This window comes from Dipodomys spectabilis, unplaced genomic scaffold (assembly GCF_019054845.1).
Source record: "Dipodomys spectabilis isolate Male_0828 unplaced genomic scaffold, ASM1905484v1 ptg000379l, whole genome shotgun sequence".
NCBI lineage: Eukaryota > Metazoa > Chordata > Mammalia > Rodentia > Heteromyidae > Dipodomys > Dipodomys spectabilis.
In genome coordinates this window covers 819,292-887,034 of record NW_024871056.1, presented here as the reverse complement: position 1 = coordinate 887,034, position 67,743 = coordinate 819,292, and the positions used below count along the sequence as shown (strand labels likewise).

The 67,743-nt window shown below is 61.3% G+C and overlaps 2 protein-coding genes across 11 annotated transcripts; one reads left to right on the top strand and one right to left on the bottom strand.

Moving 5' to 3' along the window:
* The first annotated feature begins 32,379 nt into the window (after positions 1–32,379).
* Positions 32,380–53,831, top strand: Rbfox3 (RNA binding fox-1 homolog 3). Of its 8 annotated transcripts, none has more exons than XM_042667156.1 (11): positions 32,383–32,634; positions 40,299–40,436; positions 42,181–42,234; positions 42,974–43,066; positions 44,212–44,272; positions 47,706–47,759; positions 47,877–48,009; positions 48,374–48,551; positions 49,484–49,542; positions 50,752–50,830; positions 53,757–53,831. In XM_042667156.1, exons 1-11 carry the CDS (start codon positions 32,413–32,415, stop codon positions 53,757–53,759), a joined length of 1,074 nt encoding a protein of 357 aa, XP_042523090.1. In that variant the 5' UTR covers positions 32,383–32,412; the 3' UTR covers positions 53,760–53,831. The 8 variants fall into 8 exon arrangements, with proteins under 8 accessions (XP_042523091.1, XP_042523090.1, XP_042523094.1 ...); XM_042667160.1 differs by having other exon boundaries at positions 32,386–32,634; positions 48,512–48,551; XM_042667161.1 differs by lacking the exon at positions 53,757–53,831 and adding an exon at positions 52,438–52,482 and having other exon boundaries at positions 32,386–32,628; positions 47,706–47,783; positions 47,850–48,009; positions 48,512–48,557.
* A 1,613-nt stretch (positions 53,832–55,444) lies between these two features.
* On the bottom strand, positions 55,445–66,725 carry Engase (endo-beta-N-acetylglucosaminidase). 3 transcript variants are annotated; one of them, XM_042667176.1, is made up of 14 exons: positions 66,579–66,725; positions 64,333–64,415; positions 63,995–64,196; positions 62,701–62,849; positions 62,099–62,256; positions 61,306–61,454; positions 60,843–61,008; positions 59,808–59,911; positions 59,329–59,437; positions 58,982–59,172; positions 58,368–58,513; positions 57,836–57,944; positions 57,462–57,576; positions 55,445–57,354 (listed from the first exon to the last, which is right to left on the bottom strand). In XM_042667176.1, exons 1-14 carry the CDS (start codon positions 66,704–66,706, stop codon positions 56,956–56,958), a joined length of 2,208 nt encoding a protein of 735 aa, XP_042523110.1. In that variant the 5' UTR covers positions 66,707–66,725; the 3' UTR covers positions 55,445–56,955. The 3 variants fall into 3 exon arrangements, with proteins under 3 accessions (XP_042523110.1, XP_042523111.1, XP_042523112.1); XM_042667177.1 differs by having other exon boundaries at positions 57,836–57,941; XM_042667178.1 differs by lacking the exon at positions 66,579–66,725 and having other exon boundaries at positions 63,995–64,192; positions 64,333–64,408.
* Positions 66,726–67,743: the final 1,018 nt, after the last annotated feature.

Sequence of the window (67,743 nt, the reverse complement as noted above, 5' to 3'; positions counted from 1 at the left end):
CGCCCCGTGGCCCACGGCCGGCCCTGGCTCAGGTCATCCCCTCCCAGGAGGGCACCACTGTGGGCTCTCCCTCCCAAGACGGAGCCATACCAGTCTCCTCCGGCCCCCGCCTGTCTGCTTTGTCTCTCGGGAGACCTCCGGGGCTGGATGTTCTTGTAGCTCTCGAGCACAGGGGCGGGGATACCAGCCCTGGGCCAGGGAGCCTCGCACCCAGGCCTGCCCCATTAGATCGGCCTCCCCGAGAGAGCGCGGCTCCCCCGGGACTCACAGCTGCACACGTGCAAACACACACGCGTTCCTGTTAGACCCTCAGGTATCTGTCTCAGCACCCCTCCTCCGGGGAGGGGGAAGTGCAGCCAGCCTCCCTCCTTGGCCCCGTGGGTGTGAGAACGTGAGGGCTCATGGCCGTGAGTGTGTGAGATTCTGTGGCGTAGGTCCGTGCAGGCCTGTGTGTCTGCAGGCACACACGTGTGCATGTGTGCCCCTGCCGTGGAGTCCGGTGATGTGGACACAGTCCTGGCTCCCCATGTGTCTCTGGGGTACCTCTGAAGTGTGTCCATCAGTTCCCTCACTCCCACGAGTCTCAAGGTGTGAAGCGGCCGTGTGGCAAGGGCCAGGCTGTCCAGCAGTGACTGTATGGAGCAGATACACGGGTGTGTGCCCGGGGTGGAGTCCGGGGCTGTGATGAGCAGACCCTGGCACTGCCCACCCCTGCCCCTCGGGCATCCCTGCCCCTGTCTGTTATTTGCGTTCATGCTGGGGAGAGGGAAGGAGGCCCCTTTTCCCACTGGGGCTGGGCAGTGCCTCTGGGGCTGTCCTGCTGACCAGCCAGGGTGCTGAACATCCTCAACACCGATCACAAAATTGCCCAGCGTCCCGTCGCCAGCTCAGCAGGTGCCTCCCCCGAGCTGCCTGGCCTTGCCGCACTCCGGTGTCCTGTCTGTGGGCTGCCTGTGGCCGCTCCCCACTCAGCAGGGACCTCTTCTGGTCACCCGGCCTAGGGCAGCTCACTGCATCATCGGCCACAACCTCCACCTCAGGTGCTGTTGGTCCCGGTGTCGTGGGCTGGGCCAGCCTGCAGGGCTGTGAGCTGGGCGATGGCTTCTGCACCCTGGCCTCTCCCTGCCTTACTTTGGTGACTTCAGCTATTGGCTGAAGGTTGGTGAAAGGCGAGAGCCAGGGCCTGAGCAGCTGTGTGTCTCCGTGTGTGCTCGGTTTGCCTGAAGCACACTCACGATCTGGCTATGGATGGCGGGCCTGCCCTCTGGGGGACACATGTCCCGCACTGGGCTAGGCTAGTGTTTGGGACCCTAAACCCTGAGGTTTGATGCTGGGCAGGGACTTCTGTGGCCCCTTTGCAAGCCCACCTTTGGCTGGACCACCATGTGCTCCGTGCGCCCACCTCCCGGCCCCCACGCCCCGGGCTCCACATCAGCTGCCCAGGTCCACGGGCCACAGCCTGTGGTCAGATGGAGACACATCCTTACGTGCAAGGGCCTGCCTGGGATGCCCTGGAGAGGCCCTTGATGGCCATCAGTGACCAAATTCCTGCTCAGATCCCTACGTAACAATGCCAGTGGGTCCTCTGACCCAGTGGCCCTGCCCCCTGCGCCACCCCAGAGCCTTTCATTCCTTCATTGTTCGTTTTTTCCTACCAGAGTACAGCTAGCCCCGAGCCTGGCTGGAGGCCTTGCCTGGCTGTGCTACGGCTTCTCCTGTCCACTTCCCAGCAGGAGTTGGACTCGGGGGACAGCGGGGTGTGGGCCCAGCCTGGTGCAGTCCCTGGACCTCAGCAGCAGGCATAATAATAGATTGGAGTGCATGGACAGAGCCAGGTCCTGGCCAACCTGGCCTAGCAGACGCCAGGCCCCGCTCTCCTTTCCCAACACCCCCCCAAGAAAAAAAAACAACACAGACTCTGTGAAGCCCACCCTGCGGGGCTCATTTTAACTGCCAAGGTCTGTAAACACAGTCACGCTTCTGAGGTGCTAGGTTAGGGTTTCTGCCATGGAGGTTGGGGGGGGACGTCCATCCTGTACCCTCCCACCCAGCCATCCAGAGAACCTCCCTGAGACCCCCTCTTTAGTCTGAGGTTTTCATAACCGGCAGTGAGTGTGAAAGCCGCCGTGGCTAGCTGGCCAGGTCCTGGATAGGTGCACCTGGTGGTCACCCCCCCCTCCGTGTGCCCTTGGCCTCCAAAGGTGGGCAGTGTGGGCTGGGGCGCCTGGTATCTGCTGGCCGTGATGGGCTGCCACAGAGCCGCCGCCCTGGGCTGGGGGAGGACACAGCTCGCGGGAGAGGTGAGCAGACCGCAGTGGCCTCTCGGAGCCTTGGAAGGGACGGGCTGGGTGGCAGACAGGGTGGACGGCCATTGGCCGGGCACCAGCAGGAAAGCTATCTGTCAGCCAGGAGCCACTTGGCATTGGAGCCACAGGAGCCAACTGCAGGCCAGATAATACCCTGGTTGGTGCCGAGGGCAGCGGTCCTCACCGGCCCAGGCAGGGGCATAGATCCAGGGGACGCAGACCAGGGTGTGGGAGAGCTGGCCACAAGAACGGAGACCCGGGCTGCCCAGGTGGCGGGGGCGGCATCGGCACAGAGCGGGTCCCTTCTCGGCGGCTGGAGGACCTCTACGGGGCTTCTGCCCTTCAGCGCCGCCCTGCCTTCCTGGCCCGTGTTGGCAGAGGGAAGGCCCCCCCTCCCCGTTGCCGGGGAGGCTGCAGACCAGACAGCGTGGCTCTGTGGCTTGCCAGGGATGAAATCCATTCTCACCCAGTGACCACGGTGGTGGCAGGCGCAGCCGGCCAAGGGCACGGGCTTGCCCGCCGCCAGCGGGCCTCCTGTTCCTTCAGCAGAAGGACCCATTGCTGTGCAGAGAAACCACATAGCTTCCAGCGGGCCTGCCATTCCCTGCTGTGTCCTCGGTGGGGGGCGGGGGGCTGGCAAAACCCTCGATGGGTCACAGGAGCACGAAGCTCAGGCTTCGTGGCCAGGCTCCCATCCGATCTCGGTGACCGGGAGCCAGGCTTGGCCCCGGGGGATGAGTTTGCCTTGCTGGTCTAGAGTGTGGAGCTCTAGGCCTGCCTGGCTGCAGAAGTAGAGATGGGTTGGGGTGGGGGTGGGGGGTGGCCAGGGTCGGGGGGAGGGGAGGGTGGAGCCCAGGGGACAACTCCCAGCTCTGGCCACACCCGGGCCTGCCAGAGCCCTAGAAATGCTGAGTCCCAGGCCTGGGCACTTCCCCCTCCCAGGGAAGCTGCTGCAAAGAGGCCCGGCCTGCCATCTCAGTAGATGAAAATCAAGGTGTCAGGGCAACCACCACAGGCCCCCAAACCCCAGCCCCGACCCACTACATAGGCACTTGGAGCCAGGGGCAGAAGACCAGCATTTCTTCACTGGGGGGGAAGGGGGGCCTCTCCTACAAGCCAGCCAGAAAGTGCCCTCGCTCCCAGAAAGCCCAAGGAGGTCTCGAGTTTGGGGTCTCTTTGATGGGACCAGCTGGAACTCCCCCAGAGACCCCACCCCCGAGGTAACGGCTGTTGTAGGCGCCCAGGCTGGGCGTGAAACCCGAGTGTGACCCGCGGACAGGAGGGGAGGGCTGAGGGAAGTGGCCGGGGCAGCTCCATTTCTCCACCAGGGAGCTGTCCAGCACCCAGGCCGTGGGCGGGCCTCCTGCCCAGGTTTGGGTGACCCCCCCACCATGCTGCTCTCCACCGTTCTTCAGGGCCCCCATGTCGGAGCTGGCTGCCTCCCCGTGGCCCTGCCCACGCTGTTCAGATTGCCGTCGCCCCCTCGGTGCGTCTGGGGGGGGGGGTCCTCCCAGCAGCCTCGTCCTCACCCCGGGTCTCCCTGCCCCCGTGCTCCGGGCCCTCCTGGGCTCGTCGCCTTTCTTGCACAACATTATCATTTCATAATACTCTGAAATATACATGAAGTTGGCTGAATGCAGACAAAATTGCACCATTTACTGCATGAATATTTCATGCTGGCTTTACTCCGAGGTATCTGTCTGATGGAGTGGAGCCTGCTGCCCGGGTCCTCCCTGCCCAGCAGCGGGCAGTGCCCAGCCTTGATGCTGAGCTGGGGCAGTGTGTGTGTGTGTGTGTGTGTGGGAGCAAGTGTGGAGAAGACCGTCGGGGGAGATCTCTGAGGCTTGGAGGGCATCGGTTGGGTTCTGGACCACTCCCTGGCAGCCACACCCACTCATCGTGGCCTGGGTGTTCAGAGTCATCCTTCCCCAGGCAGAGATACTGGGCAGAAACCCCAGGCCACTGCCTGGCCTGAGCAGTGGCTGCCCGCAGAGCTGCCGGGCAGAGCAGCCCTGGGAGGCGCACCTGCCCTGCTGGCCCGGCGGACTCCTGGCGCGGGGCACGGCAGCTGCGTTCTTCCTGACTCTGAGGCCAGGCTGCCCCCCCCCCAGCACCGGCAGCAGAGCAGGGAGGGGGCAGAGAGACAGGTGCCCACCTGTGTGTGGGGGGGGGGATGGAGGAACTCACACTGCCCCTGCACGGGGCGCAAAGTGAGTATTCTCCGAGGCGCCAGTCTCAGCCAGTCTCGGTCTCTTTGGTGCAGCCCTTTCCAGCCTTCCGGCCGCAGGGGAGCAGACAGGATGCGCGAGCTGCGGGAGAGGTCAGGGCCTGCCTGGGCTGGGCTTGCCCAACACCAGACCTGCACAGCCAGGTCCTGAGGGCTTCCCCACCTCGCCCCCCTGCCCCGACTTCCCACCTCGCCCCTTTCCCTCGTGGACGGGACACCTGCTCTGTGCCAGCCATGGTGATGCAGCAGAGCGACAGCAGTGGCGGGGGGGGGGGGGGGTGTCTCTCCTGAGGCACAGAGACAAGCAAGCTAAGAAAGCATTTCCAAGTTGACCTCAATGCAATGAAAACAGATGGAGGCAGAGAGCGAGACCAGCTTCAGACAGGGCGGCTGGGGAGGAGGACGTCTCTGAGCAGGTGCCTCTCACTTAAGCCGAAGGACTGGAAAGATCTTGGCAAGGAAAGACGGATGGGTGCAGCATGACGGGTGCAGCGATGGTGTGCACAAAGGCCCTGAGGCCGGCAGAGCTCAGTGTGTGCAGAGCTGAGAACGGGCCGCAGTGTCTGGGGCTAGGGGAGCCGGCCACACTGGGGAAGGAGCTAGGGGTGTGAGTGAATGGAAGGGTTGTGGGCTGGGAGGCTGGAGGCGGGACAGAAGGGGACTGGGGCTGGGAGTGGGGGACAAGGTGGGGCATAAGCAGGAGCCTTTTCTTAAAAAAAATAAAGAAGAGGGAAATCATGACGGGTTTGTGCAATGTTTTTGTTTTGTTTTCTATGTGGTTCTGGGACTTGAACTCAGAGCCTAAATACTGTCACTTAACTTTTTCGCTCAAGCCTGGTGCTCTACTACTTGAGCCAGACCTCCACTTCCCTGGTTTGGGTGCTTAATCGGAGATCAGAGTCTCATGGGCTTTTCTTTTCGTGCTGGCTTTGAACCTCTGTCCTCAGATCTCAGTCTCCTGAGTAGCTAGGTGTAAGTCACTGGCGTCTGGCTTCACGGTGTTATGCTTTCTGGCTTGAATGGGAGCCAGAGCCGGGCCTGGCCCAGGCTCTCAGGGCAACCAGGGTCTGCAGTTCTGCAGGGTGCGGTTGATTGAGGTGCTTGGAGGTGCTCGGCCTGGGATCGGGCAGGGGGTCTACCACTCGAACCATTCCCTGGGCCCTCGGAATATACAATTTTATTGTTATTATGAAGGTGTTATATGGAGGGGGTTAGCATTTCATAAATCAGGTAAAAAGTGCATTTCTTCTTGGACCGTGTCACCCCTTCCTTCTCTTTCCCTCAATTTCCCCCTCCCTACCCTCCCCACAAGTTGCATAGTTCATTTTCCACATGGCGCGTACTGAATACCATGACTGCATTTGTTCCCCCTTCTTCCCTCCATTTCTGCATCCCCTCTGCCCCCCTCAAAAGACAAAAGGAAACAAAAGCAGAAATACCCAAAACAACAGCAAACCCACCACGATCAACAATGACAACAGCAACAACCAACCACAACAACAAAACACACATTTCCGTTTCCTAGATTTGGGTTTGATCAGAGAAGTTACACCTTTGGGTTCCTCCCCTCGGGCTGTCCTCCTTTATCTGACTGCGGGTGAATGCATGGAGTCCTGCATAGGTTATCCCATCCAGTCTATTTGAGATCTAGCTTCCACATGCAATGCAACATTTGTCTCTCTGAGTTTGGCTTACTTCACCTGACTTGTTCTAGGTCCATCCATTTCCTTGCAAATGGCATCAGATTTTTCTTTCTAATGGATGAGTAAAATTCCATTGTGTAGATGTACCACGTTTTCTTGATCCACTCTGTAGGGGATCCAGGCTGTTTCCAGAAACTTGGCTATTGTGAATAGTGTGGCAGTGAACATGGATGTACAGGTATCTTTATGGGATCCAGGCTTGGGACGTTCTGGGTAGATACCCGGGCCCTTTTTGCATCCAGTTTGTTTTACAGATGGATTCTTATGCTAACTTTTCCCAGGCTGGCCTCAAACTCACAGTCCTCCTACCTCCACCTCCTGAATAGCTGGGATTATAGACATGTGTCACCACACCCAGCCCCCACATGCGACTTTTTCTATTCTATTTCTATTCTATTCTTTTCCTGTGTATATAACGTCTGTGCACCAAGTAGGAGTTGAGAGGAAGGAAAAAGACCAAAAGTTGGGTAGGAAACTCGGAGTGCAGCGTTGTTGCTGCCGTGTGATGTGGAGCAAGCCCCTTTGTGTCTCTGTGCTGTTGATGGAGAAGGTTAGTCCACTATGCTACCAAAGACCTATGGGCTTTAGCCACTGCTGTCCGAAGCCCCTGACACAGATGTGCCCACCACCTCCCTGGTCAGCTCCACAGCGGCCTGGTCTTGGACAAAACCGTCTCTGGATGGGGACCATGTGAAAACTCCTTCCCTTAAGCTGAAGTTCTCTGCTGCCCTGACCACATTCTCCCAGAGGCAAGTTAAGGAAGTGTCAGGGCTGGGCCTGCCTCCTGTCCTTGCCAATCTCGGTGCTCAGTGCCCCTGCCTCCTCCGCCAAGGCCCTGTGCTCAGAAGATCTGCTCGATGGTCAGGGATGCAGGGCAGGCCCAGGCTGGGGGGCCCAACCCCGCAGGACCAGGGTGAGGTGAGAAGAGGAGGCAACTTGGAGTTGGTCTGGGAGAGATGGGGGTGAGAGAGAGCTGCCACCACTGTTGGAGAAGATCCATGAGGCCTGGACAGAGGGTCACAGAGCCAAAACTCAGGCCTCTTCCTGCTCCACCCCAGGGGGAGAGAGCCACGGCGGGGTAGCCAGGCTGTAAGCTCTGCACCATGTGTAGGAAGAGGTAGAGTCCTAGCATGGAGGCAGTTGGAGCCCCCAGACCTGATCAGGGCCATGGGAATGCGGTCCCCTGGCCCTGTCTTCCCCTGGCTCTGTGAACCAGGTGGCTGATCTTTCAGCTCTGTCTCTCTCTGAGACGGAGACGTTTTCCCTTCTCCTTCTGTCCCCATCCCCATCTGTTCCAGGGTTCCCTCTCCTCTCCTCTCTTCTCTTTTCTCCTCTCCTCTCCTCTTCTCCTCTCAAGTATATACCCTGCAGACCTGCACAGAAGATCCAGAGCCATTGTGGAGGTACTTAATGGAGGAGGGAGGGAGTAATAGTCATGCACCCCAAGTTTGGGGTGCCCCTGAGCCCGGTCAGGCGGTGCCCTGCGCCCGCAGCCTCCCCTCGGAAGGCTGCCTTCTCCCCGCTGCTGCTGGTGGCCGGCCCGCCTCCTGTACACCGCAGCGGATACGGCGCTTTGATTTATCTGGAAGGCAGTGTCCATATTTGCTGAACTGAATCAGCCACTTCTCGGTGCCACTGTAGCTGAGCTGGACATGGCCTGGGGCCCTGCAGAGAGAGAGAGGGAGAGAGACAGACAGACAGACAGAGTTCTCCCTGCCCCCCCCCACCTGGGTGTGACCCTGGATTCTCAGTGGGGCTGGCTCTAGAATCCATTGGTTGTCCGAGAACCCTGAATTGGGGCCAGGGTCCTCCGGCCCCCAGGAATCTCTGCCACTGCTGCCCTCTATCTCTCTCTGTACTGCCTAAGGATTGGGGGGGGGGGGCACGGCAGCCCACTGACTCCTCAAATCCTCCCTCCCCCCCAGATCCCCTCGCAGCCCTATGCCTGGGCTCCACTGCGACAGCAGATCCTGTCCGTGTGTCTTGGCCAGGCTTATGCAGAGCTTTCCTGACCCTGACCCCTTGAGAGTGGTCCTCGAAGCAGGGGCCGCGCGGCGTGGTGGGAGATGCCTGGTATGGGCGGATAGAATCCAGAGCTGTGCCGGGAAATGTCACCGCGGTCCTTCCGAGGCCCCGTACCAGCAGGGCAAAGGATGAGGGTCTGCGAATGTCTGCCAAGCACCATGGAGCAGTGACACCAAGCCCGGGCGACCTGGCCCTTCAGGTGTCAGCGGGCCCCGTTTGCCCAGCCACTCCACAGGCACCGGTCATTCCCCAGGGGCTGTCCCCTCCCACCTCCCACCTCCGCTCTGCCAGATTGGGGTCAGTGGAGGTTGGGGGAGGGGGTGCTGGGAATGGGGACCATGAGAGGTGATTCTGTGTCCCGGACCTGCCTTGCTCCCGGAGGTGGCCTGGCCTTCTCCCAGTCTGTGGTTGCTCTTAATGACCCTCATCTTTGGGGGCCATCCACAGCAACTTAGAAATCACAGCTCTTGTCTCCAGGCAGGAGGCCGGGTGTGGCTGCTGTGATCAGCTGCCCACCGCCACCACGGCCGCCCATCAGCACCTCAGCCTCATCCTGACCAGAGGGGCCAGCCTCTCCGCGGGCACGCCAGTCCCCCGCCCCCAGCCCCTGCTTGACTCCAGGAAGCATGCCCCTCACTCGGCACCGCTTCCACCGAGTCTCCAGCCTAGCACGGACCGCCTGCCCCTTCCCCACCGCCCCCCTCTGCCCCTGCGCGGAGATGGGCAGCTGGAACTCACACGGGGACGGATGGCTGCCACCCTCCCCGTTCTTCGGGATGGCGGGCCCCCTGGCCTGACCCCACGCGGTATCTCGGCGTGAGGAGGGCGGGGTTTGAAACTGGCAAGAGGAGGAGAAGTCTTGAGTGGGCTTGGGCGAGCCCACGGGACGCGCCCGGCCTTTCGGGGGTGTGGGAGGCCCTCCTGGCTGGCAGGGAAGGAGGCTCCGGAGTCAGCCTGCAGGAGGAATTTTCCACGGACGCCCCCACGTCACGCTTCCCAGCATCTCACACGCCTAGCTGCCCAAAGCTCACTGCAGCCAGCCTAAGCCCCTCCCACTGCAGACCAAGTCCCTGTCCCCGGCCAGCCCCCCTTCCTTCCCTGAGACAGGGGGAGCCACCGCCCCTCCCACCCCCCAGCAGCTGTGCAGCCCGCTCCCTGCAGCCGCGCGGTGCCAGGGAGGGGCAGGAGAGGCTGCCTCCCACGCTCTGCTAATCCCCAGATGGAGGCCCTCTGCCTGCCTTCCGGGGTGCGTGCTAATTTGGAAACTCCATCCCCAGTGGAGCTGCAGCCGTGGTAATGGGGCCAGGCCGCGGGGAGAGAGGAGCCCGGCCCCTGGAGGGTCCCCTTTGCTGCCGTAGGCATGAGGGCACCTGCCCAGTCACTGTTGGGGGCGACCACAGGATGAACGCTTGGGCACCACCCCAGGCAAGGCCGAGCGTGGCAGGGAGATGAATTGTTGGTGTTTCTTGACAGTATTTCTTTTCCAGCCACTTGCAGTCCATAGAGTCCCCGTCATCCCCAGCACCTCACACACCCAGGTGATGGAGTCCAAGAGGGGAGTCCCAGCCTTCCCTGCCCTGGGGGTGGTTTGGCCAGACCCCAACGTGGGGGGTTCCCGGGGGGCCCGGGGCGCTGCCTTGGCGTGGGAGTGAGACAGACGGGCTGCCTGGCGGGCGGGGCGTTCCGCCTCACACCGCACCCTGAACGGGGGCTCCTGCCATCCGCCTCGCCGTGGGGCTAGGAAGCCAGAGTCCAGAGAGGTTTGGATCTGTGGGATCTGAGGGAGCGAGCTGGCCGGGGTAGAGGCAGGATTCAAACTCCAATCTCAACCACGGGGCGGGGATGGGGGGGTGAGGCCTGTACTGTCTGAACTGTTCCCTCCCCCAGCCACCTGCACCACACCTGGGCAGCAGACTGGGACCCTGCCGGGCTGCTGTCAGCCGGAAGTCTCTGGAAGGTATCCCGGGTGGGAATCTCAGGAGATGCCTCCAACAACTCTAGGGAGAACAGCACCATCCACGCCCTAGAGCGCTCTGTGGACGTGCCCCTGTCTCTTAGGGGGGCTCGGTGCCCCACCGGGCTGCCCACAGGTGAAGAAGAGGGTCCAGCCAGGCAGAGCAGGGCGTGGTGGGGAGCGCGAGCTGGCAATGCAGACCACCTGGTTTCCCAGGCTCTGGGAACGCCCCGGCTGGCCGTGAGGCCTCCTGGGCGGCCCTTGTCCTGTGGTGTGCCACACCTGCCCCGCACCTGCGGACCCTGCCCATCCACCCTCCACCCAGGGCCTCGGACGCAGCTCCCGGCCACACCGCGGCGGTAGCTGCTTTGTATGGATGGTGCAGCATTTTGGGTAATGAAATATTCACAGGTCAGTGATTCCCTGAGAAATGACGGGGATCAGTCAATCCCTTCTCAGGGAGTAATTTTCTTCCCCTTCACAGCCTCTGTTTCATGTTGACAGCCATTAGCATGAGAGAGAGGCTGGATCGAAAGCGCTTGTCAGAGTCTGGGACGCGCGGCCGTCTTGTTGCAGCCGGCTGGGCCGGGATGTGGGGCGCGGACACCTGCCCGGATGTCAGGCCCAGTGCCAGGGTATGCACAGCTGGCTGGTTGCCCCACACGCCCTGCCCTCCCGATTTGCCGGCCAGCCCGCTCTGCGCTTACCCTCTGAAAAGTGGGCCCTGCTCCACTGGCTAGGGTCTTCCAGACCTCAGGCCTCGGGCCGGCCCGTAATGCCAGCCTTGGCACAGGAGCGCAGCGGGCGGGGGGGGGGGGGGGGGGGGCTAGGTAGTATCTGGTCCTCAGGCGGCCAGGAGCTAGAGGACTCTTACTTGTGCATTCACTTCCTGTTCTGCCTCATCTTAAAGATCAGAAGCAAAGGATCTGGTCCTGCTGTGCCCAAGAGCCAGCAGGAAGCCCGTGTGGATGGTGCTCTACTAATGCCGGAGGGGACGCCCTGCCCGGTGGCTGGCAGCAGGGGTTCTCCACTCTTCGGAGCCATTACCCATCTACCTCCCTCCCCAAGCTGCACAGGGCCCTGTCTGCATGCGGAGGGGCAGGCCCCCACAAGCCCCTGAGAGTAACCGAAAGCAGGACTCCATGCAAGGCCTAGGAGCCGGACACAGAGCAAGAAGGGTTCTGCGGTGGGAGGAAAGGAGGCTGAGCCCCTTGGAGGCCAAGTCCATGTCCTAGAAGCACCCACTCAGGGTCTAGCCACTCTCCCCACTCAGTGCAGCTAGAAAAGGGGGGCTCAGCTCTCCTGGATGTCTGGCCTGTCTGTGACCATCATGGAGTAAACCCGCTGGGCAGCTGTGTGGTCCCCAGCGAGCGTGGACCGCGGGCCTCCACTGGTGGCCATTCCAGCAGATGCTTAGGGACAGTGCAAGTTGTCACACCTTGGAGGAGCTCTGGGTATCTGGTGGCCACTCCCCCTCCCACAGGGCTCCGCCCAGCCCCAGCATCGATGATCAAAGCCCATCTGTCAACAGTGCCCCACAGGCAGTGACCAGAGCCCAGCTGCCCTGAGCAGAGCCAGCCTGGCCTTCACCGTGGGCCTGAGCGAATGGCTTTCTAGTCCTAAGAACAGTGGGGGCCCGCGCGTGCCGAATGTGCAGAGCCTGGGGGACCCTCCCGACCCCTGTTTCAAGGCTTGCAGGGCCAGTGCCAGGCAGGGGGAAAATGCAGACCTGCCACGGAGGCCTGCCTCTTCTCTGGAAGGCACTTGGACGCTGGTGGGCAGCTTTCAAAGACCCAGGCCTCACCCCAGACCAGTCATGTCAGACCACGTGATTTTCAAGTCTTCCAGGAGATTGCGGTGTGTGGCCGTGTCTGAGACCTTCGGGGGGGGGGGGGGGGGGGGAGGGTGTGGCGGCAGAGTCCCTGCAGTCCTGGGGGAGGAGCCGGTGCTCAGACCACCCCACACTGCATGAGGCCGCAGGGGATGCTGTTTGGAGCACAGGTCCCTGCCACCGCCCCGTGGGAGCTTGTGCCTCTGGGACAGGAGCAGCGCGGCCATCTTGGGACTGGCCTCCTGAGCAGTATCTTTGGTTGCGATCTGGCCAGGCTGGTTGGCATCCTGACGCGGGGTGGGCAGCAGCGGGGCCTGCCTACAGTTAGTGATGGCCCCTCGTCAATGAGACCCCACATGCCACTGGAGTTGTCATCACTGGCCGCATGAAGAGAGTGCGTGGGGCGAGGGGTTTGCGTTTGGCCTGCGAGGGGCTGGGGGACGGAGGCTCATCTGGGGGATACCACAGTGCTCTGAGCCCGCTCTCACTCCTGAACTCTGTTTTTCAGACACGAGAGCGAGGCCCTCGGGGGTCTGTGGGGCCTTGGGAAAGGCTTCTCGTCCTCCCCCAGGACCTCCCTGTAACATCTGCATTTTAAGCAGTCAGGGAGGTGAGGTGGTAACAGAACAAGGCTATTGTTCAGATGCCTGTGTGTCATCCTTGGGAGCAAGCCGGCCAAGGCCCTGTGACCTGAGACACCGATGTTTGGGGGGGGCAGAGGGGGGGCACCTGGCCACCTGCTCCGGCCACACACGGCCAGCACCAAGCCTGTGCTTAGATGGCACCTCTTCTTCAGGAGAGAGCTGCCCACAGGGTGTCTACTGACCTTCCAGGCGCGGGCTGGCTATCAGGTGAACCCTGGATGCTGTCCTCAAGTAAAGTAGGGAGGTCTGTCCGGGTAATGAACAGTTCACCCTCTCTGTGTGGCTGTCCCGGTGTGAGCAGGGAGACTGCATAGATGGAAAGGGGATGTGTGTGAGCGAGGGCTTTGAGCTCCAGGGGTGCTTTCCACGGCCTTTCAGCCGCCCGGCTCTCCGGTGCGGGTGCGGGGCTGGGGCAGGAGGACGGCCCTCTGCTCATCCCCCTGGTTAAGCCTCTCTAGGGTAAAGTCAGCTCAGGGATAATGGCGCACTGTGACCACAGCAGAGGTGTTCTTACGAAGGACACCTGGCCCTGTACTATGGGTGAACAACCAAGGAGCTGTGGAACCACTAGCAAGGACGGCAGAGAGGGCAGGCGCAGAGGTCTCGGGGAGGCGGATGAGACTCCTGAGACAGACCTGATTCTCAGGGCCACCCTACGGTGGCTGGGTTTCCCAGAACGGGCGTGGCTTGCCTCCCTGGGGGACCCAACACACCATAGGGACCTGGGTGTCAGAGCACAGGTAGAACTGACCCCGCTAAGGTCTGGCTCTGGCCCCAGTGCCTGTGTGGGGCTGCAGTGCGGCCGCCCATGCAGGTGTTCCCAGCAGAAGACAGACATCCAACGGGGCTGGTCCTTCCTGCAGCCAGCCCAGACCTGGCAGATGAGCCGGGGCTCACTCGCTCACAGGTAACTGGCGCACAGGTAGGGGCGGAGGAGCGGGGAGGCCCCGGGCCCCAAGACCACCCTGTGTGGGGGGGGATCTTCAGTTCTCTGCCCTACAGTCTGCACATTCAGCTTGTGGGACACCACTGAGCCAGTGTGCGTGGAGTGGTGGACAGGTGTCCATCGGCCAGCCCCCTGCTGCCCGCACACCTGGCTCTGGGAAGCCCCCCCCCCCAGGGGTCCATCTTCTGGCCTGGACAGTCCTGCTAGGGTCAGCTGATGTGGAAGGGTTGAGTGAAGAGTAGGGAAGCCTAGAATGGAAATTCCATTAGTGTTCAGCCATGGGCAGCAGGGCCTGTTCAAAGAATACATTCAATTAAAAATTGATTTTTCAGTTTAATCTCAACCATAATGAACCACATTCCTGCCCCGTCGGCCTCCCCAGACACAGCCCTGCTCCCCAGCCAGGCCGCCCCTGTGTGCTCCCCGCCCCGCTGCCCACCTTGGGAGGAATGATGAAGTGCGGAGCCTGTGGCCAGGCTAGGCCAGGCTGGGTGTGGAGAGGCCCAAGGCCCATTCTTCACCGCGTGTGGGGATCATTCCAAGCCAGGCGCCCTGGGAGTTATGTTAAATGAAGGTGTCATGGTGGTAAATCGTATTTTTATTTACTGCGAGGGTGTGTTTGCTGTGTGGCTCAAGAAAAAGCTGCAGTATTTAATTTCCCTTGATCCAGACAGTATTTCAAAAGCATCCGCAAGTGAGAACTGCTCAACTTTTTCCCTCTCTTTCTGCCCACTCACTCAGGCCTGGGGGAGCCCCCCAGCCCAGCTGGGTCCCCCGCGGCCTGGGCCCTGGTTCCCAGGGTCTCTGCTCTTCTCGCTCTCCCCCCACCCTTCCCAGGAAGACCGGTGGGTGGCCAGGTGGGCTCTGAGAGCGTGTCCAGGCAGCTGAGTTCTTACAAATGCATTTTCAGCCTCACTGTCGGGGCTGCTTACCGTGTGGCGTGCTCACGGTTTGCGGTCCCCACACGGTATTGTCTTCCCACCCGTCAGCACTTCTAGTCTGCGTAGGGCCGAAGGGGGCTTCATCATGATCCCTGCCACTCTCAAAGCATCTGGACTGTAGAATACCGAACCCCAGCCCAGCCACCTGACCCCTCATGCTGACTTGCTGCGTGACCTCAGGGCCTCCGCTCAGCCTCTCTGTACTTCTGTATAAAAGATCATCAAACCCGGCTTCTCGTGATGTAACCACAATTTCAGACTCCTCTGCTAGGCCGGGTTTGTCCGGAGGCCCCCGGCCAGTGCTCTGCCTTCTGCCCCGGCCCACTGTGTGGCCTCCCCTGATCTCCATGTCACTCTGGGCAGCAGATAGCATCCCCACGAGCCCCCATCCGTACCCTCCACCTAAGTGTTGGAGCACAACGCCAGCTCCCCGGCTTGAGTTTATCATTCTCCTCGCTCTCATAGAAAGGGCCGAGTCCTGACCTGTCCCCAGACCTGCCCCAGCTGCAGTGACACCCCATGCCCACTCTGGGGTGCCCCCTCTGGCCTCAGACCTCGCTCTGCCTCTGTTCATGGCCACCGAGAGTCAAGCTGTGTCCTTGGTCACCAGCTGTCACCACCCTGCTGGGGTACAAAGCCTTGCCCAGCAGATCTTGAGGGCCATGGTCACTGGGTTCTTCTGCTCCTTCACTGCCCCTAGGCCTCAGTGGGCCTCTCAGCCCCCCGGCAGGAGCCACCAACCGGGCAGGGACTGGGGACCCTGCATCGGGTCCTCGGCCTCCCCCCCCAACATGGTGACCAGATGTTTCCCAGAGGCCCTGTCAAAAGGGCAGTTCCCAGTGGGCTCCGTGGGGCAAGGCCAGCTCAGCACGGCTCACCAGGACTCCTGTGAACCATGGGACCTCAGCATCTTTGAGCCTCAGTTTCCCCATCTTCAAAACCAGAGACATGTGTAGCCCCCGGGCCCCATCTTCAAAACCAGAGACATGTGTAGCCCCCGGGACTTGCATGCTTTGCAGCTACAGAAAGTGCCCAGTGTGCAGTAGATGCTCAGTGCTCACTGAGGTGAGCCCCAAGATGGGGCTGGCACCTTGGGCCCGAGGCTGTGTACAGCCTCCTCTCCTCTGCAGGGACTCTCCATGAGCCACCATTCAGGTTTTGCCAGGCCCAGAGCTTGTATTGGGGGCCAAGTTGGACACCGGGTAGAGGAAGGGAAGTGGGGACAGGCTCTGTTCGATTGTGCCTGAGCCGTGTAGCGTGTCTCCTCCCCTGCCAAATGCAGGAGCAGCGGGTACAGTGAGGAGTCTGGGATGCGATATGCAGGAAGGCTCTGGTATCAATAGATGTGGCAGTTGGAGACAGTGGGAGAGGCACCTCTTGGGAGGACCCCCTGAGGAGCAGCCCAGAAGGGGCGTAGAGCGAGGGTCCTGGGCTGGGAGCAGGGACCACAACGCTCAGAGCTAGGCCCTACCACTTGCGGGCAGGGCATCCTGGAGTTTCCCAGAGCCCGTGGGGAGAGCAAGGCCAGGCTTGCCTGACAGGGTTAAAGAGCAAGTAAGGCCTCCTCGCCAGGTACAAGCTGGCTGCCCGACCGAGGATCGCCGCTGGGGGAGGGGCTCCCTGTGCAAGGTCCCAGTTGGCATTGTTTGAGGAGTTCTGCTTTCTCTTGGTTGTTAACGGCTTGATTCCTGCCCTGAAAAAACTCGTCCTGTCTGATGTCTGCCTGTGTCACTGCGTACCACCTGTGGGGGATGCGGTGCCCTCTTCTCTGCCCAGCCATGGCCCTGACTGCCCAGCCTCTGGCTGGCCTGGAGAGGAACCCAGAGCCTGACAGCCTAGTCAGCAGGAGAAGATAGATGCTTTTAGTCCAGAGAGTTCTTTGTGACCAGTGAAAAGGCCTAGAGCCCAGAGCTGGCGCCCAGTCACAGCAGGAGACAGCCACCAGCGCTGACGGGCAGCCAGGCCAGGCCGCTGGGCAGCAGGTGGGCCTGGGGTCATGGCCACCTGATGCTGGCATCCGCAGCCAGCACTGCTTCCATTGGCGTGGGGGTGGGGAGACCGCCCCACCTGGACCAGCCATTCTTTCCCTGATGGGCGGTACCGAGTATGTTTGGAGATGTAATCGTGTGTGAGTGCATGAATGTCATGGGTGGGGTGAATAGCCTGGAGTGTGAGCTCTGGTGTGCTGGGGGGATGGGGAGAGGATGCACACGTGACCTGCTGAGGTTGTACGTAAGCTCAGGAGTGTGGGCAGCAGGAGACCGTGCATCGCATACACGCATGGATAATGCATGCATGCGTGTGCAACAGTGTATCTGTGTGTTGAGCATGTGCGTGCACACCCCACTGTGTGAGATGTGTCTCGCACAGGTGTAAGCGCAGGTATGTGTACGAGCGTGTGCCTGCACACACGTGCAAGCCGGAGTCTGTCTTGCACACTGGTGTGCGTTGGTGCTCAGCAGTGTACCTCTCTGTGGAGTAGACATGAACATCCGTGTGCCTGCCGTGACGGAGGCGGCGTGCAAGGCCCGTCCAGGACGCCCTCATGTGTGTGCACACGCCTGTGCGCGGGCTTGCTGGAGAAGAAAATGTTTAAAAATGGAGTTGTCAGCCCGGAGTTGACAGACGCAGTCAGTAAAGTGCCGAGTCGGCAGGAACGGGCCGCGGCTCCCTCAATTACCCGGGAGGAAATGGCCCCGCTTTGTGCTGAGGAGGCAGAGTGTGGCTGGAATAAAGCAAGTGGAGCAGACCCAAAAACTTCATTAATTAAAGAAACTCATTAATGAGGGACATTTAATCAGCTGAAGATTAGATCCACCGGCTCCTCTTCCAGGAGCCAGGCGCCTACCAGGAAAAGGCGGGTCGCCTCCCCCCGACGCTGCCTGTGCCGGCCCAGCGGCCAGGCGCCGCAGCCCGGCGTGGCTGGGGAGGGGGGGAGGGGGGGCGTGCCACGACCTGTGTGGCAGGTGGCTTCCGGAACAGCGCATGCCGGGCAGGTGGCGTGTGCACGTGCGTGGGTGCGCTAGAGCGTGCACCGGCAAGGACGCATGCGTGTAGACATGCAAAGGGTTGTTCGAGGGACACCAGCCCTTTCCTGGGGACATTTGGTAAAATCTGGAAAGGTGTCTCGATGCGGGTGGAGGGGAGGGTGTTCACTGGCATCCAGTGTGTGACCAGCACGTGTGTACACAAGCAGTGTCCCATGGGTGTGGCAGGGGAATGTGTGTGTGAGCCCTTGGGCACATGTGTGTGTCCGCGCCTTGTGGTTCACCTCTGGTGATGTGCGGCCCAGGGCCACACGAAGCCATCCTGGGTCCTGTGGTTGGGAGGGCGGGGATCTGTGTGAGTGGTGTGTCAGTCAGCTCTCCACGGCGGTGACAGAATACCTGCGGTCATCAACTTGAAAGAGGACGTGTGCATTTTGGCCGTGGTCTCAGAGATTCTGGCCCACGGTCTCCAGCTCTGTTGCTTCTGGGCCGGGGTAAAGTCAAATATTGGAGTGATGTGGGAGGGCGAGTATGGGTGCCAACAGTCCCTTCAAGGGGTGTCCTCGTATCTCGGGAGGCCCCACCCCCTGAAGCATCCACCACCTCCCGCAGCTGCAGCCTTTAGCAGACACACTAGGCTGGGCGGGTAAAGGGGAGGGTGAGAATCATCCTGTGGTAAAAGTTGGGGAGAGCCCCGGCTGGTGGGTGACGCTGTCTCCTGGGAAGTGGCTGTCCCAGGTGAGGGGGAACTGGCCCCTGACTCTGCCAACCAGCCCAGGGAGAACGGGAGTGACCAGCCCGAGCCCCAGAGAAGCTCTCCCGCCTGTCCCTGGACAGGCTGTCCGAGGAGATGGATGTGGGGCGCTGAGTCCTCAGGGGTCCCGTGAAGCTCGGCAGGTTCCCCTGTGCTTTCCGGACACCTCCCCCTCTCCTACCCTTTGAGTAGCTCTTGGCCAAGCTGTCATGAACAGAGCTTGGCCCAGACATGCCAGAGCCGGGGCTGCTGGGAAGGATGGTGTCTGTCCTAATGCAGGTCACACCCTGACCTGGAAGGGGGGCGGGGAGGTGGACAGACCCCCCAGCTCACAGCCTCTCCCCCCTGTGCCAGGCCCATCCTCTGTTCTCCCAGGCTCCAGCTGTTCCTGACACCAGACTGAGTGGTTGTCAAGACTAATCCAAGACGGGCTGGCCCCCAAGACTCTCCTCCCACAGTGCCCAGGCTGCCCTCGCTTGGAGAGGCCCAAGGGGAAGGGAAGGGGTGCCTTGCCCTGGGCATGGGCAGCGTGAGGGAAATAGCATTGCTGAGTGTCGTGTGTGCACATGCTTATATGTGTGTGAGTGTGCATGTGTGTGCACGCACAGTGCAGTGTGTGTGTGTGTGTGTGTGTGTGTGTGTGTACTGCAGGGACTCAGGTCTCAGCTGGGAGGGCACGGAGGTGGTGAAGATGCTGTCACCTCGTGCTCTGGGTCCAGCAGAAGCCGGCGGCAGGCCGGGTCCCTGGGAGCCAGCTGTCCTTAGCTCTAGACTTGGCTGGGTTTGCTAAGGAAAGCTCACATTTCACCTGGGCTAGAAACAAAGCATAACGAGGACACTGGCTTTGACTTGGGACCAGGAATGTTGGCCGTTTCCCCGGGTGTGAGTAGGCCCACAGCCGATGCCGGTTTTCCCCCCCTGGCACGGGCAGCGCTTGGGGTCGGCGCTGCGGGTGGCCGTGCGGTCCTGTCTGGAGGCCGGGATGACTCCAGCCGAGCACCTCCACCTCTCGGTCCCCAGCTTCTCCCTTGGCCACGAAAGGGCCGGAGCCCGAAAGCCAGGCCACCTGAGGACTTCGGGGATGAGGAGGGTGGACGAGTAGTGTGGATTTGGGAGGTGGACGTGGTGTGTGGAATCACCCCGAGCCTGCACTACACTGGGGAGCGCTGTATGATGCTCAGGCCGGTGACAGTGACCCGCCCTGTGCCAGTGCCCAGTGCCCAGTCCCTGCTGTTGGGAAACTCTGCATCCGGAGATTCAGTCCCTGAGGTCATGCTTCATGTGGCCCAGACCAGCCACCCCCTCCTAAAATGAACGCAGGGCCTCAGAGGACAGCTGGAGGCAGGACACCCCTGCAGGGAAAGCGGGGAACCGCAGCTGGGGCCGGCACCGAGGGTGACCTGAGCCCCCTCCCCGTGGGTCCTGCCTACACCCTCCTGCCACACCAGGCCGCTCTGCCGCTGGCCAGTGGACAGAGCAGGTACAGAGGTGAAGGAACGAGGCCCTGCTGCCCCCTGCTGGGAGCCCTGTTCTAATCCAGGCAGCACCACTAACCGGCGCTGTCTTCTTCAAGTCCCGTGCCGCGTGGCGGGACCCCATGGTCTGCAGGACCGGATGGAGTCACCTCGTATTTCTCAGGCCACTCCGGACCCCTAGCTGTACGGGCAGACTGTCCGTGGATGCGGCAGCAGCCCCTGTGCTCTGCCTCAACCTCCCCTCAGTCCTGGCTCTGTTGTGGAACGCCTCAACAGTCCACCGTGACTTCTGTCTCCTGATTCTCCCGTGCGAGTGTCCGGCCAGGTCTGGTGCCAGGGCTCCTCTGAACTTCACCTGCCCGGCAGTCCCTCCCTACCATGTGGCCGCAGCTCCCGTCCTGGGGAGGCCCAGGCCGTGGCGGACCACGGTGTCCGCTGGTCAGGGTGTGGGATGTGGCCTGAGAATCTGCGTTTCTGGGGGCTCCCGGGAGGCGGAGGAACAGAATCAGTGGTCCCTGGGGATCAGATGGTGATGGAGTGCCTCCTGTGTCCCCACTGCGGACCCACTGTGTGCGGACACACAAGGCCAAGCACGAGCACCCCGGGCTCTGTCCCCCAAAAGTCTCTCCTCCCAGAGACACACCAGACCACCGATTCCCCCATGTCGACCACCAGGGGAATTACCCTGGATGGCCCGCAAATAAACCCACAGTTTTCCAGATGCCGGCAGGTGGGTGTTTGGCCGTGGGATGCATTATACAATCGCCATGGCTGGGAAATGTACCCTCCTAATTACATTCTGCAAATTCTCAGCTGTGTCCTCCTGGGCTCCTGTCCTCAGGAGGTGTCTCCTAGGAGCCTCGGGGCACCGTGGGAAGGAGCAGAGAATGCCTGGAACCCAGGGGTGCTGGGCACAGGCCCATGGATGGCACCCAAGGTGGGCCCCGCCACGGGGGTCTCCCACCCACTCATCATCCCCACCCCCGCTGGCCCACGTCATGTCCTGGGTACTGTGCTTAATATCCTGCTCCATTTGCTAAATGAAGACCATGGGCCATTAATAATGCTAATATTCCTTAATGAATGTGTGGGAAACAGCTGTGGGGACGCCACGGTGGCTAGCAGAACCCTCGTCCTGGGGTGCGGAGCGAGCCGCCAGCGGACCCTGGGGGGAAGCAGCCCAGGGGTGAGGCGGGGTCTCTGCCGCCGTGTGCCTTGAGTGAGCCCCTGCACAGCTGACCCTGGCCAGGCCACCCGGGGAGGGGCTGCTGGCCCTCTGTAGCATGTCCAGTCTCCAGGGTGCCCACGGGCAGGCTGCGTGGGCTCCCCCTCGCTCGGTTCACGGCAGCAGACGGAGGAGGTTGGCTGGCTGGGTCCGGGGTAGGAGGAGGCCGGGGATCTGTGCGCAGAGACTGTCACACTGCTTCGTGGTACCCTGAGCCAGGTGCTCAGACATAGATCTCAGTTGAAGGAGCAGGAAGGGTTGGGCACGGCGCAGGATGAGCTGCGGGGAGCTGGGGCTGGCGGCCCTCCCCTCTGGCGTCCATCCCTCCTCCTCCAGGACTTCTCAGCCTCGCCAGCCCATGGTGTCTCGTGACCTTTGCCCTCACTGTCATCCCACACAGACACACACACACATCTGGCGGGAGCACAGGCACCCAGCCTCCCATGGCTGCTGGTGAGACCTGGCCAGGGACTGACTGCAGGCCTTGCTGCGCTCCTCTTCCTGGAGGCAGAAAGGCCATGCTGGCGGGAGGGCGGGGGGGGGGGAAGGACGAGGGGGGGGGGAACGAGGCCTTTGGTAGCCCACCTGCTGGGGTCTGAGGCTCCCCAGCCTTTGCTGCTCCCTCTCTGCCTGCCTGGCCCCGGCCAGATGTCCAAGTCCTTGGAGGTGGCATGAAGTAAGCCAGGCACCTCTCCGGGGCAGAGCAGGGCCCACACCCTGGCAAAGGCTTTTCGTCCTCAGGGACCTCCCTTCTTGGAATTGAGCTGCTCTGTTCCCAGTGCAGTGCCCTTCCTCGGTTTCCCACAGCCGCCGCGCCGCCTCCTCCTCCTCCCCCTCCTCCTCCTCCTCCTCCTCCCCCTCCTCCTCCTCCTCCCCCTCCTCCTCCTCCCCCCTCCTCCTCCTCCTCCTCCCCCTCCTCCCCCTCCTCCCCCTCCTCCTCCTCCTCCCCCTCCTCCCCCTCCTCCTCCCCCTCCTCCTCCTCCTCCTCCCCCTCTTCCTCCTCCTCCTCCCCCTCCTCCTCCTCCTCCTCCTCCTCCTTTATTGTCATTTTCCAGGGTGAATTGACCCCCTGGAGGACAGAAGAGTAGGCAGTGATGGTAGCCGGCCCGTCTGGGGAGGTGGCCCTGCGGTGGGGGCAGTACTCCCACCAGCAGGGATGTCCTGGGCGGGCAGTCTCCCCAGTCTGGCCAGCCACAGGTACCATGTCCTGCTGGTGAACCCCTACTCCTGGAGAGGAACTGTCCAGTGTCCGGTGCCGATTCTGAAGACCCCTACGCAGGTCAGATTTTAGCAGACAGAACTGGTTCACCCCACTGCCGAGCTAGGTGCCTGTGCAGCCCCGTCCTGTCTGTCTCCTCCGGGGAGCCTCACAGCCCGCAGGGTCCCGGAGGTGGACCGGCCGTGATGTCCGCAGGGGAGGCTGCTCCCCAAGCTCCTCGCTCACTTCCCCGGTCAGGACGGATCTCGGAAGCTAGGTGGAGTCAAGGCTGATGGGAGAAGAGGATTTATGGCGTCCGGTAATTTATTATTGGTTTGCGGCGAGCTTGGAGGGAATTACCGCCTAATCGCGTGAGAATCCATCCCCCCACCTGGGGCTTGACCGCCGCCTCTGAGCCCACCCCTCTCAGGAAGGGGCAGAGCTGCGGGGGCTCCGGTCCCTCTCTGTGGTTCTGTCAAGGAGATCCCTGGGGGCCCATGAGGCCCAGGCTTGCTGCTGTGTCCCTGAGTGTGCAGGGAATGAAGCCCGGGGACCCATACTCCAAATCACGGCCTAAGTGCCTGGAACAAGAGACCCAGGATTATGAAGGAAGCCATCTGTCCCTAAATACGGTTATCAGAGGAGTGCAGTGGGGCCTGCTTCCCCGCCAGCGTGAGGAGCAGGCCCGGGGCCGCTCTGAGGTTACCCTAGGTCTGCAGCCAGGGAGCGGGGTGCTGGGGTAACCCCAGCACAGTGGGAGCCCCCCCGTCCCCAGTCTTCCACAAGTTGTGCTCATGCCCAGGGCCTGTGGGCAGCTAGGTGGGTGGAGGGCTGCCAGCCCGTCATGGAGGACGGTGACGATGGTGGGGGAGAGCACAAACAGCCTGAGGGCACTTCCCCGACAGTGCACGGAGCACAGGGAGCAGACGGGATGCACGCAGCCTGGAGGTGCTTGGAACATGCACGAACTCCTATGAAGTACATCGCCCAGCCCACAGAACCCACAGAGCACACGGCCCACCCAGTGTCCACAGAGCGCACCACCTCGGGCACTGAGGCCGCGTGGGTCACGGCAAGCCCCTCGCTCCGGTGTCACCACAGCTGGGCTGGAAAGGTCCCTCTCTGAAGAGGGCGGCCTGAGCTGAGGGCAGCCATGGCAGGCCAGCGTGGGGGGCTGGGCGCTGAGTGGGAGTGTGGCGTCAGGAGAGAGGCGTGGACTCCCTGGGAAGCCAGACCACCCCAGGCAGGCGGCCATCTCCCGCTGGCCTCGTGTGACCATGGCGGCCTCCACACCACTGTGGACACCTCCAAGGACTTCCGGGCAACAGAGCTCCTGGGAAAAGGACCCAAGAGTAGAGACAAGAGGCAGAAGGATCTGGTGAAAGGAAGGAAGCAGGAATGGAAGGACCCAGCCCGTGCTGCTCCTCCTCGCCCACAGCGAGCGGCAGAACACGGAACTTCGGGTGGATTGAAAGCCAGGGGGGTCTGGGCTTCCAGGCCCAGCTCACACATGTGGAACTCAGCCTTGATGAACCCCAAAGAGTTCCCAGAGATGAGAGACATCCATCCGACCCAGGCCCAGGACTCTGGGATAACCTGGACACTGATCCAGGCCGGGCCGTTGGGATAATCGGGACACCAGAGCTTTCCTGGGGAAGGTGGGAGGGAAGGAGGAGAGAGGCTGGAGGGATGGTGGCCACGGAGCACAGGGACCTAATGGTCCCTGGGATGAAGTAATACGTGGTGTGGCGGGCTGTCCCACGGACCTAATTAATGGAAGATGTTGAACTGGCTGTCAGGTGGGATGGACCGGAGGGGCAGGAGGAGTGGACACCCAGGAAATCCCTGTCCTGGCCTGGAGTCTCCCCACCCCCTCCAGCACCCAGCTCTTCCCTCCTAGCCCCTGCACCGCCAGTACGACCCCCTGCCTCACCTCCCACGCCTCGCTCCTGGCCCCTCAGCCCTCCTCCTGCTGGGCTAAGGAAGGGACCCACCGCACCCCAGGGGACAGACTCTCCCTTCTCCATTAGTTGGGAGCATGGAGACCTCACACAAGCTGTGTATATGCCCGGCATGACTCGGAGGCAAAGCCACAAGACCCGTACCAGAGTTTCCTAGACCAGAGAATCAATCTCTCCAGCTGCAGTGGTAGAGCCTGCCCCTTGTCCATTCCCATTCCCTTTCTTTGTCCAGGAGGACAGCCTCCCTCTTCTCCAAGCCTTTCAGACTAGTACCCCCTTACTCAAACCAAGCCCAAGTGCCACCTGGCCTGCTGGCCTGCAGCACGCCTGGCCCCCGGGCTACCAGCTGCAGAGGGCTTGGAGGCCTGTGGCTTCCCTGGTGGGACCACCTGTCCTGGAGAGGGACTTCTTGGCTGGCATCCTTCTGGGGCAGCTGCCTGGGGGGGGGGGCGGGGAGAGGCTTCCGGTGCCCATAGTGCAGGCCTGCTGTGGTCATCCTGCCGGGGGCTGGCCGCTACTTGCTTTTAGAGTGGGCAGGGTAGTCAGAAGTCTCTACCTTTACCTGGCAGGGTTATTTGCACATCCGATGCTACCTGAAGCAGCCTGTTTCTGAGCTGAGGAAGCAATCGAGTTGCAAGGCAAGACTCTGGGACAGCGTGAGCTCAGGCCTGAAGGTCCCGTTCTTCCCTCCTGGGACCACCTCTGCCCTGGGCGGTCCACGCCAAACCCGGCAGCCCTCGGGCACCGGGGGTCTTCCACATTCTCCTCGGGTGTCCATGGGCAGGGGTTCCTGTCCGCACAGAGGACCCCTCCCCAGGCCCCAGAGCCTCAGAAACCATGCTTTGTGCTGGCACAAGAGCCCCTGATGGCAGCAGCTCCCAGGAAGTCCAGCCATGAGCCTTTGCCTACGTGCTAGACAGGCACTGCGTGTTGTTTTGAACCATTCCCCTCCAGCGTCGTTCGTGTTCACGGTGGGTCTCTGCCACGGTGACCACTGCTTAGGGCAGGCCCCGGACACCTGGGACCCGGCCCCAGGCCAGCACATGATGCGTGTTTGGCAAACAGGCCCGCAGTATGGCTCACTCACCAGGGCTGTGAGCTCACTCACTACTGTGAGCTGGGGAGGAGCGCGACTGGCCCATTCTGCACTCAGGGAGGATTTTCCCAAGCAGGTAAAGCTATCACGATGCTGCGTGTCCTCGGAGGGCTGGGGACCAGCCCATGGGTTACAGGCAGACCCCTGTGTCCCATGGAACTGTATGGAGGGTGGGTTTGAGAAGGAGTCTCCCCCTTGGCAGCGACAGGGAGAGCACCCGGCAAGTCTGAGTTCCGGGGATTGAAGGGATTGCAGCTGGAGTTGGGGAGGCAGAGTCCCCTGTGTCCAGCGAGATGGGCCTAGCCCTGCACATGCGGACCCTCGCGTGGAGACAGGGACAGGCTCCCCCTGCTTCCCAGCCAGGGAGATCAGATCCATGAGGTCACCTGACTGAGTCACCAGGGCCTGGGGACGGGAGCCCAGAACTCCATCCTGTCAGAAGTTAGCCTCTGGGACAGCCAGCCTCCCCTTTGGACACTGAATTTCACAGAGGTCCAGGTAGGGGCTGCGCTGGACTAGGGGTGCTCAGAACAGCACCTCCCCTACCCCTGCCTGGGGCTGCCGCATGGCAGACAGGTAGGGGAGGCAGACAGCCTCTACCCAGGACTAAGGCGACAACTAACCCCTGCCTGTGCTGTTCTGGTCCCACTGCAGGGCACATGGGATGCCAGCCCCAAGCCCCGGCCCCAAGTGTCCTCCCCCAGACAGTCTTCTGAGCATCCTCACCATGTAAACATTCACACCAGAGTGAGGCAGGGTGGGGCCTGTGTCCGCTCCCTGATGACAGCTCCTTTGGTTGGCAGGAGTGTCGTGGGTGGTGGGAGGTGGAGGGTCTCCCCCTGGACACGCGTGGACGCACAGTGGATAGATTGCTTCCAGGCCATGGAGGTGACCTACACAGGAACTTACACTGATAGCAGACATGACAGGCTATCTTTCCACCCTGTTCTCCTTTTTCTCTCTGTCTGGAAGCTTTGCCCAGAGGTAGAGGGAAATGGCCCGGTGCCTGGATTCCCACTGCAGTTTGGCCTGTGGGCCCTGGGCATGTGGTGCCCTCTCTCCAGGGGTGAGGAGTCGGAGAGCAATTAGCTTAATTGTCCTGGAGGGCCTGAGAGCAGAGGGGGCCAGGAAGGCACTGGGCCAAGGGGAAGCGGCTCTGGCCGACACCAGTCCCAGCTTTTCTGTCACAGGCACCCACCTGCACCCAGAGCACCCTGCTCTTCCCAGCAGTACCTGCTCAGGTAACAGCAGGAGGCGCCAGCTGGACAGGGAGCCGGGGATGGGGTGTGGGCAGAGACCCTGGGGGTCCCCAGCCCTAGATCCTGGAGATTAAGGGTGTGCCCACTAGGCTCTGCAAACCGCTTCCCCCTCCACTGACCAAGGGGCTGAGGACCAGAGATGCTAAAGTCACATCTAGACTCATTCAGCTGCAGAAGTGGAGCCAGGGATTGGGGTCCAGGTACCAGGACACTGCCTCTAAGGCCAGGCCAGCCAGGATTGGACAGTGAGCGGCCAGACTATCTCTTGAGCAGGAGGAGCCTCCTCCCTCCTCCCCTTCCCCTCCCCCTGCCATGTCATCAGGATCCAGCAGGATGTAGCATGATTCCAGACAGGCCAGGAGGAGGCATGGACAGAGAGGGCATGACACCATGGGGCCACACAGGAGCTGGAGCTGTCAGCAGAAAAGGAAGTAGTGACTAGAACCAGAAAGGAGGCAGATGAGAGGTCAGTCCCCACGAAAGGAGGCCAGGTCCACACGACCCAGGACAGAGGCATCCCGAGACAGCCACCCAGAGGAGGCCTGGCTAACAAGTGCACCAGACTCGCTCTCCCACCTCCAGCCACCAGCACCCGGGGGGCAAGTGGAGAAGGGTCTAGCCCAGGATGGCCAGCCTCTCAGCAGAGACAGGAGGAGGGGTGGATGCCTTCAGCTGGGCAGACAGCGGACCCAGGTGCAAACACTCAGAGTTCTGCCACAGCCACACCCTCCCTGGCTCCTCTCCCCATACCCAAGCCTGATCAACCCTCAGTACTGGGGCCCCTTGCCGAGGGATGGACACCAGCCCCCCTGGAGCTCCATCTTTCCAGGCCCCCATATGGCTACCTCGAATAGCAGCTCCACAGGGGCAGGTCCAGCCAGGGCACAGACTATACCATCCCTGGTCATACGGCAGAGGTGGAACTCTGCTGGAGTCTAGCCCAAGTTCAAAATGTCGAGCTCACAGACTGCAAGCCACCCTGGCCAGCACATCTGTCTGCCCCACATCAGGCCCCCAGGTCAGTCCTGAAGTGATCCTGTCCTGGCACAAGCCCAGCCCCCATGTGAAGCCTTTGTCACTTCCTGCACTGTTAACATGGGGAAGGGGGGGTCTAGCTAGCAGGTCACTCTCCAGCAGGGGTCAGAGGTGTTCCCATTTGGCTGTAATGTGCCAGCCTGGGCTCACCACGGCAGGCCACCCAGCTCCACCTTCAGACTCTTTAGGGGCTCTCATGGGCCCCTGCTGTGTGGCCCTGGGTCCCTATAAAAATCATGATTCTCGTATCTGCTCCATGGAAGAAAAGTAGTTTTACACAGGGTGTCTGTTGACCGTATCTGGTGAACACCCTCGGGATGCAGGCTGCCTGGAACTGGCCCCAAGCCTCGGCTTCCTTGCCTGAACAGTGAGGGCTGCCTGAGCCAGCCTTCCAGGCCAGGGGGAGATCTCGAGGCTCAGCCACAGACCACTCCCACAAGGGCTTGTCCTTTCTTCCCCTGCCCTGGCCTTCATTCCCTCATTAGCAGCATGAGCTACTCTGGGTGCCAGGGGTTTGGAGTCTTGTGTGCCGGAAGAGCAGTTTCAGGTGACCCACATGGGTAGACAGTGCTGCACTGCCAGGGGACAGGAGGGGGACGTGCATGCTGGGATGGAGAAGGCCTTGAGAGGAAGGTCTGCTGAGACAATGGGGAAAGCAGGGGTCCCTTTAGAGCATCCTCAAGCTTGAGAGATGTATTAGACATCCAGGCGGAGCCTGCGGAAGGGAGGAGAGAATTCTGGGGAGAAGACCGGTGAAGGTGTAACTCAGGGTTGTTAACATATCAATAGTACCTTAAATACCATCTGAATGGCACTAAAGAAGCCCAGTGAGTGCAGCCAGAGGAGAGAAGACCAAGGACAGAGACCCGGGCCCATCAACGTGCAGAGGGTGGAAAGTGGTGGCACCAGAACCAGGAACAAAGACTTAGAAGACATTTCCAGTAAAACAAGGGAACCAACAGAGAGTGAGAAAGGCAAGAAAAGAAAATGTTTCTGGAGAGAGGTGCCATTGTCACCACATCCCCCAGGCTGCTGCAGGTCCAGGTCGGATCTAGACTACAAACTGGCCATTGGATTTTCAATATGGCTGGCATGAGAAGTGTGCTCTCAGGGAATAGCACCAAGAAAAGCTGGCTTGCAGGGACCGACGGAGAATGGGAACAAAAGACCCGAGGCCTGCAGGAATAGGGAAGCTTTGCCCTAAAAAGCAGCTGGGGGTTGCACTTGGAGGACAAAGTTGCTGTGGGCTCCCGGTGTGGCGCTGTCTACATCAGCAGGTGACGGCACTGGATCCCACAGTAAAGGGTTAGAACTGGGAGCAGGCTGTGTGAGGAGGGCTTGGTTCCCATCCGGGGTTGAGGTGGTTGTGCGTGGGAGCACCAACGGCCATCCTTGAGGACGGGAGGGATGGCAGAGCACCGTGTAGGAGGTGGGCTGGTGAGTGTGAATGTTCTCTGCTATTTTCTGCGCAGTCATCACCAAGAGTAAGAATGAGGACATTGGGAGGCTGAGGGGGAAGAGGGAGACGCCTCTGGGAGTGTGCAGGCCAACTGGATCCACATGGGGTGAATCTGTGGTTTTCACTGTGGACCAGGCAGAACGGGATCCCATCGAATGCTCCAGGCAAACGAAAGGTGTGAGAGAGGGGCAGTTAGAGGAAAAGTCCCGACTTAGAAAGGCGTGAGAAATGGTCAGTTAGAGGAAGAGGGTCCCGACTTAGAAAGGCGTGAGAAATGGTCAGTTAGAGGAAGAGAGTCCCGACTTAGAAGGGCACGAGAAATGGTCAGTTAGAGGAAGAGAGTCCCAACTTAGAAGGGCATGAGAGAGGGGCAGTTAGAGGAAGAGTCCCAACAGCTGTGATCCTCTAGCTTGGCCACCTCTCCACCTCCCATCTGTTCACCTACTTACCCGTTCTTACATCCATCCTTCCACCAGCCCACTCACACATCTGTCCATACATGTGTGTACATTCAGATTCTCATGTGTACACAAGTATGTGGGGTCACCGGATGCTTTTGGAAGCTGTCACCCTTCATATGGAAGAAACTTTTCAGCCCCAAGCCCTGTGGCCCAAGCCTCAGGCTGACATTGGTGGCGGTGGTGGTGGCCCTGACCTAGGAAGAAGGAAGCAACCAGGGACAGACACTGGAGCTCGGCTTGGGGGGGGGGGGGGCATTTGCAGGGTTTTGAGTGGGCCTGGCGGAGCCCACTTCTCCCTTGGATCTTCATCAAGGCCACAGGCCAGAATCTCCCGGGAAGAGCTTAAGTTGTCTGGTGTCTCAGTAGTTCTAGGGGGCAGCTGGAGAGGTGGACAGACCAGCACCTCAGGTGGTTTCAGTATTCAGTGGGGTGAGGGTGGGGGCAAAGCCACCTCCAGCATGGCGGGTGGGAAAGGGAGCAGGGACATCAGGAATCACCTCAGGACCCGCCAAGACATAAGCAAGGCCAGCTTCATTCTGTGCTCCCTCAGCCAGGGTGCCCTTTGCCAGCAGGGAGGCCTGTGAGGAGGACAGTTGGTGACCAGGGCCACCTGGTGGCCTGGGGGTGTAGTGGGAGGGTTGGTGCCCATCTCTGTGTGCCCCAGGGTTTAGACTGTCCTTCATCTCGGGGCCCTCTAGGGAGAGCTGCGGTTCTGCATGGCACGTGATGGCGTGGGGTGCAGAGCCAGGTGACTGCGCTGCTGTCTGGTCCTCTCCTGTCCTAACCAGTCAAATGGCCTCTGGGCCAGTCTGATTAGCTGTGAGGTGGAGAAGGAAGTATCTGCCTTCTGGGATGGCAGAGTGAGTTCACGTCCTCAGCACAGAGTGCCTTGTGCTCTGATGTGCTGCTTTTATTACAGTGCCCCAGGGTCCCGGAGACATCTCCGTCTGGGGATGCCTCCTGTCTCCCCCTCCCCAGGCCTGGGTACACCTGCCCAAGACCCCACCCAGCAGCCCCTTCATGTGTCCTTTTGCTCTGAGCTCCAGGTTCCAGCCGTGAGACACCTCACAGTAGGCAGGGTTGACAGCCCCGAGTGGGACCAGGGAGGGAAGACAGGAGAGGAGGGTAGGGTAGGGTGAAGAACAGACAGGTGAAGGTAAGGCATCTCCTTTTCTCTGGTCTTAGAGGTGCAGGGCAGCGCTGAGAAGCTGGGATAGGTTAGTGAAGACACCCATCAAATATTTACTGGGAATCGATCTCCCTCTGCAAGAACCCTTGACAGGCCCTTCCCTCACTGTACCTTGGAACATCTTCCTCTGTGAGCTCCATCCCTCGCTCCCTCTTGGCCAGCCGGGATGATGCGAGGTTCCCTACCCTGATAGACCTTCCTGGGGTACTGAGGACCAATGAGGCAGGAGCATCTAGAGAAGACGTACATCCATGAGTATGTATATGAGAGAGAGAGAGAGCTCCCTACCACCCAGTTTCAGTTTCTGCAGAAAGCCAAGGGACCTGATGGTTTTGCTAAGCAGGTGGAAGGGGACGGAGAAGGAAGAAGGTGGAATCTCTGCACCTGAAGCTACCCACCTGTCTCACCCAACCCAAGGTGGCCAGCACTGGGGGCTTTGGGGAGCAGGGCGGGGCTGGTGGCCAGGCAGACACGGTGGGGCAGAGCACCCGGCCCTGTGATGGTACACAGGCCCCTTGGAGCGCAGAGTGCCGTCACTCTGAACTACATCCGGGCTGCTGCCATCTGGAACAGGGTCTCCAGGCTATGTTGAGGCCCTTCCGCTTAGAGGGGGGCTGCTGAGGGAGGGGGCCCCCTGCTTTTCGGGTGAACGACCTCTCCTTCCCTTCACACTCGGGATGGGGGGCCTCGCACAGAGGGGCCAGGTGTGTCTGCAGTGAGAGACTGAGTCGGTAAGCCAGGGACCCACTCACCCCATTTCTCCCTGTGCCAGGTTCTCTGATAGCATGAAAGCCCCAGGCCTGATCTCAGAATGGACAGGCCGCCCACAGAGCTGTTCACATGCCCTAAATCTTCATCATGATGGGGCTGAGATGTGCGTCTCAAGTTCTCGGGGTGATGGATGCTGACCCTGTGCCCGGGCACCCCGCTTTGAGGAGCACTGGCTATCAGCACACTGCAGGGGAGAGGGGACTCCTCAGAGGTCCCAGAGCAGTGGGGATCTGTGTCTGAGGAGTGCTCAGCCAGTCCCCAGGCCCCATGAGGCTCACCCAGTGAGGATACGGGGGGGGGGGGGGGGCTGCTGTGTCCGGCTTCTGCACGGTAGCCTGTAATGAACCCAAAGCTGGTCCTAGACCCTCCTGTCACTCCCGCCTCCCCCGGAGAAAGCGAGGTTTGAAATGGTGACACGGCGGAGGTGGGTTGGCAGGGTTCTCCCTCTGGGAGAAGAGCACAGGCGCCATTGTCTGGTGGCTGTGGTTCTGTGAGACGTGACTGTTGGGGCCACCCGGTCGAAGACAGTGGGGATCCCTGTGTCAATGCTGAGACACAGGTGGCTCAACATGTAACAAAGTAATCCGTTTCTAAACATTAGGTGAGTTTAAAGAAAGAAAAATAACCCAAGCCTGCGTACCCAGCTGTGAAAAGTACAAGTGGTTCCACACGGGGAAGTGTCACCCCCCCCCCCAGCCCCACTCCAGCCCCAGCTCTGAGCCAAGGTCCCCACTGGAAGAGCTCCATCCAGGGGACTTGGAAAACGCCAATGAACGTACTGAGTGGAGAGCCAAAGAAGCTTCTGGAAGAACCTCTGCAGACCCGAAAGGCGCTAACTGTCCCTTCATCCACCTATCTGTCCATCCATCCGCCCCTCGGGCTCTGGGAAGGGACCGGACTGTAAGCAGGCTTTGCTCTCTCTTCCTCTGCAGGGCAATCAGGACGCCACGGCTCCACCTGAAGCAATGGCCCAGCCCTACCCCCCCGCCCAGTACCCCCCTCCCCCTCAGAACGGCATCCCTGCCGAGTACGCCCCGCCCCCGCCACACCCCACGCAGGACTACGCGGGCCAGACCCCCGTCCCCGCTGAGCACGGCATGACCCTGTACACACCAGCACAGACGCACCCCGAGCAGCCCGGCACCGAGGCCAGCACACAGCCCATCGCCGCCACCCAGACAGTGCCGGTAAGGGGCCCCCTGACACCCCAGGAGCCCCAGGGAGGGGCAGGTGGCCCCCGGGAGGCTGGGCGGGCCTCCGGAGGGTGGGAGGCCTCAACACTGGAGCCTGGTCCAGGGTCCTGGACCCTCCTGGATTTGATACTTTGGTGTCAGTGTCAGCAGGTGTACCACAGAGGAGAGGGGCAACTGTCCCCAGCTTCATGGCGGGGGGGGGGGGGGGTACGCCCTCAGCTGCCAGTGACCTGTTAATGGAAGGGGAGGGAGGCAGGCAGGCCCGGAGGCTTGGGCCTGCCTGGGGTCTCTGGGGGGGCAAGCTGGGGTGGGCGGTCAGGAGGCAGCAGTGCTGTCTCGGATTGCAGGCCCTCCTATCATTCCTAATCACTTGTAATCTACCTGCTTGGCTGACCTCCAATCAGATAGCTTCAATTATGTGGTTGTAATGCAGCTCAGAGGCGAAAGTGCTGAGCCCTGCACTTCTCAGATTTCCTGGTGGAGAAAGGAGCAGCCACCAGGGGTGGGCGGTCTCTGCCCTCCCCCTCCCCACCCCCCGCAGCCCCCTCCCAGGACCTGGCTCCTACTCAGGCCCCCATTCCCTCCGCCGCCTCTTCCTTCCCTGGCCTTCTCCCCTGTATTCTCCCCCGCCTTCCCCTTCCCCTGCTTTAGGGTGTTGGTCCATCCAGCGTCTCTGCTGGCTGTGTCTCACAGCTGGCTGATGAGCACTGGGCAGGAGGCCAGAGCTCTGCACTCCCCGGGAGCCATGGGCCCCAGCTCCGCGCTCTCCTCCCCCCCCCCCCCCCCAGGCAGGGCACCCAGCTGTGCCTCCTCAGCCCCCCCCACCTCCAGCCTCACCCCAAGACACTCTTCTGGGCGTGTGGTGTGGGCAGGGACCCCCAGCACCCTCCAGCTCTCCGTGGGGGAGCCCCGCCAGTTCTCCCCTGAGCTAGCTCTGACCTCAGCTGCTACCCAAACCATATCCCCTCCCCCTGCTTGAAGGCAGCCAGCCACATCTCCTGTAATGCCATCAGACCCACTTCCCAAGATCCCGGCACAGCGTGTCTCCTGTAGACACAAAAGGCCCCATCACGGGGATGGTAAGACCGGAAGCCACACCGTACTTCCCAGGCTGCCTAGCTGTGTGTCTCACAACCCCTGACCTCAGGGAGCTCAGGAACAACAGAGATGACCCCAACCACAAATGAGTCGTGGCCGATGACCCAGGTTTCTTACGATGGGCAACAGCAGATACACCCGTGTGGCCAAAATCTGTACAACCTCCTCCTGAGCAAATGGGGTCTGCGGTGGTGAGCCGGCGGGCTTTGCCTGAACACAAGACGAGATGGCCAGGAGTTGGCAGCTCACCCCTGTCATCCCAGCTACTCAGGAGGCTGAGATCTGAGGATCGCAGTTCAAAGCCAGCCAGGGCAGGAAAGTCTGTGAGACTCTTTATCTTCAATAAACCACCAGAAAACCAAAAGTGCCGCTGTGGCTCAAGTGGTAGAACGCTTGCCTTGAGCTGAATAGCTCAGGGACAGCACCCAGGCCCAAGCACCAAGACCACCACCAACAACAACAAAAAGACAAGATGGCACCCAATGGGAATCAGTGGCTTCATGACTGGTCAGCAGAAACTAACACAAAGCCTCTGAACACCGAGGCCACCAGACCGACCCAACCAGCAGGGCCTACGTGAGTGAATCCTTGCATTTCACCTTTCTTGGATGTTGTTGAGTGCCAATGCATATCGGACACCAAATTCACCCTAGGGACTGCAGAGAAGAAATGGCCAGACTTGTCCCCTGGTTCCCATGAGTCAAACACAGCAATGTCAGAATCTGGGGAGGGAGGCACTGGCCGCTGGGGCGGGGCGGGGTGCCAGGAACAGCTCGCAGGGGGTACACGATCCCCACCGCATCCGTCCCAACCACCCACACCGTAATTCCCACGCTGCCACGCTGTGGTGGAAATCCCTGCGTAGGGGCCTCTGCCAGGAAATACTGACGCCCCGAAGGACAGGCAGCCTGCACGGTGCGGTCCTCTGCCTGGGTCTACAAGAAGGTTAGGGTCATGGTGCCCCAGAGGTACAGGAGAGTGCCTCAGAACGCAGTGTGGACTGAGTGTGGAAGGGGCCGGACCAGCCTGGAGGACACTCAGGTCTGCCTTTACGCTCCTGGAGGGGCTGAGCTTGGTGACTTCCGAGTACTTCATGGAGCAGAGCTACACAGCTTGAGAGGAACTGGGGAGGCAGGCAGACGCCTGTCCTGTTCTGAGATCCCCAAAGCAACCACCCCTCCTCTCCCCCAAGATGCTGACATGCTGGCAGCAGAGCGAAGAGCTGCAGGCCCGGTCAGATGTCACCAGCCTGTCTGAGGACTCCTCCAGCAGCTCTCTCAAGCCTCCTCTAGACCTTTCCCCAAGCAGCCTGGGGTTCGAATGAAGGGGCACAGAATGCAGGCGGGGTGGGCTCCCAGCGCTGTTCTAGACCTGGCTTCTCCTAACCCAGGCTCTTCTTCCCCCACCATCCAGGGTACCGCTCCCCCACACACACCCCAGGTCACGTTGGGTGCTGGCTGTCAGCACAGGTCTGGCCTGCAGCCCTGACCTCCCCCCTCCCCCATAGCCCAAGTACTTCATGGCCCAGTGGGCTCACCCCATCCCAAGGGGTTTCCTCCTGTGTGTGCCCACCTGCCCTGGTGGGAGGTCGACCAGGGACAGAGAGATGTCCCGTCCCCAGTGGCCGCCACCGCCAAGCTGGCTCTGCCCAGACCCGGGGGTGGCCCAGGCCGCCTGCTTTGTCTTCAGGCCTGAGGCTGGAGGCTGAGAGGGAGTCTTGGCTCCTGTAGCTTATACATCTGCTCCTCTCCCCCGACCGTCCTGAAGACACTGGTCCTGGCTCAGGCAAACTGTCCTGCATGATCGGCCTTGCTCCAGCAGCCCCTTTTTCCTCCCCTGGGAGAGCTTCCAGCCAGGAATTGAGAGGATTCCTGTCTCGCCTTGCTCAGAACCTTTTCCTGACCAACCCCACTGCCAAAATGAGATGCTCAAAGACCCCAGGTAGCTGAGGCACAGCTATCGCTGGGGGGTGGGGTGGAAGAAACCCAGGGGGTGACCACCACTGACCCCCTGTGACCCACAGAGGCTGGAACCCCACGGACCCCCGGGAGGCTGTGCTGGTGCTGATCTTCACAGCTCCAGGGTGGGTCCTAAACCCCTGCCCCGCCCCCCCCATGGCCTTGGCTGCGGTCATTCCCTGGGACAGCTGTGTCTCCACACATGGAGCCTCCCCTGCTGGGGCTGGTCTTGGTTGGCTGGAGAAAGGAAGGTTCCAGGACCCAGAGGTCCTGCTGTGAATCTCAAGTCTCACTTCTTGGGAGACCAACATCAGCACAGATACGGGGCAGGGGCAGGGCTCTCCCTGTCACACCACCGCACCCCGAGCATGCTGCAGCCTCAGATCCCAGACTCCTCAGCCCTCAAAGTCAGGGTGGACTAGGGCAGGAAAAAGCAGAAGGAAAGAATTATCGACCCCCAAACCAGGCCACAGTCTCTGTGGTGCGACATGTCCCCTGGGCTGGTGGGCGCCGCAGACCCCGCCAGTGCTGGGAGCTGCTGAGTGGGGGTCTCCCCCAGCCCAGCACCCCCAGGTGCCACACGCAGAGACCCCCTTCTGAGCCCCTGGCCACCCCCACCCCCGGATGACAGCCAGGTCCCTGGCCTCGGAGGACCAAGAGAACTGGAGATGGGATTGCAGAGAAAGAACCCTACAGACACTTCAGCTCATCCCACACCTGCCAGGCCCGGCTCGGGCCCAGAGATGGGAGGGCCAGGGCCTGCTGGCTGCCTGGGACCCACTGGCCTGCCCAGGAGACCTGTTGCCTGTCTGCACTAAACTGGACAGGCCCAGATACTCTCCTTGGAGGGTGAGCTGGGAGGCTCCTGTGGCCCCACCTCGGGAGCTGGCTTCTGACCCCGAGTGAGCGGAGGCAGGAGGGGAGGAGGGTTGTCTATAGAGGCTGGGGCAGGATACCCGAGCCAATCCACCAGGACCTGCGGGGAAGGGAAGGGGGAAGGGAGGGGTGCTGTGGCTGCCACTTCCTTTTATTCCCCTGCATATGAGAACTGGAAGCAATGATTGCTTTCAGGGAAGAAAAAAAAAAAAGCAAAGAAAGCAAGCCCCTGGGAAGAATGGAGAGGCCACCTGAGCCACTGTGATAAATGGTAGGCAGGCTTGTCCCCACACAGGGCCAGCGGCGTGCAGTTACGCTCTGGGGTTTCTCAGCACATCTTACAATTTTACAGTCACTGAACCCATTTATCTGCCTCTGTCCACAGCCGAGCTGGGCCGGGGAAGCAGGGGGACACGTCCGTCCTGTGTCCCCCCGCCTCGTGGCTCAGCCCACGCACACACCCCCCCTTTTCCCTCGCTCTCCGCTGCACTGGGTCCTGAGCTCCCAAAGCCCCATCCCCTTTCATCGGGGATCATCCCGCGGCCCCTCCCTGCCCTGTGGCGACCGTGGGTTCTCCTGGCCACTGGGCCCACTGACCACCGCCCTCTGCTGCTCAGAAGCCAGTATTGCATGACCCTAAGGAAGCTGGAGTCCCTAAGCCAGGATGACTCAATCAGAGGCTGATCGTACCGGTGTGCCGTGCGTGCCCAGGGAGGGTGGGTAACGCTGCACCCACACGTAGGGGAAGAGGAAGGAGCCTCACCTTCTACGGCCAGAGAGTAGAGCACGGACCTACGCAAGGATCGCAGGCCGCATGGGCAGCTTTGCCTCGGCTCTGGAGTCCAGCCTGGGCTCTCCCTCGGCAGCGAGCACTGGAAGAGGAGCAAGCAGAACTGGGAAGCGGGGTGACCGGCCACGCCCGGGCACCAGCGGGATGACCAGCCACGCCCGGGCCCCAGGCTGTGCGGGGCTGCTTGACAGAGGTCAGCGTCGGATGCAGGACAGAGCAGCAGGCTCAGGAGCCTGCAGAGGTTCTCTGCCCCCCGTGTCTTCCTCTCTCAAGCCCAGCCCCCATCCGTGGGTTCCCGGGGTGACGTCTGGCAGACCCCAGAAACTGATGAAGCCTGAGGTCCTTGCCTTTGGAGGGCACTGGCAAGGCCCTGGCTATGCCTGCAGCCCCACAACGGGGGGCTCAGGGGACAGGTGTGCCTGTGTCAGACTTGGCGACGCTAAGCATGGCGGGTCTGCTGCGACAGGCCACGGGCCATCCGGGAGAACGAAGACAGTGGCTTCCCACACCCCAGATGCACACCTCCCACACAGCAAGTTAGGGTGGCATCTGGGGAACGCTTAGGATGCCATACACCCCTCCAAGGGCTTCCTGCCCCCACTCTAGCTGGCCACTGACCTCCCCCCCCAGCCAGGCCCAGGCCCTGGACAGCCCAGGACATAAGGATGTCTCCTCTGGTCACCTACAAGAAAACTGCTGCCCTGGAACCCGGGAACGGAGCCTGGGTTGGAGCCCCTCGGCTGAGCCCAGGATGTGCACCCAGTGACCCAACCTTTCAGAAGGGGAAGGAGAAAGCCTTAGCCAGAGTGCGGCCTAGGAAAGAGGCTGTTATGCCAGCTCTGCTTCTTGGAGTCTCCTTGGGGAATGCCACACACACACACACACACACACACACACACACACACACACACACACGCATACACACGCCCATGACTCTGAGAGACCTGCGCCCATCAGCACTCCTGACTCCAGCAGTGGACGCCACCCTGACGTGGCCTGAGCGGCCATTCCCCTCCTGGAGCCTGCGCCCTTCCCATGTCACTCACCCCACCTTCTCTCCCCTCACGGCCCTGCAGCTGCTGCTGCTCCTCAGGCCACGCCCCAGACCACAGCCACCAGCACCGCCACCTGGCCTCCGCCTGTGCTCACAACACACCCAGGCCACCCGAGCCGCCATCATGCCCGCGTCTCGTTTTCAGAAGCAGAACCCTGAGATCAGGGTTTGAGGGAGGCGCTCCGTCCCTCCCAAGCCTCCCGGGCAGCAGGACACTGGATGGAAAGGGGAGCAGGTTGACAGAAGGCGTGTTCCCGGCCTGTCGGCCCCACGCTGCTGAGACGCACCCCGTGGGGGAGCCGGGCACGGCGAACCCCTCTGCTCTCTCCTGACTACCGCTGCAAAGCGCCCCTTCCGGGCGACAGCACACCCGTGCTTCCTGCTCCCTGGCCTTGGACTGTGCCCGGTCGAGCACGGCACAGGCTGCTGGCCCGCTGCAGTCTGAGCATGAACTTGACCGGCGCCTGGAAGGCCTCAGGCCAGGACTCCTTGGGCAGCCATCCGCTCCCCAGCCAGCGGTGAAGCAGTGGATGCCCAGTCCGCTCCTGTCGCTGTGAGGCTGGGGACCTACCCTGCAGGGAGCTCACAGGCCACCCATTAGACACATCCACGCAAGCAGAGCCTTGCGCACACTGCGGGGCCCCCAGCCTTCCCACCGGCAGCTGAGCGGGGAGGACCTGCCTGCCGGCAGCTTTGCTTTCTGAAATCCAAATCCTTCCGAGCCAACGGCTGGCCAGTGTGCGGGTCTAAACGAGGACAGGCTCTGTAGGGCTCCCCTCGGCCACCCAGGCTGTAGGCAGGCCTCTGGAGGTGGCCCCTGTAGATGCTGGTGGCCTAGTCCTCGGGAGGCTGAGGTCTGAGGCTCTTGGTCCAAAGCCAACTAGCAGGAAAGTCCATGAGACCTAATTCCATTTATCCACCAGGAAACCGGAAGTGGTGCTGTGGCTCAAAGTGGTAGAATACTCACCTTGCGCAAAAGAGCTCAGGGACAGAGCCCAGGCCCTGAGTTCAAGCCCTATGACCACCAAAAAAGAAAAATTGCCAGGTGCTGGTGGCTCACTCACTGAGATCTGAGGATCAAGATTCAAAACCAACTCATCTCCAATTAACCAACAAAAGGAAGGAAATGGAGCTGTGTCTCCAAAGGCAAGAAATGGAGCTGTGTTTCAAGTAGTAGATGGCTAGCCTTGATCAAAGAGACAGTACTCAGGCCCTGAGTTCAAGCCCCAGTACCCAGTACTGAAAAGAAAAAAAGGAGGAGGAAGAAGGGGGAGGAAGAAGAAGGAGAAGGAAAAGGAAAGGAAAAAGGAGGAGGAGGAAAAGGAAGAAAGCAGCGGCGGCAGCGGTGGTGTCTCATACCGCTTATCCCAACTCCTCAGGAGTTTGAGAGCCAGCTGGGGCAGGAGAGTCGGTAAGACTCTCATCTCCAGTGAACCACCAGAAAAGCAAACGCGGTGCTATGGCTCAAAATGGTAGAGCCCTAGCTTTGAGCAGAAAAATCTCAGGGTCAGCGCCCAAGCCCAGAGTTCAAGCCCCACGACCAACAACAACAATGCAAACCTCCTGATTAACAGTGGCAGTGTCTCTGCGGAGAGGCCCCCGAGGTTGGAGTGGCATGGACAAGCCTGAGCTGAGGGAGTTCACAGTACACTCCCAGGGAGGCCAGGCCTTGCCCTGGCTGGCCGGAGGGGTGTGGCCTCATGATACATCTGGCAAGGGCTCCCTGGTGGGACTCTGGAGCTGTGCCCACGGGGGTGGTTGGCTGGGTTTTCCTGGGATCCCGGGCCCGTGGGGGAGGTCGGCCGGGTTCTCCAGGCCCGTGGGGAGGGGGAGGGCAGCCCCCCAGCCTGGGGCAGTGCTCCAGCCCCATCCTCGCCCACAGCAGACAGACGAAGCGGCACAGACGGACAGCCAGCCACTCCACCCCTCCGACCCCACGGAGAAGCAGCAGCCCAAGCGGCTACACGTCTCCAACATCCCCTTCCGGTTCAGGGACCCCGACCTGCGGCAAATGTTCGGGGTGAGTGTGCGCGACCAGCCCTCTTGTCCCCGCCCCACACGTAGCCCCGGTGGCTCCCCTCTTGGTGCAGGAGACCCCCGAGATTCCTTCCCGTGGGGGGTCTCACCTTAACGTGTACGAGGGAGCCGCAAGAGAGACCCTAAGGTCCGTCATGGCTGCTTCTGAGCCCCGCTGTCCTCAGAGGACCCTGACCCTGACAGCCAGTTAGGTGACAACCTCTGGTCCCCGCCCCCATTTCTGGCAGAAGGCTCCTGGAGAGGCAGCCCGGCCTCCGGCCTTGCCCGGTTCCTCAGGGGAAATGCGTTGATGGGAACCCCAGAAGCAAGGGTTCCCTCCCTGGATTTTTGCACCTGAGGGTTTTAGCAAGGTGCAGTGTCCTTGCAAGAAGCCACGGGGCTTCCCTGGGCCCTGACGTGGGATTTGAACCCCTAGGTTCAGCCTCCACCTCCTGGGCCCGCCCTGGCTATGGGACCTTCTGATCTGGCCAGGGCTCTCCTTCCCATCCATTCCCCGCTCCCCAACGCCTGCCACTGCCCCCCCCCCCCCCCCGCCTGCCGCACAGCTGGGCAGCTCAGGCCCTCCTAAGCCCCAGCACCCTCTCGCCCTCTCCCACACAGCTGGGAGGTGTCAGGCAATCCAGAGTCCCTGCAGGGCAGCGCCAGGGTGGGTGTCCGTCCCAGAAACCCACTGCCCATCATAGGACAGGCCTCCCTGGATGTGAGGCTCAGACTCACGGGATGGGGCAGGAGCTAGAACCACGAGATGCCACAGAGGCCGAGCCCGCTGGGTCCTGAGACCTGGGAAGGCTGCCGGACGCCTGGGCCAGGGCTCCCTTAAGGCAGCAGTGGGCGCTCACCGATCCGTGTCCTTGAGCTGCTCCCTAAGCACCTGCGGGGCAGGGGGGCACCAGCCTGTGTCAGGTCCCTGGGGCCCTGTGCAGGGGAAGTGAGGCCCGGGGAGCCTTGCTGCGTGGCTCCTGCTCCCCAGGTCCCCTTACGCTGTCTCAGGGGTGAGCGAGGTGAAGGGGACTCCCTGTAGTTGCCCGCACAGGAGGCTGCAGGAGAACGAGGCCCGGGGAAGGGAGGCTCAAGGACTGGTTCGCAGGTTTGTGGCCTCGCGTGTCAGTGAAGGACCCTGGGCAGCCAAAGAGCAGACAGGAAACAGGCCAGAGAATCCCAACCAGGCCGCCTGCCTTGTCCTGTACCACAGGAGGGCCTGGCTTCCGGCCACACCGCCTGGCCCCCTTCAGCACAGGGCAGCCGTGCAGGGGCCCCGGGTCCTCCCTGGCCCAGGTCATACCCTTCCTCGACCTGTCCACAGCCTCTGTAGACAGACTTCCTTCCGGGAAACCTTCACCCGTTAGTGTGGACTGTGGGGAGGGGGGGACACCTTGGGCATTCCATCCCTCCATGCCAAGTCCCTGGGAGCCTTGTGCTGGGTCACCCTCCCACTCCCCCACCCAGCCAGCGTGCTGGCAGAAAATGCCCCTTACAGAGAAAGGCACAGGCCTCCAGGAGAAGCCAAGCAAGGGGGTCTCCCCTCCCGTAGCACGCCAGGAGCACGAGGACTTCCCTGGGCCTGGGCTAGGCTCAGGAGTGGAATGGACAGACCACTGTCTTAACCCACTCTCTCCTCCTTCCCTCCCTCCCTCCTTCCCCCCTCTCTCCCCGCTCTCTCTCCCTCCTCTCTTCTCCTCTCTCCTCTCCTCTCTCTCTTCTTTCTCTCTTCCTCTGTCTCTCTGCAGCAATTCGGGAAAATTTTAGACGTGGAGATCATTTTTAACGAGCGAGGCTCCAAGGTGGGTGCCGTGCAGAGGCCGCCACCATTACAGCGCCGGCTCTAGGTCCCGCCAGGCTAACCTGTGAAACGTGCGTTTCCTTCCTGGAGAGCTCCGCGCCCGAGGACCCTGAGCAACACGGGTGCTTGTACTCCCCGCTCTCCCGCCCCGCCCCCAGCTGCCTGTGCTGTTGCCGCCAAGCTGCCTTTTCTCTCTGAGCTGCTAGGGCCTGGGCCTGGGCCCCTGCCCCCCACCCGGCCACTCACCCCAGGACCTGGAGGCTTGGGGGAGGGGTGCAGGGTGGGCAGGCCGGAGGGTCCCAGCCAACGCCAGCCCGGCCCCGCCCCCTCCAGGAAGGCGAACCCTCCCACCCCGGGCTCCTAGGGCGAAGGTGGGTGGGGCTGCGGCCCTCCAGCATGTCTTGATGCCCAGCCTCGGCCCCCATCCTGAGGCCGGGTCAGCATCTCTTCAGGCCTGTGCCCTGGAGGTGCTAGGTCAGGCTGGGCCCAGGCTGGGCTCACAGCTGCCCCCACCTGGGGTCCACCTCCCACCCCCCCCACCCCCGCATCCAGGGTCCCCACCCCGGGCACCCCTCTGGCTTCATGGAGCTCTCCTTCACTCACCTGACTGGACCCCTTCTCTCTCTCTCTCTCTCTCCCCCCCCCTTCCCTGCCCCTCCCTATGCCCCCCCCACTCCCCCCTCTCCTCCTGTGTACCCTCCTCCTCATCCTGTCTTCTCGTGTCTGTCCTCTGCTCACAGGGTTTTGGGTTTGTAACTTTTGAAACTAGCTCAGATGCTGACCGAGCCCGGGAGAAGCTGAATGGCACGATCGTAGAGGGACGGAAAATTGAGGTGCTCAGATAAGTGTGTGGCGGCAGGGAGTCCTGGGTGGCACCTGTCTGTCACCCTGGGTCCCCCATCGGCCCACCAGGGTCCACCCCGCAGACAGCCCGCCGGGGCCTCCCACGGCGGGAGGACGGGTCACCTCACCCACGCACACCCATGAGCTATGGCTGCGGCCAGCACCTGACTCACCCGAGGTCCACCTCTGCCCTCCACCCCTCGAGCGGCCCTGTCCCTGCCCAGACACGGAGCAGGCTCAGAGATTGTGTGTTTGAGGCCTGGCCCATTCAAAGGCCACAGCCAGTTCTGGCTGTCCTCCACGGGGGAGGGGCTGGCCCCTCTTACGAGGGTACTGAGGCTGACTGCCACCAACCACACTGCCCAGTGCCCACACTTTGCCCCCTTGGTCCCCTCCTCTTTCACTCCCGGCCTCTGCTCCATACCAGCAAGTGGTCAGAGGGCAGCAAGAAGATGGGGCGGGGCCTGCCCAGAGCCTCTGCTCCTCCTCTCCCTCTCCTTGCCCCCACCCCGTGTGGTGTGTGGCTCTGAGTCCCAGGGCTGGGTCTCCAGCAGGTGCAGGTTCAGCCTCGGGGCGGGGTTTGGGGGGAAGGAGGAGGTTTAAGATGCTAAAGGCATTCCAAAGTCCACCGACCCGGCCCAGTGCCCCGTGGGCCCTGAGGGCCACAGCCTAGACCCCTGTGTCCAGCACTCCCTGCCCTCCTCCCTCCCACATGTCCTCTGTCCTTTGTGTCCCCTGGGCAATCTGACTTACAAGTCTGGAAAAGACTTGGATCTATCTTGACCATACAGGCCCCCCCCCTACTGTGTGGAGATGCCGAAGCCCCCAATCCTAGGGGGAAAAGGGGTGCTCTGCTCTGAGGGTCCCAGGAGGGTCTCTGTTGACTGGCCCCAGAAACACTTCGCGAACAGTGCTCTGCCTAAGGGCTGTAGTAGGGGCTGGGTTGCTGTTGTGATGGCCTGTGCCGAGCACAAGCCAGCGATCTGGGTTGAAGGGATCTGGCCAGGCTGGACAGCAGCCTGGGTCCTGGAAACATCCCTCCCAGGGCCTCTGGGAAACACGGGCAGGACTGGGATGGCCACCTGGCCTGCAAGGAACAAGCACGCCCTCCTTTTCTCTTTCCTTCTCTGGACAGGTCAATAATGCCACCGCCAGAGTCATGACCAACAAGAAGACGGGCAACCCCTACACCAATGGTAAGGAGCCAAGGGTTCTCCTGTGGGCTGCAGGAGCGTGGCTGGACAGCTCAGGGGAGCAAAGGGTTCTGCAGGCCAGCTTTCCTGCCTGCTAAATCCCTCCGCCCTGCTTGCTATCCCAGCCTTCCTGTTCCTGTCCACTCAGGAGGAGGCGGTCAGCTAACACAGAGCCCCCTCATGGCCAGTGCTCTCACAAGAGCACCCACAGAGTATAGATCCCCCATGTGTACAGGGACTAGCTGGGGGCAGGGGCAGCAGAGACCCCCTGGTCATCCCTTGTGCTCGTTCAAGGCTTCCTGTCTAGGAATATGGCATCCACCACCCAGGAGCTGTGTAATGACAAATAATACCTCTCAGTGCTGGGTGCTTGGTGTTGAGTGAGCGAGGGTGCTATTGTAAAGAACAGGGGTGGTGGGGGCACTGGCCCCCTGTGTGTGCACCTGCCAGGGGAGTCTGCTGGTGTCAGGTGCTGGCTGAGGGCAGATCACCGGGCCACTGTGTGGGCTGCTGTAGCTCAGCTGGCACCTGCGGCCCTCTCTGCTCCTGCTAGGGGGCTGTCAGCACTGACCACCACTGCAGGACGGGCCTTTGCGGGCCACCTGTCCTCAGGTGGGCACGAGGTCTGCCTCTCCGGTCCCTGTACGCTCCCAGCTGTGCGTGTGGCCCCACTACTGCCCAAGTCCGCCGCGGGAGCCGGGGCCGATTGGCCGTGCAATCTGAGCTCCTGCAGGTGTCCGTGCAGAGGCTCGGGCTGGAATATTGCGTGCACGCACCTCCCACTCCTGTGAGAACTCAGATTTCTCCAATCTTTCTGAAAACTCGTGGCCGCTTGTCAGCACCCCGAGCACTTCCTGGCTGTAGCTGCCGGAACCCGGCTCTGGAAGGGGAAGGGAACGCAGTAGACTTTCCCGTCGGGTGGACAGGACGCGGGACTTGTGGGCGGCTGTGTTTAACCTGTGGGCAGTGTGGTGGGAGCCCTCACAAGGCCACAGCCCCTGTGTCCCGGAGCCCAGCCCAGCAAGTGACCCGTGTGGGTTCCAGTGGTGTGAGTGACCCCACCCCCAGAGGAGCAGCTTGTCAGCTACCACGTCTTCACGTGCTGCATCCACGTTAAGTCCAGTAAAGCCCCGCCTCCTGGGCTCGTGGACCAAACCCCTAGAGAACTTGAACCCGGCCCCACGGGGTGCCTTGTTCGGAGGTCTGATGTGGATGGCTGGATGACTGGGCCAGTGTGAATGCTAGCTACGGTGTCCTGGGTGTCCCTAGTAACTCTCTATTTGAAACCTAGGCTAGGAGAGCAGGGGAAGGAAGAGCGTGGGCCTCCTGCAAAACAGGCCCCCAAAGGTCCCTCAGGTCCCTCTGCACATCCAGGTGTCGGCTGCAGATGCTGCCGAGGAGCCTGCTGCTCCCCCCAGCCCAGGAGCCTTGCTTGTGCCAGCCCTTTCTGGGCAGAACTGGAGAATGAGGGGTGTGTTGTGCAGAAAGGAGCCCAGCGCCGACCAGCTGTGTTCTACGCTGCCCCCCAGGGGGCCGGCCACCAGTGCAGGCCAGATGCAGGGTCCTGCCTGCCCCTGCTTCTGGTGCAGTGTCCCTTAAAGGCCTCCACTGGCCAGGGCAAGAGACACAAAGCGGCCAGATGCCTGTGGCTCACACCTGTCATCCTAGCCACTCAGAAGATGAAGGTCTGAGGGTGGAGGTTTGAAGCTAGCCAGGGCAGGAGAGTCCAGGAGACTTTTATCTCCAATTAATCACCAAAAAGCTGGAAGTATAGCTGTGGCTCAAGTAGTAGAGCACCACCCTTAAGCAAAAAGTTCAGGGACAGCGCGCAGTAGACCCTGAGTTCAAGCCCCAGTGTAAAGAGAGAAAAAGACAGAGAATTGCAAAGCTGCAAAGGGACAGCCTGTGTTCCCTGCAGGCTGATCTAGAGCGGCCCCAGGGTGTGTTAACCTTGAGAATCATGGCATTTGTCACTCAAGGTGGACTCACCACTGCAGGAAGCAAGCCCACCGGGTCAGTGTCTCTATTTAGAGGAGAAACAAAGGACCACCCAGGGGGTGGCTCTCGGGCAGCTCTGTGACTGCTGGAGGCATCCAGAAAGCCAGAAGCATGTTAGGGGCCATCGGGAAGCCAGAGAAACAGGAAAAAGGGCTCTGATCTGGGGGGCAGACACCAGCCTGGAAGGATCTTTCATCCAGGAGGGGTCCGGTGGGGGGGGGGGGGGTGCCGTTGGGGTGGAGCCTGGGGAACACAGGCCCCAGGTCAGCCCCAGGCCTCTCTGCTCCGTTGGGCACATTTTGCTAAGAAAGGTCTGGCGGGGGGGGGGGGGGGGGGGGAGGGGGGAAGAGGGGGAGGTTTGGAGGTTTTTCCAGATGAAACACTTCTTCCCTCCTACCCTCAGATGGATGGAAAATTCCAGAGTCCCATCCCTGACGTTCAGATGTGGTGATGGGAGACAAGGGTGGAGTTTGCCCCGGGGCGGGACAGGCCTGGGCACTGGATGATCTGGCTGTCACCCTCTCCCAAGTTGACCCAGGTCCCCTCTGTCCCTCCTCGCAGTGCAGACGGACAGAAGGGGCACAGACAGGACAGCCGTGGGGTGGGGGAGCTGAGCAGGGAGCTGAGCCCTGGCTGTTCGTGCTGTCGGAACACGGGAAAGCAAGCTGCTTTCCATAGAAAGGCTGAGTCTGCCTGCGCTCCTGGGTCCCCCATGGGAGAAGGGGCCCCCGCACACACCCCTCCGTGCAGGAAGGCCGAGGCACCGCGGGGCTCGGGGACTGCCTGAGGCTGCGGGCTCAGGTCCTTGTGTCCCAAAGTTCCAGCCTCTGCCCTGCCTCTGTCTCTCTGTGGGTGAAGTGGAAGGGTGTGCCGTCGTCCGCTTCTGGGGGTGAGGACCCCATGGGTTTGGGACCTACGTGTGGCAGCACAGAGGACGCAGGAACTATCAGCTGTCATGGCTCTTATCTCCAATCCGGTGGCCCTTTCTCCCTCCTCTGGGAAGACCACCATGGGACCACAGGGGAAGCAGGGGAAGCTAGGACAGGGGGCACCCCAGGAACTTGGAATGGGAGGAAGACTGAGGCAGGAGATGGGGAGAGATCTTCAAGACAGACTGGATGTTTGGGACTCTCCTTGGTGTTCTGGGTGGGAAGAACAGGACAGAGGGGAGCCTAGGGACGGGAGAGGAGTGAATTGGCCCTGCTGTTCCAGCCATGGGGGGTTGCAGCGTCCAAACTGGGCTGAGCACCTGGCCTCCCCCACCTCAGCCCTCTGCAAAGGCCTTGGGATGTCCCAGTGGGCATGACCCTGCCTATGGACCGGGGGGGAGGGGGGGCCACAGAGGAGGCGGGGGGGGGGGGGGGAGGGGGAGGCCCAGGCCCAAGATGAGCTAGGAAAAGGCTTGAGAAAGCCAGTGAGTGCCCTGTTTCCGTCCCAGGCTGGAAGCTCAACCCGGTGGTCGGTGCCGTCTACGGGCCTGAATTCTATGCAGGTAAAGATGGGGGTGCTGGAACAGGTGGAATGGGGAAGTAGCAGGGGTGGGACGGGCGAGGCCCACTGTCTGTGCCCTTCCCTCCTCCAGCTCCTCTCTGTCTCCCCTTCCATGCAGTGACCGGCTTCCCCTACCCAACCACGGGCACAGCAGTTGCCTACCGGGGCGCGCACCTTCGGGGCCGGGGCCGGGCCGTGTATAATACGTTTCGAGCTGCACCACCTCCTCCTCCCATCCCAACTTACGGAGCGTGAGTACCTGGAGGGGGAGAGGCTGGATGAAGACCCCTGGGGTGGGGGTGGGGAAGGGGAAGGGGAAAGGGGAGGGCGGTCCGGGCAGACTTTTCAGTAGCTGGGGCAGGGAGGGAACTCCAGAACTCATCTGGTCCAGATGCTAAACAGGGGCATTGTCCTCCCTTAGGTCCAATGAGGGGCTTCTGGGAGCCCCCGCTGGGCCTTTTCCCCAGGGCGCACGGCCATCCACCCCTGAAGGGGGTCAGCTGCCTGGGAGGGTGGGGGTGGGCGAGGGCTTACAAGTTGGACCGAGGGGCCCCCTGGGTTTGGGGAGAAAGGAGCCGATCAGCAAGGGTGTTACTCTATTGTTATACCAAACAGGGCACTGGAGCAAACGCTTGTTAAAATGCCAGTCCCGTGGGCGGGGCTGGCGCCGTGCCCCCCCCCTCAGCAGCCTCCGGAGCCGGCCTACCCCGCCTCTCCAGCGTGCCCACCACTCTCTTGTCCGTTTGCTTCCAGGGTCGTGTATCAGGATGGATTTTATGGTGCTGAGATTTATGTAAGTGTAGCCCTGGAGAAGGGGAGGGAGTCAGGAACAATTTTTTTTTGTCTCCATGAGAAGTCAGTGTCTCCCCTCAAGGCCTTACCTCCTCCCACCCTTGGGACCCAGGAATCCAGGGCAGCAGGCTGCACAAGCAGAGCACAGGAGACCCCAGCACAGCCCGGTCTAGGTTACCTGTGCTCATTGAGGGAGTGCTAAATCCACCTCCCAGTGGTCCTATGAGGTCCGGTTCGCAAGGTTATGTATGGTGGGGGCAGTGGGAAGCTCTCCCACACCCAACCACCCTATGGTGGGACACGTGAGCCCCTAAACACACAGCTGTCCAGTGTAGAGGCCCGGAGAGCAACCAGAGGCAGACCCCCCCGCAAGGTCTCAGGCTCCTGTGTCTCCGCCCTCCTTTCTGCCTCCCAAGGCTCTGAGCCCCTCCTCAGTGATCCCACGGCCATACCTAAGTCCTGGTCAGCCATCTGAAATTCAGCTATTCTCCCCCCACCCTCCCTGCCTCTAATCTAAGGCCAACACATCTAGGGTGCCTGAGGAAGCCCTCTGGCCTAACCCTTCCCAGGGTCCAGAATCACCCCTGGATTCTCCTTGCCTGTCTGGGGTTGCTGACCTGTTGGTGGGTCTTGGGGCATCTACCATGTGCCAAGAACCAGCACACTGGCAGAGGTAGAATGGGTACCCACTAGTGTCTGCCAAATGTGCAAATGGTCCTAAGAATGTGTGAATGGGTGAATGTGTGAAAGACATGAGCTGCAGCCCCTCCTTCGAGCCATGCCATTAGACAGTTCCTCAGACCAGAAGCCAGGTGCCCAGGTCAGGCAACACCTAAACCTTACCTGTGTCCGCCCCGTCTTCCTGACCCAATCTCTCCCTGGGCCGGCCCCACTGAGTCTGTCTGCCGTCTCTCCTTCCCACCCATTCTGCAGGGAGGCTACGCAGCCTACAGATACGCTCAGCCCACAGCAGCAGCCGCTTACAGCGACAGGTGAGGCTTGGGCATCAGTGGGGAGCTGGTCCAGGGTCCCCGGAGGGCTGGGCACGGAGACAGGAAGTGCTGTCCACCACTCAGGACTTCCCGAGCCAGGTCCACGTGGGGCTCAGACCCTGGGACCAACGAGCCCAACGTCAGTCATTTCCTTACTTATGGGAGGGGGCAATGGTGAGAGCCCCCCAGGAGCCGCTGGTGATTTCCCACCCTGAGGTCTGACACCCCGCATAGTAGTTATGATCCTCAGCTTGACCTCCAGAGACAGCATTCGCTGGACTGAAACCCCACAGCTCCGAGGAGGAAAGGCCATCCCCCCCCCCTCCTGTGGGATAGGGTGGACCAGGGTCGGCAGAGCGTGTGTGCGTGCGTGCGTGCGTGTCATCTGGGGTCAGCCCCCACTCCAAGGGCCCGGGGGAAGGCCGTGGTGACTGGCTTCCTTTCCTCTTCGTGTCTGACCTAGCACCTTTTGGGCCCTGCTGTAGCCCTCTGCGTGTCCCTCTCATCCACATGGCCCCCCTGGCCCGAGGGACACCTGACCTGCTCCTTGAGCCACCTCCCAGGTGTGTGTGTGGTCCTCAGGGTCCTACACCTAACCTGTCCCCTTGTGTGTAGATGTGTATGTGAGAGAGAGATGGAACCGGGGCTTGAACTCAGGGCCTTGCACTTCTGCTTGGCGTTTTCCGTCAAGGCTGGTCCTCTACCACTTGAGCCACACCTCCACTTCTACAGTCCTGTCCTCTTGGGAGGCTGTCCCTGCACAATAACCTGAGTGGACACCACGGCGGCAGCATTCCTCCCCCGCCCCCAAGGTCCCTAGCCTTGCCGTTCTGCGCATGGAGTCTGACCCCTCCTGAGCTGCACAGTAAAGATCTCCATGATGGGGCTGGGATGTAGCTCAGTGGCAAAGCACTTACCTAGCAAGTGCAACATCCTGGGTTCGATCCCCAGTACCAAAATAGAAAAGAAAAAAAAAAATCTCCATGAGGCTCTGAGCAGGACATGCAGCCCCCTACACCGGGTGTACTGAAAGGGTGACCTGTAGGGTTCCAGAAACTTCCTTCCAGGCAGGAAGGACAGACTGTGCGTGAGGGAAGGAGGCGCCCCGCGGCTGGGCCCTCCGGATGAATGCCGGCGCGGGGTGATCTGGGAGGAGGGGGGTTCACGCCCCTCACCTGCCCGCGCCCTCCCCCCACGCTCTTCCCATAGTTATGGCAGAGTCTATGCAGCTGCTGACCCCTACCACCACACCATCGGCCCCACAGCGACCTACAGCATTGGAACCATGGTAAGGAGGCGGCGCTTCCCGGCCCTGATGAAGAGATGGGGAGCTGGCTGCAGCCAGGGAGCGGGTCAGGTGCTCAGGAGAGAGGGGGTCTCTCCCTGGAGGCTGGGAAGGTTTGTGGCTGTACAGGGGTCCTGGGGGAGGGAGGCTTCCGCCCCTCTCTTTTGAAAAAGGAGGGGAGGCAGGTCTGGCCAGATGATGAGCCACGCAACACCCCCATGGGACCCCCATCTTCCTGCGCCCTTGACCAGAGTCCTATCCAAACCCTGTGGCCCCGGCTCAGCCGCTCTGCAGACTGGGCGGGTGTAACCTGATTTCCCCTCTGTGCCGTGTCTGAGCCAGCCCTCGCCCTCTATTCTCACACAGGGAGAGGGCCAGGGCTCCCCATTGTTTCTCTCCGTCGTCCTGGCATCGTTTGGGGCTCCAGGGTCTTGATGTGGGGCGGGGAGTACCTCCTCCTCAGGGGCCCTGCCCGGCTGCTGCGGGTCAAAGAGGGACAATACGGAGTTGGGGGGGGGGGTGCCTCGCTGCTGGACAGTGCAGGCGTGCATGTGTGTGCGCATGTGTGTGTGCGTGTGTGTGTATGACCGGCTTTGGACACACACAGGCCAGCCCCTCTGTACCCCCAGATCTACGTCCAGTGCACACCCGGTCCTTGTGCCTGCTCCTACCCACAGGGTGTCAGTCTGTTTTTAGCTAGCTTGGCATCCAGCATCAAAGATGAAAACATTTCGGGGGCCGTGACGAGGCCTGTGCATTTTTTCCCTCCCCCGGTGTGGAGTGCTCCCTCATCATCTTGCCTCACCTCCTTTTGCTTTTCAATTTTTAGCGAGCCGCAGATGCCCCGAGCAGGCTCGGGGAGGGGGCTGCGGCTCGGGGGCGTGACTAGCCTCTCCATGCGGTGCTGAGGTTGGGGCTGGAGGCCGCAGGCCCCTGGGCACCCCAGCTGCCACCTGAGCTGACAGCACTCCTGACTTTTAAGATTTCCTACCCTGCCGCCCCAACTTTTCCTCTCTTGCATTTGCCATCTTTCCCCCATTTTCTGGCAAAACTAGTGGGCGGGGCAGGAGGATCCGATGGCTCCTCCCTGCCTGGGGGTGTCCCAGCGATGTGTGAGAAGGAGAGCACCCCACATGCTCCCTGGCAGGGCCCCTCGAGGCCTCGAGAACACAGGGTGGGCTACAGAACGAGTGTCCCCTCCCCCCCGAAGGGGAGTGGGTCCAGCGGCCCTCAAAAACCCGGTCAGCATCCCTGGATGAGGAGAAGGGGCTTGCGCTGGGATGCTCTCCAGGAGGAGTCCCAAGACGCGGCCCAGAGATGGCTCAGAAGCTTCCGTGCCAGGAGCCCTGTTGGCTGACGGCCCCAGGGCTCCCCTACCTACTCGCCCCTCCCCACACCCCCACTGCTCCACTCTGGCCCACCACCCTGTTGTCATGACAACCAAGGCCCAGTCTTCCCTGAGGAACCTCCTAGAAGGGGAAAAAGGAAGCGGGATTTAGCCATTTCTTTTCTGTTTTCCCTTTTTTTTTTTCCCCCTTTTTCTTTTGGCTTTTTCTCCCCCCTACCCATAGGCGGTACTGATTGGCTGTTTTTCATCTTTGATGTTGCAGGCTAGCCTCTGCCGAGGAGGGTACAGCCGGTTCACCCCCTACTAGCAAGAGACCCGCCCCTAACAGCATTCACACTACTGCCTATCCAAACCACACCCTACAGCCCAAACACCAGGCCCGGCCACCGGGAGGACAGTGCACCCCTGACCCTCTGCGACTCTAATTCCATAGATTTTTGGTTTTTTTACCTCCGCCCCGCCCCTGACGCTGTATGTGTCTTTGACCCTGGTTTTTCCTGTCTGTCTGAACCTTGGTTTCCTATCTTGGCTTTGTTGATGTTGTACTTCCCGAGCCTCTGCAGGTATGGTATACACACAGCAGGGCAGGCTGGGAGGGCAGCCAGGCCCCGCGGAGCTCCCAGACACCAGCCGGCCGCCCCCAGGGCCCCTCAGCCAGCCCCTGCAGGGCTCAGCTGCCTGGTGAGCAGCGAGCAATACAGCAGGCAGCCAGGGCTCCTCTCTTGTCGGCAGGTGTCCTAGTCTGGACAGGCTCCCGTCCGACCTTCCGCAGGGATCTCAGTCACCACCTCCGCCCTCCCAGGCCCCACTCAGCCGAAGCTCCTATTGCTGATTAAATTTTATTGACAATGTTTCCCGCCCTGGTTGTCACAAACACGCTGCTTGATGTGCAAACGGTGCTGGGGGACTGGGGGGGGGGGGGATGTCATGGTGAGAATTAGAAGTGTGGAAAGAAATGCCCTGCCCCCAGGCACCTTTATACCAATGTCCATTCCAGAAAATGGGAGTGGGCGGGTGATGCCTTCCTTGGCCCCCCCAGATCCACCACAGACTCGTCTAGAGGGGATGTGCAGAGCTGTGAGGCCGTGGGAACTCTCCAGCCCTGCGGAGGGCCAGAGGAGACCCATGGACTTGACCACTAGCGGGTGGGCGGGTCAGGTGACAGCTCCTCCAAGGGTCGGCCCCGGGACACACGTGGGAGAGGTGCAGGCCGCTCTGGAGGGGTCGGAGGGGCAAGGCTGTCACCCAGGGGCATGTCCCCTCTCACCCAAGCCCATGCTCTCAGCCTGACCACGCCCCGCCTACTGCCCGGTCCAGTCATCTGGCCAGGCTGCCTTCCTCCCCCCTCCCCCCCAGCATCCAGACTGGCCACAGATCTCCCTCCATTCAGCCACACCCATCCCGGAAGAGGGCGTGGCTGTAGATCTAGCTTGCAGTAGATGGTGGAGTCCCAGAAGCCTGGAGCTAGGGGACAGTGGGACTTCAGGCCAGGCTGGGGCCAGTGGTCATGTGCCCCCCCCTCCCCCCACCTGCAGCTGCTCCTGAGAAACCGCAAGTCCTGCCTTTCTGTTTCTGTTGTAGTGAAACCTTCCACCGTTTCCTTCTTGGACCATGAAGGGTAAAAACAAAACAAAAAACAAAAAAAAAATCACAAAACAAAACAAAACAACAAAAAAAAAAGATGTTAAAGATCCAAGCAACAACAACAACAACAACAAAAATAACCAAACCAAGAGGCATCCAACCACGTCCAGGTCCTGGTCCGGCACCCACGGAGGGAGCGTGGCCCGCGGGGGCGCGTGGAAGAGACGGCGGGGCGGGGACTCCACTTTCTACCCAGTCTTCCTTTCCCACCCCCACTCCCAGGACTCAGGGTCAGCAGCCCGGCTGCGCAGAAAGGGATGCGCCAGGCCCTCGAGGGGTTGGGTGTGGGGAGGGGCCTTGTCCCCAGGGCTCCAGCGAGGCCTGGTCACGCGTGCTGCCCGCGCCCTTGGCCGTCCAACCAGCAGCCCTGGGGTCCTCCTCCAATGCAAGGGCTGACGTGGCTCCAGAACTCCAGGGCACCCTTGGCCCTGCCGCCCCCCCTCGCCCCCCCAGCGTGAGTGAAGGAAGCCCGCTCAGCAGGACCCGCCCATGCCACACGCGTGGACAGGTGGGCCCTGAAGCAAAGGACTTGCCCCTAGCCACCATCTCCCTTCCCAGAGGGGGCCCTGTGGACCTGTGGGGCTGAAGGCCAGCCTCCTGCCGCCCACCGGGAGCCAGCCCTCCCCGTGGGGCTCACTCCTGCGGGGGAGCAGGGGCGGCGATGGACAGGCCAGCACCTGGCAGCATCCAGGCTGGAAGTTGTGGTGCTATGGCTGTGGATGGCCACAGGCAAGAGCAAAGGATGGGGGAGGCCTGGGCCGGCCCCGCTGCCGCCCGGGAGGCCCGCTGGACGCCAGCTGGTCCCTGGGCAGGCAGAGGGAGCAGGGGCCGGGTGGCAGGCAGGGGCCCCAGCAAGGCAGGGCTAGCTGCAGCAAAAACTTCATGAAACCATGGGCTCCCGACACGGCTCCGCTGTCTCATGAAACTTCAAAACTAAAAAGAAACACACCTCACTTTATATGCAGCATCAGCTACCGAAGCTATTGAAATGGAACCCTCCTTTTCTACTCCTGTTGTACACAGCCCCGCGCCTGTCTCTGGCTCTGTCCTCCGTAGAGCCCGCGCCTCCTGCTGTCTCGGACCCTCTTCCTGCAGCAGCTCAGACCCCGCCCTGTTCCCCCCAGGACTGCAGCCGAGCCCCAGGCTTCCTTTCTTACCATTCTGTATGCTTCCAAGGTGTGATCATTCAAACCAACAGTATTATTATTAAGATTATTAATAAAGATTTCTTTCTTCAAGCCAGGAATGCTCTTTCTGATTTGGCAGCTCCAGGCACAGCGTTGGGGGGGGGGGGGGCTGAGGCCCAGGTGTCTCGGGGGGGGGGGGGGGGGGCAGAACACGCTCTGGGCGGGAATTTAAAGCCCAGACCGCAGGCTCTTCTGGCCATGGTCTCCTCTCCTGGGCCTCCGTGGAACGGGGTGCCCAGGGTCACACCGCAGAAGCTGGAAGACTTGCGTTGCCTGGAGGTACATGGTCTTCTCCGGCCCCTGGGAGGTGGGTGAGGCGGCAGTGGAGGAGGGAGGGAGGCTGGATGGGGGCTGGGCTGGGCCCCAAGGAAACCAAGAGCCTCAGAACTGTGGGCCAGGGGTGAGGCCGGGAGCCAGATCTCACCAAGACTCAGGTTCTCATTTTTCACCATGTCGGGTAATTTATTTCAGAGTAATCACACCCACCAGAGGGGCGCGGGCTTCAACGCTGGCAGATTAATTTTCCCGCACTGGAGCCTGCACCGCTGGGACTGGGCCCTGCTCTCGGCCAAACGCCACGCTCTGCTAGGCCCCTTTCCTTCTAATTGCTTGATCACCAGACTGTGAGGAAATAATTGCCACTATAAATTTTCCCTCCTCTGCAGAAAGTATTTGGAGGTGCTGGCACTAAAACACAGACATCCTGAAACAAAGGAAGTGGGCACGGATGCCAGGCTGCCCTGCCCTCGCTCAAGCTGGGAGACTTGGCGCTCTGGGGCAGGTTTAGCAGGAAAGCCAAAGCTCTGAGACAGCAGAGACGTTGGCTTGTATGGTGACTGCCACCAAGGTGAGCCTGCTGGCCACTCCGGGACTGCGGGGGCCAGGGCTTGGCCTGCAGTGGTCAGCAGCCAGCAGGGGCAGGGCCCTGCCCTGGGTCCTAGGATGTGCCCAGCCTGAGGTCACATTCTCTTGCCGAAGCAGGGAAGGTGGGGGAACGGAGCCCTGCAGGAGACCTGCGGCTCCAGACTGGGCCCTCAGCTCTCAGGAGAACACAGCCCGCCCACCCTGCGCATGGCTGCCCGAGCACGGGCAGCCTGTCCCCTGCGCAGGGCGCAGTCCACAGACTGACCCCGAGGGGTGGGCTCCGGGTGGGCTTAGCACGTGGGGCATAGGAAGTGGACAGAGGCCTGAGCCGATGTGGCCCAGAGGTGAGACCCACCCCCGCCCAGCCTTTGATGCTGCCCGTGCCACCTCAGACCCTCACGCCATGTGAGCCATTCTGGGAGGGGGCGGGGTGCTGGAGCACTGCTGGAGGCCCAGAGACCCACAGATTGCGGGGGTTGGGGGGCAGGCCACCCAGGGCTCAGCAGGACCTCTGCAGAAGCCGTGGGGCAGAGCAGGGGCAGAAGAAAGGCCGGGAAGGGGCTCCAGTGGCACCCAGGGGAAGGCCAGCCACAGGGGGGAGGGGAGGACGCCAAAGCTGCTACTGGTCCCGGCGTCTGGGCCAGGGCGGGCACACCCTGCACAGGGGGGCTGTGATGCTCCCCGTCCGCCGGGCGGGGCACCTGGTCCCCTAGCCACCCCGAGAACTGCATCTTCTCAGACTTCCCCTGGCCTGCTGGGGAGCTCTCCTATCAATTTGTTTCTAAAAAGCCATCCAATGAATAGCACGGGCATCTTCCAGCCTATCGCAGGGTGCCCTCTGTGGGGTTCTCCAGGCAGCCCCCGCAAGCCCTCTCCTTTGTCCCTGGGAAGCACACAGCGTGGGGCGCGCGTGCAGAGGCCCGCCTATCCAGAGCCGCCACCACCAGCCGGCTCCTTGACCCGCGCAGAAAGCCACAGGGAAGGTCTGGAGACGGGTTTTCTGGGGCCCTGGCTTTACTTGGCAGGGGTCTTGCATAGCTGCGGCAATCGGAGGTGAGGAGGCGCTATGCTTTGGGGCCCTCGGACTAGGGCGCAGCATAGACCAGGGCCGCCCTGCCCCATTCTGCCTGAGGCACCACAAAGCCTTCCCTGGGGACAGGCTCCACCAGGAATTCCACCCGGCCCTCCTGGCCCGGCCCTGTGGCCACCACCAGCAAGTCCACCACCCGGTACTGGGCGGCAAAAGCCAGGCCCAGGAATGTGGGCCTCTCCGGGCTGGGGGAACCCCCCCTGGTCCTCTGCCGCCAGTGGATTCGGAAGCCCCGGGCGTGGCGGAGGAGGTAAGACCAGTGTAGGGTGCAGCTGAGCCGGAGCTCGGCCAGGGGGCCCTCGGAGCCGGAGGCCGGTGGCAGCCAGCGGACCTGTGAGATGGTCACGTCCTGCACCTGGGGCAGAGGGGCCAGCAGGCTCTCGGCGTCCACCACCTGCCCGAGAGAGAAGCTCAGAGACGGCCAGATGGGTGGGGGAGGGACCCAGGCCCCCCACGCCCCGCCCCAGCCTCGGTGGCTGCCCCTCATGCCAGGACACACACCTGAATCTCCCCAAGGCGACAGGCGAAGCTCTCCTCCTCCTGGCTGCCCCGTGTCCGGGAGAAGCTCACGAAGAGGTCCTGCAGGAGGCACTCACGCAGGCTCACCTCATAGCAGCTGGGGGAGACACAGAGGTACCTGGATGTGCTCGGTGGGGAGCGGGGGAAGCCCAGGCCTACATCAGGTCCCTGCAACGACCTCAAATGCTCCCAGGGAGTGTCTTGGGCCTGGGCCCGGGTCTGTGTCTCAGAGCGCTTCCAAACCTGGAAGCTCAGAGCCTATCTCTGAGTACTAGAAATTCCCAGCAGGGGCCCGACACCTCCAAGCACCCCTCCTGTGTGGCCAGCCACTCCGACCCGGTGGGAAGGGGACTCACCGCTGGATCCAGCCTCCGCCGCGCTGCTGGCCACAGCGGCCCACCCATCTAGCCAGCTTGGTGGGGGGCACCCGGAGGGGCCGGGGGCTGTGCCTGGAGCCAGCTTCTGCTGCACAAGAAAGGGGCTTGAGAGGAGAACCTCAAAGGAGAGCACAGGAGGGACGTGGGGGGGACCCTGGGGTCCCAGCAGGAGCCCTGGTGTCATAGACGGCTGGGGACCACCAGGCACAAATGGGATAAGTGTCTGGGACTGGCCAGGCTCCCTCTCCCCCTCTGCCCTCTCCTCTCCCAACTTACAGGCCTCTACCATGCCACAGCCAGCCGGAGGCCCGCATCCGGCTCCCCTGGGAGCTGCCGTTGCCCGGCAGGGTCACAAGGCTGGCTGGGCAGGAAGTCCCCACGCTGCCCTGACTCCATGGAAGGCGGGGTTCACCAGACCCCATACACTCCAGCTCCCGTCCCTCCCCCACCGCCACAGACCTCTAGACTTCCCCTACTCCCCAGTACACACGGCCACCAGCCCAGCCCTCACCACTCAGCACGGAGACGTTGTCAATGGCACACCCAGTGTCCCCTGTGGTAAGTTCCAAAGCGACCTTGACGTCCGAAGACCCTTCCAGCTTATACACCATGGACAGGAAAATCTTGGGCGGCACGGGGACCTGCAGGGAAAACAACCTAGAGAAGAAACTCCGTGTGAGCCATGGAGGAGGAAGGAAGTCTGCCGAGGAGCTGGCTCACTCCAGATCGAGTCCCAAGCCCTCCGGCAGGCCCCACGCCCAGCCCCGTGCTGCTGAGGAGCCCACGTTCCCAAACACGGCCTGTGCCACCCAAGGCAGACACACAGCTGACTTCTCCGGCTGGGCTGGGGACGCCTGGGTCTGCAGGACAGAGCCCTAGACCCGCGTCACAAGCAAGCTGGCTCTGCCACGTGGGCACCCACGCAGGGCTGTGGGGCTCTGTGCCTCGCGCTGCAGCCAAGCTTTCAGGAAACTGTCCTCTGTCCTCCGCCCCGTTCCCTGCCCTGCCCTCTGCCCCGTCCCCGGCCCCCATCCCCGTATAGACTCCTCTGCACCACTGCCCACCGTGGTGACGGCCAGAGGAGGCGACCGGAGGCCCACACGCCCCGCCCTGTCACTCACCCACCTCACGGCCACGCTGCCAACCTCGGGAGGGATCACCCCGCGGATGAGCAGGGAGCTGCCCCCGTGCCAGGCATCGGCCAGGCAGCCGTGTGTCTTCACCCAGCCCTGGCTGTGCCCGGCCAGCCTGTGTTCACCGAAGAGGGGCTGCACCTCCTGGGCGCTCGGGTGGTACCAGGGCCCCGCCACCTGCTCCTGGAGGAAGGTGTGACTGAGAAGATGGGGGGGTGGCGGGGTTCCTGTGCAGAGGCTCCAGAGCGGGGTGCCTGGGGGCTGGGGACAGGTTAAACCACCACCACTCACCCCATAGCTCCCTCCCACCCGTGCCAGCTGAGGCTGGGCACCACACACCTGGCCATAGCAGACTCTCCTCTTCCCCATGCCCAGGCAGAAGGAGGTGACGAGGGGCAGGGAGCAGATGCTGTGTGTGGGTAGGTAGCGTTCCAGCAGGCCCCAGAACCTGCCAGAGACAAGGGGTGTGGGGGGAGGGAGGGCGGCACAGCTCGGTCAGAGTGACGAGGTCTCTCAGCACCCCTCAGACTCACCTTCATCACCCCAGGCCCCCCTCGCCCTCCAAGAGAGCCAGCGCTCCCCAGCTACCAAGAAGCTAGAGACTCAAGCAAGGCCTCACCCTCTGCTCCTCCCCCCACTGGCCTCCATCCTCCCTCCTCCACCCTCCTGAACATGACCTCCACCACGCCCCACGTCCAGGGACAGGAGGATGGCCACGGCAGAGCAGAACCTCAGCTTCTGCTAGACACCGAGGACAGCCCTGAGATGCCCTCCCTCCTCCCACAAGCCCAGGCGAAGCCCTAGAACGGCGGCCTCACTTGTCCTGGTTCTGGAAGAAATCCTTTTTCTCCAGACACTCGTATACCCAGCCGGGAGCAAAGAGAGCAGCAGAGAAGCCATGCTTCCGGATCAGCTCCAGCGACTAGGAGACACAAGTCACAGAGATGCTCAGAGTCCAGGCGGCCAACTCTAGCACCAGCACGGCCTGCTTGTCTCTGGCAGCTTGGGAAGAGGGGAGCTGTCCACATCCCTCCCTCTGAGCTTGGGGGCTCTTCCCATCATTCTGCAGGCCGACCAGAAGAGAGCGCTAGAGAGGCAGGCAGCTTCCTGGGGGCAAGGCAGGGAGGGGCCGGTTCACCTCTTCACACACACACACACACACACACACACACACACACACACACACACACACACACACACACACACACACACACACACACACACACACACACACACACACACACACACACACACACACACACACACACACACACACTTCTCACCAGAGTCACAGAGGGCAAAGAGCATCTCCAGGCAATGCATTTGTTTACCTCCTGAACGCATCCGTAGGACTGAGAAGGGGCAGGACGGAAGGACGGAGGGGAGCAGGGGCAATGGCTGACACAAGACCCCGCTCTCCCTCATGGGTGGCTGGCATCCTCGTTCCTCACTGCTGGAGCAACAAGCCGGGGGACCCCACCGGCCCCCACAGCTCACATGTTCTTGGCCCTTGAGCTGCCTGAGGAGCAGTGCAGCGCTCTCCAGCCATCCCTACGCTACCCTGCCCTGGAAGGTGGACTCCATGTTCCTTAGAAAGGAAGCCTGGCTCAGAGTGAGACTAGCAGCGGGAACACCAGGCCTCTGCCATGCGCACAAGTCTGGCAGACATGGGTGGAAGCGAGGCCTCGCTGGGGCACAGTGTGGACTCCGAGCAGGGCGGGAGGTTCCTCCGTCCCCCACTCTGAGAACAGCCGCCCCTTCTTTCCCTTGAGGGGCAGCGAGAGGCCCGCAGGGACAGGAGACCGCGGAGGGCTCGCGGCGGCCGGCCCGAGCTCTGGCACAAAGGTGCCCACCTTATCTGTGTCAAAGCGGCCTCCGACCACTTTCCCCCTGGCGAACACGTCAACGCCCACATACACGTCAGCCAGGCGCTCGCCGACCAGCGCCAGCATCCGTTGCAGGTGCTCTTCCCGCCAGTTGTAGTTGGTGAAGAAGCCGTCACAGGCATCGAAGAAGACCCTGAGGGTGGCAGAGACCCACTGAGGCCGGGCTGGCAGGACAGGGTGCCCACGGCCAGGGGCTCATCGCCCAGCGGGACAGACCAGGACTGCCTGAGCCTGCAGCATTCTTCCAAAGAGCAGAGCCTGCCCGGAAGTTGTGAGCTGCAGCCCAAGGCGCTGTCCTGGGCCGTTGGGTACTGATTTCCCTGCCCACGATGAGGAAAGTAGAAAGCCCAGGCCTTCTCCCCTCCCTCTTCCCCCCCAAAGCCGGCCTGCACACGATGCCCCTGCGAGATGGGCCACGCCGGGCACTCACCGATTGTGCTCGTTGAGCTCATCCTGCCATTTGAGCTGCCCACTCTGCACCACGCTGTCATACCACAGCACCAGGCCCCCGGGGACCTGCCGGTGGAGCTGGGAGGTCAGGTACCGGAGGAAAGCAGGCGTGTTTCCCACGGCAGCTCGCTGGAGGACAGAAAGAGAATCAGGCCCTCGGGAAGGCAGGCATGCGTGCCAGGAGAAAGTCAGCAGAGAGCACACAGGACACGGAACCAACACCCACCAAGAACATCAGCGTCCCCACAGCCACCAAGAGGAGGGGTCGGCCAGTGCCCTTCCTTTCATGCTGGAGACGAAGGATGCGGCCCAGAAGTTAGGGAAAGAGGAAAGAACTGGGAGGGGAGGGTGGCCATAGAAAGGAAAACACATCTGGCCCCACGCAAAAACATAGACGAGGAAAGAACAGAGAGAAGAGTGCAGCTGAGCAAGCTCTGGAAACATCTGGGGAGACTTCCCACGGCGAGGCCACAAAGGCAGCAGAGTTGGCCCTGCCTGGAGCATCACGCTCGTGGAGGTGAGGCCTGGGGGTGGAGGGCAGCGAGCGGGGTGGGGCAGGCACCGAGCAGAGCAGACAGAAGGGTGGGGGCCAGGTGAGCCAGGCATGGACAGAGTGGACAGGGGACAGTGGAGGGGAGAGAGGGGCCAAGCATGGAGAAAGGTGGACAAGAGGCAGTGGGGGGGGGGGGTGGAAGGAGTGTGTGGAGGGTGGATGGGGTGGTGGAGGGAGAGGTGGGCGAGCGTGGAGGAGAGGGGACAGAAGCTGTGCTCACACTCAGAGAGTTCTCGATGTTGATCAGCCAGCCATCAAAGCGAAAAAACTGAGCGATCTGAACCAGCTGATCGGCCACCGCCTGGTAGGAGCGCTGTTCCCCGGCCAGGAAGGCCTCGCAGAGCCTGCCCCCCTCACTCCACTCGGTGATGAAAGTCCCTGCAAGGCAGGGCAGGGCAATGTGAGACAGGGAGGCTCTCTGGCCAGCGCGCTTCCTCACCCAACAGCGTCAGACCCACTGCCCAGCCTCCGACACATTCCGACTCTTGGTCTCACCTCAGTCGGTCAGCAGACAGCCTCCAGCCACCAGCTAAGTGGCCAAGGGTCTCAACTAGAACACAGCGTGGTGGGTTTGCTTAGCTGTCTATGGTTGTGTATACGTGCGTGTGCATGCACGCACGTGTGCCTCGCACTGCTAGGTAAGCACGTGACGGCTGAGCTACACCCCAACCGCACAGCTGTTAGGTGAGTCACTGCCACAGTGAGTGATCTCTCCACCAAGTGTGGACTTGAACTCTCGAGGCAGCCCTGCACCGGGAGCCGCCCCCTTTTCTCTCGCATCGCTGGGTCACCCGGCAGGTCTGCTAGTGGCCTGGCTCTTACCCAGCACGCTGACGCCATGTCTGTGGGCAGCGTTGGTCCAGCCCACCGGAGGGATGGTGACCGTGTGATGGCTGAAGTACACGAAGATGTCCACGTACTGCCAGTGGTAGAAGGAGTAGGGCGTCTGCACAGCGGCGCCCTGGATGAACCTGGGAGAGGCAGAACCAGGATGGAGCCAGGAGGAGGACTCAGAGACCACAAGGGAGAATAGTAGTCCGACAGCAGTCTCTCTTCAGTTCTGGTCATTGGCCTGGACAGAAAAGCTGCTGTGCAGGGGGAGTGAGAAGCAGACAGGAAGAACAAGCCGGCTCCTGTCTGCAACCGGGGGGAGGCCTTTCCTCTGGGCACTAGCACAGCCACTGGCCCTGCAGGAGCTGAGCATTCCTGACCTTCTGAGCAGGTGAGGGAGGAGAGGAAACCCTCCTGTCTCTGGCTTCTGCTCTGAGCAGGGAGGGTCGTGGCGCCCCAGGGTCAGTTTTCCTGCCTGAGGGTCAGGCTGCATCCGAAGTCCTGCCACCCATGTGTCTGCACCTTGATGGCCAATGGCTGGCTCTGACTCAGGCCTCCTTATCAGTCACCACAACCAATGCTTTATGGACGTTTAAGATCACTTCCAATGGGACACACGTAGCTAGGAGTGGGAAAGGAGCAGAACCACACTATGCCCCGGAAGCTGAAGCCAAGAGGCCAGAGCAAGGCAGTCCCAAGGGGAAGAGCTGTGCAGACAAAGCCAGAGGCCGGGGCTTCCTTGCTATGTCCTTCCCTGTCCACCAGATTTTTATTTATTTATTTATTTATTTATTTTGGTCTTGGGGCTTGAACTCTGGGCCTGGGCACTGTCCCTCAGCTCTTCAGATCAAGGCAAGCGCTCTACCGCTTGAGCCACAGCACCACTTCTGGTGTTCTGAGTGGTTCATTGGAGATAAGAGTCTCACTGACTTTCCTGCCCTGGCTGGCTTTGAACCATGGTCCTCAGATCTCATCCTCCTGAGTAGCTAGGATTACAGGCGTGAGCCACCAGTGCCTGGCACCGTCCACCAGATTTGAAGCTGGGACACTTGGACAAACCAGATGACTATGCAGCTGAATGGGACAGATGACCAATCCTTGCTCCTATTCGACAACGCTTAACTAGGCCTGAGTTTCCTCCTGAGAAGAGCAGAGCCTGGTTAGAAGAACCAGAACTGATGCCCGTCTAGGGGTCTTTCTACCACAGAGCGTCATCCCCCATCGCTTCCTACCACAGGGTCACCCACGGTTAAGACCATGGTCTCAGTGTCCGGCTTCCGCTCACCTGTCTTCTAGGTACCCGCCCATCATGTCATGACACAGCAGGGTCCGGGGCCTGGGGCTGCTCAGTGGGGGCTGGCGACACTGTAGGGGCTCCAGGGCCATGTTGAAGCTGTCCTCCATGAGGGGCGTCCAGGCCAGAAGCTCCTCCAAGGAGGACAAGTAAAAACTGATAGGCTTGGCGGTGTCCTTGTCATAATATCTAGCTGGTCCAAGGAGGGAAAGGTGAGAAATAAAGGAATGAGCTCAGGGGGCTGGGGACCACCCTGGGCAGAAGCCAGAGAGCAGGCAGGGAGAGATCACCAGGTAGTGACCCCACCTGGTGACACCTGGTTACCTCACCTGGCAAAGGATCCGAGGAGAAACTGACCACTTCCCGAAAGACCGCCTCTGCTGCTGCTGCTTCCTCCTGGTCTTCTTGAATTCTAAGCGAAGAGTACAGTTAATAAATAAAAGGAAGCAAATGGTTAGATGTTACCTAGACATAACTTATGTCATTTAAAACAAACCTGATGCTGGCGCCTGTACCGAACCAAAGCAGCACATCCTTCAAGTCAAGTCCCCTTTGTCAGCAACCAGGGCTCAGCTCTTATCTGGGCACTGATGCCAATAACCAAGACCACAGACAAACACCTTCCCCACCCAAAGAGCCAAGCCCATACAGAAGACTGAAGACAAACACTTCACAGGTACAGGAGTTTTGCTCAGTCAAGAGGCAAAGACTACAGACGTATGAACAAGGTGTCGGGTCTGGAGAGAACAGGGGTCATGTGTCCTTTCCAGACTGCATTCCCCTAAGGGTATTTCACAGAACAGTGATGTACTAGTTAGTAAGTGTGGATAGGAGAAAAGGGTATCTTTGGTACACTAAATTAAACAGGTTTAGATTTTGGTTTGTTTTGGGCAGTACTGGAGTTTGAACTCAGGGCCTCACATTTGTTAGGCAGGGCTCTACTGCTGAGCCATGCTCCCAGCCTTTTTTGTTTTTTTTTTTTTTTTGGGTCCGGTCATGGGGCCTGAACTCTGGGCCTGGGCGCTGTCCCTCAGCTCTTCAACTCAAGGCTAGGGCTCTACCACTTGAGTCACAGCGCCACTTCCGGCTTTTTTCTTTTTGCTTATGTGGTGCTGAGGAATCAAACCCAGGGCCTCTGGCATGCAAGGCATGTGCTCTACCACTGAGCCACCTTCCCAGCCCTCCCAGCCTTTTTTGTATGTGTGCTGGTTATTTATTTTATATTAGTAGGGTTTGAACACAGGGCCTGTATCTTGTTCAGCTTGATTGCTAGGTGGATGCTCTAACCCTTGTCTCACGTCTTCGACCTGGCTTTTTGCTGGTAAACTAGAGATGGAATACGGTGGATGTTTTCTTTTTCTTTTCTTCTCTTTTTTTTTTTTTTTGCCAGTCATGAGGCTTGAACTCTGGGCTGTCCCTCAGCTCTTCAGCTCAAGGCAAGCACTCTACCACTTGAGCCACACAGTGCCACTTCCAGCTTTTTCTATTTATATGGTGCTGAGGAATCGAACCCAGGGCCTCATGCACACAAGGCAAGCACTCTACCACTGAGGCACCTTCCCAGCCCTGGTGGATGTTTTCTACCCAGAGTGGTTTTGAGCCATGAGCTTCCAATCTCAGCATCTTCAGTAGCTAGAATTACAGGTGTGAGACACCTCACCCAACTGAACAGCAATTCTCCTCCTCCTCCTCCTCCTCCTCCTGCTCCTCCTCCTCATTTTACTATTTTTCAAGTAGTGAGAAGAAGCTGCGATAGGGACCAGAGAAATGGAAGCTGAAGGGCTGGGAAGGTGGCTCAGTGGTAGAGTGCTTTCCTCACATGCCTCTTCAGCACCACATAAACAGAAGCTGGAAGTGGTGCTGTGGCTCAAGTGGTAGGGCGTTCGCCTTGAGCTAAAGAGCTGAGGGACAGCGCCCAGGCCCAGAGTTCAAGCCCCATGATGGACAAAAAAAAAATGTTAGTTTTTTTTTTTAAGAAAGAAAGAAAAAGGAAGGAAGGAAGGAAGGAAGGAAGGAAGGAAGGAAGGAAGGAAGGAAGGAAGGAAGGAAGGAAGGAAGGAAGGAAGGGCAAAGCTGAAATTCTCAAGTCCTCCGCTGCCTGGGGCCACTCCCTCCCACACCAGGCCTGCCCTCGGGGCCGCCAGGTCTGGGAGCCCGGCATCTGGGTCAGGACGGAACCTCTGGGATTGAGACTGGAAGAGCCGGCCGGGCGGGTGGGAGGAGGGGACAGGCTCAGGCGGGTTCTGAGCATCCTCCCCGACGGCCTTGGCCACCTGTCGTCCCCACCGCTCCGGCCCGTGGCCCGCGGGGGCCTCGGTCGCAGCAGACCGGCTGCTTTGGTCTGCAGGTCGCACGTTGGTGCTTTGACGCTGCCCCGGCCGCCTGCTGGCCAGGGCTACCGGATGGGCAAGTGTCCTCGGCGCCCGAGGCCGCCCCGGCCCGCCCCTGCCGGCGTGCGGGGCCCGTCCCGCCGCGGGCCGGACGCTCGGGCCCGCCCCCCGCCTGGGTGCGGAGGGGACGCGCAGGGAGCGGGGACGGCGAGCCGCGCCCGGGGAGCCCCCTCCGCCCGACCCACCTGCGTGCCGGCCGCCGCCTCCCGGGCCGCCGCTCCCGCCCCTCCGGCGTCCTGGCCTCCGGGGACGCGAGTCCCTGCTGCCGCTTTCGCCGCGCAGCCGCCCGGGTCAGCACTGCCGGGGCGTCCATGACAGTTCCAGCCCGCCCGCCGCTCGGAGCTCCGCGTCACCGGCTCCGAGAGCCAATTGCAGGTCAGGGCCCGCCCCCTGCCTCCGTCCTCGGCCAATGGGGAATGCGCGGCGCACTGGCCCGGCCCAGATTGGCAAAGCGAAGAACTCCACTCCGGCTCCGGGCGAGCAGGACCGGACTTTATAGTCAGGAATGGTGGGGGCGGGGCCTGTAGAAGGGTGGGGCCTGGACGATTTGGACTCTGCTCTACCGGGAGAGGGGTGGGGTCTGGAGAAGGGGCGGGGCACTGGACATGGGCGGGGCCTGGAGGAATTAGAGTAGACACTGCAGGGAGAGAGGCGGGGCCTGGAGAAGGGCCGGAAATGAGGTGGGGCCTGGGCGGGGGCGGGGCCTGGGCGAGGGCGGGGCCTGGGCGAGGGGCGGGGCCTGGTCGGGCTCTGAGTCCAGGGTCCCAGGAGTCTCCAAACAGCTCCCAACTGCTTCCTTAAGCTCTGTCCTCAACCAACTCTTTATTTTAGCAACTTGAAGTTCATCCCAGAGCTGAAACCATCTGCGAGAGGTTGCAAAGTCAGTAAATGGTGAAATGGGACCAGGACTGCCCAGAGGGCTACCAGGTGGGCAAGGGGATGTCCGCCCCTCAGGTCCTCCGCGCCCTGGCCGGTCTGTTCCTCCCGGTGGACGCCCACCACCGTCTCCACTGCGAACTCCTCCTAAAGACGCAGTTCAGACGTCACACCCGTGCAGAAAGCCGGCCCCCCGACGGGCAGACCTCTGTCCTGCTAGCTCCTGGGAAATGACCATTTCCAGGAAAAGGTAAAACCCTGCTTCTTGTTTCGGTGTCGATGTCAACAAGTGCTAAGGATTGTGTTCTAGATCAACAAGAGTAGAGAGATGATAGGAACTCAGAAAAGCATCCAATCTTCAGCTAGGTATCTAGAGACAGAACTGCCTGCCCTTCCACAGGACGGGTGGCCATTGAACCTCTGCTGGACAAGACTGTTTGCCTCTCTGAACTCCTTACAACTTAGCTGGCACCA

Coding starts and splice junctions, on each gene's coding strand:
- Engase (XM_042667176.1), bottom strand. CDS start 66,706: ATGGACGCCCCGGCAGTGCTGACCCGGGCGGCTGCGCGGCGAAAGCGG. Junction 59,173..59,328: donor GGAGAGTCTGCTATGGCCAG/GTGTGTGGTGCC, acceptor ACCTTCCTCCAG/GAGCAGGTGGCGGGGCCCTG. Junction 57,355..57,461: donor GTCGCCTTGGGGAGATTCAG/GTGTGTGTCCTG, acceptor TCTCTCGGGCAG/GTGGTGGACGCCGAGAGCCT.
- Rbfox3 (XM_042667154.1), top strand. CDS start 32,413: ATGGCCCAGCCCTACCCCCCCGCCCAGTACCCCCCTCCCCCTCAGAAC. Junction 48,010..48,373: donor CCCATCCCAACTTACGGAGC/GTGAGTACCTGG, acceptor TATACCAAACAG/GGCACTGGAGCAAACGCTTG. Junction 48,552..49,483: donor TTTATGGTGCTGAGATTTAT/GTAAGTGTAGCC, acceptor CCCATTCTGCAG/GGAGGCTACGCAGCCTACAG.